General features: G+C 36.7%; 1 long non-coding RNA gene across 1 annotated transcript; it reads left to right on the forward strand.

The window, feature by feature from the left end:
* Positions 1 to 12,069: 12,069 nt before the first annotated feature.
* Positions 12,070 to 56,224, forward strand: LOC140598497 (uncharacterized). The gene is made up of 3 exons (XR_012000930.1): positions 12,070 to 12,274; positions 50,272 to 50,463; positions 56,120 to 56,224. It is a non-coding gene; the product is annotated as an uncharacterized lncRNA (long non-coding RNA).
* The last annotated feature ends 15,865 nt before the right edge of the window (positions 56,225 to 72,089 follow it).

Raw genomic sequence — 72,089 nt, forward strand, 5'->3', positions numbered from 1 at the left:
ACAGGCAGAGGGAGAAGCAGGCTCCATGCAGGGAGCCTGATGTGGGACTCGATCCCGGGTCTCCAGGATCATGCTCTGGGCCGAAGGCAGGCGCTAAGCCGCTGAGCCACCTGGGATCCTCGTGAAGTTATTTATTTATTTATTTATTTATTTATTTATTTATTTATTTATTTACTTATTTATATTTATATTTATTTATTTACTTATTTATTTATGTCATACAGAGAGAGAGGGAGAGGCAGAGACACAGGCAGAGGGAGAAGCAGGCTCCATGCAGAGAGCCCGACGTGGGACTTGATCCCGGGTCTCCAGGATTGCGCCCTGGGCCAAAGGAAGGCGCTAAACCGCTGCGCCACCCAGGGATCCCCCTCGTGAAGTTTTTTAAATCATGCAGCCATCATTAAGTACTCCAAGACTTTGTTGTGTTGTACATACTCTGCTCCATTTCTGAATTAGTGCCTTATTCCCTAGTTCCATATATTGGGAGCATATTTGAGAACTAATGTGAGGGGTCTTACCAGACAAAATGCCCTTAACCACCACAAACTGTATTCTCTTATCTTCCAGCCAAGTCAGATACTTGATAGGGAGGGTGGCTTAGTTGGGATTAAAAAATCATGACTAAGGAAAATGTCCCCACAACTGTAGGAGCATGCTCCTGTGAGAATTGTTTTTTTTTCCCCACATGCATGCAGAAGGCAGTTCCTTTTACATGTGGGAAGTTTTTTATTGCCATATTTTTGGAAAATGTGGGTCTATTCTCATTTTCTCTTCTTCGCTTAAGCCACCTGCAATTTCGTTCTCTTTAGCTATGACTGGCATATATATCTGTAGTTGGCTATTTTGTAATCTTGGAATTTATTTTATTTTTTTTTACCAAGGCAACTTTAATTTCTATCTTGACCTTAATCTATGTGAAGAAATGAGTTTAGAGTAAATGACTAGCCACTTTTAGGAGCAATTACTTAAGAAGAGCTCTAGTTATTTTTATATTTTAATGCATAAAGATACCTGTTTTTTTTTTTTAAGATTTTATTTATTTATTCATGAGAAGCAGAGAGAGAGAGAGAGGCAGAGACACAGGCAGAGGGAGAAGCAGGCACCATGCAGGGAGCCTGATGTGGGACTCCATCCTAGGACTCCAGGATCACACCTTGCGCCGGAGGCAGGTGCTAAATCACTGAGCCACCCAGGGATCCCCCAAAATTACTTTTTGAAGAATGAAGCAGGCACTGAAAAGGGAAATATGTTGTTCCCCTTACACCAATGTCAAAGTATACCCTCCCTGTAACCCAGCAGAATCCAGATTTGTCAATTTCCCTAAAATTAAAGGGAAATAATTTTGGATCTGAAATCTTGAACAATGATTACTTGCTGGGCATATGAAAATAGAAGAATAACTTTAGAGTAACTAGAAGGGAAAGTTTGTTTTAGAAACATTTTAAGCTTAGGCATACTAACATAATATACAATATACATAATGTATATTGTTATAATTATAATATTAGGCCGATTATTATACAATACTATAGAACAGTATTATTATTATTGCCTTTTTACTTCTTTGGCAAAGGTGGAGATGCTATTGTGGTTTCTCTTAGGTTCAACTAAAATATATAAAATTATTTTCAGACTTGGGGCTTTCGTATTACAAATTACATTGTAGAGGTCATCTGTTAGAGCCATATTATCAGGCTTAGCTCCAGGAAAGAAAATTATTTTTATAGCAATTATGAGTTTAGAACCATGGTACCCAGGCCTCACATTGGATGAAAAGAACTGGAAGAGTATTAATTCAGTTTAGGGTGAGGCGACTCTTAGAATAAACAGCCTCTGGCTATGCCAGTTTAAGTTTTATATATTAGGGAAAAAGTACACGTGTTTTACCTGAATTCAGTACTAAACATGATTGCTTAAAGAGCAGATATAATGTCACATCCGTCAAACATAGATTAAGGGTGTGCTCCGTCCGGGGTTCTCCTGTACTAAGGTATAATTTTTACTTTATGATACTAGCTGGGTTATGAGAAGAAATTGGAAGAAAAAGAGGCTGTTCTATAAATAATATTGATATAGTACTAAATGGAAAAAATTCTGCAATATATTGTAGATATAAAGAAACCATATGTAGAGAAAACTCCACAAAAAAATTGTACCATAATAATGTGAGAAGGGAAGGTAAAATTAAAAGAGGAAGTTAAGGTTAATAGTAACTTTCACCCTGAGGCCAACACAGTCCCTTTTCTTGTATATTATTGGGTTTCTCTACATGTGTTTGAAGAGAGATGTTTGGATCTAGGTTACATAATCCATTGCTGTTTGCTCCAGAACATTGTATAGAATCTTTGGAGCTTTCCTGTCAGCTTCTCTATAAAAAGAATTGTTCTTAAATCTCTGCTGCTTAGAGCTATGCTTCAGCTAGTGTAATTTTTCCATATTAACTTTGCTGATAAGCAGAGCCTACATTATAAATGTAAGTTTGACACAAATTGGGAAGAAAAGGAAATAATATGAGGTTTATACAGTCTTGTAGAAGTTTTGCCTGAGGAAAAAATGATGCAAATGTTTATTATTTATTAATTTTTAGGCTTGCTCTCACTCTCTCTGTCTCTCCATTTGTGGAAAGTATTTACTCCATCAGTGTACTGAAAGGCTGTTCAACAGACCAAAGGCTAGCCAATATACAGCATTTTCTCTTTGTTATTTATATTGTTAAGGTTGAAAAAAAAATGAGGTGAAAGGAAACATTTGTGGAATATAGAATTTGAAGAGCATATGGCTATTAGGGATTAATAGATTAGCCGTGCATATAGAAAATATTCTAAAGCCTTTGAACTTTCTATTTAGTAGTTGGCATTTGCATTCATCAATCTCTTCTAAACCTTTCTTTTACCTTACAACAATTTTGAGTAACAGCCATGTCTCCCATTTTCTGACATCAACTTTACTTACCGTTAACTGATTTCTTATAAAAGATACAATTCAGGAGTAGCCAGATGGATTGCTGCATAGGGCAAGATATAGGTGAGGGGCATGTGGAGCTTGCATGTCACCCTCCTAGTACCTCGATGTTTTCACTAAACCAGAAGTTTTCTGAACCTTATCATTTGGAGTTTTTATGGCGGTTTCATTGGTTGATTAAATAAATCATGGACTGTTGGTGATGAACTTAATCTCTGGCCCCTCTCGCCTCCCTAGATGTCAGTGGGTGGGGCTGAAAATTCCAGTACTCTAATCTTGCCTTGGTCTTTCTGGTGATGAGCACCCATCTTGAAGCTATCTAGGGACCTACCAAGAGTGGCCTCAATTAAAGAAAATATGCTTTTATTACCCAGGAAATTCCAAGGGACAAAGGAACCAGGGATAAAGACCAAATATTCGAAGTTGCTTCTATCATCCCTTTCATTCAGGAAATTATAGAGGTTTTAGGAGCTCTGTTTAAGGAACTGTGGGAAAAGACCAAAATATATGTTGTTTTTAAATCACATTCTCCCTTTCTAATTTTTGATCATAGGAGAAATACTGTCCTTCCTCTTTTTCTCAACACATGTATCAATTATATTTAAGTATCTGGCATATACCATCATTAGAGCTTCTTCACTAAAAAATATTTTCATGAAAATCCCAACAAAAGGAGTAGAAAGGAGAAACTTCCTCATATAGGTTATGTTCTTTTTTCCCCTTGTAATCTTGGCACGTACTGTTTTATGAAGGGTACGATAATGTCCACAAAAGTCTTATGGTTGGATATAAATATCATAGGTTACAAATAAATTTCCTTTGTCAAACAGGAAGTATGGCAAATGGAAAATAATTATCTTAGAATGTTTTTTGTTTACTTTTCTGCCTGGTTTTAAAAATGTTGCTATTTCTTATTCTGCCTTTGCTCCTTTCTATCCTCCATAGTACATGTCTCTTGATTACAGTCAGTCATACATTTTTTTCAGAGACTGCCTATATACTAGTGACTTCCAGATCTGTATTTCCCAGATCCTAAGTTCCTGATACATAAGGGAGAAATCTTTCAGTTTTCCTACAGGCATTTTAAGCATTCGCTTATTCATTCAGTGCATTTAAAAAATGTTGTTTCTTTCATTTCTTAAAATACCATTAACATACAGTGTTATATTAGTTTCAGCTGTATAATGTAATGATTTAACAGTTCTACACATTACTCAGTGCTCATTATAATAAATGTACTTTTTTTTTTTTTAAGAGTGCAATAAGTGTACTCTTAATCCCCTTTATCTGTTTCACCTATCCCCACACCTTCCTCCCCTCTGGCAACCACCAGGTTGTTCTCTGTATTTTTTTTTAAAGATTTTATTTATTTATTGAGAGAGACAGAGAGAGACACAGGCAGAGGGAGAAGCAGGCTCTAATACTGTGATAGGCATTTGGCATACTTCATTACCTTGTTGTATTCCCATAACAATTTTGTGAGTTAGGAACTAGTATTTTAAAGTCAAGGAGAAATTTGTATTGAGAATTCTGTAAATTACTTGAGATCAATATGGCGATTGGGTGGGAGAGGCAGGTCTAAACTAAGGTCCTATGCAGTAACAGATTGATTTTTCTTTGTTAATATTACGCATGTAAATCTCCCTCTTCTCCATTCTCACTGTTCCAAGTGTAGTTCATTCCTTCATCAACTAGGCCTGGGTTTCTTTTCTTTTCTTTCTTTTTTTTTTTTTAAAGATTTATTTATTTATTTTTAAAGATTTATTTATTTATTCATTCAGAGAGAGTGAAGAGAGAAGCAGAGACACAGGCAGAGGGAGAAGCAGGCTCCATGTAGGAAGCCCGATGTGGGACTCGATCCTGGGTCTCCAGGATCACACCCCGGGCTGCAGGTGGCGCTAAACCGCTGCACCACCGGGGCTGCCCTTGGCCTGGGTTTCTTAAACTGGTTTCTGTTACGTTGGTTCATATGTCTCCATTTCATCTTCAGTACTGCTACCAGATAAATCTAAGATCTGATCATGTTACTTGTCAATTAAAAACCCTTCTATGGCTTCTTATTAACTACATGACATGGTACATACTTCTCTCTGTTCCTCTCACTCTCCTACTGTCTCCCCTCCACTTAGATTCTTTGTTAACAGAACAAAGGTTCTTTGTAGTGGAGTAGCAGTGTGCCCACTCCAGTGGCTGGTTAAAACTGGTCTAAGCCAGTGTTTCTTGATGGAGGTGTTTTGGTGTTTTGAACAGTACAAATCTCCATTGTAGGGGATTGTTTCCAGCATTTCAGTGTTTTTAGCATTTTTGGCCTCTAGGCATGAGATGCCAGTCATGCCACGTGCTTCTTTCCATCACTGTGATGATCAAAATGTCTTCACACTTATTAAAACATTCCGTTTGGGGCCTGGATGGCTCAATTGGTTGGTTAAGTGTCTGACTCTTGGTTTTGGCTCAGGTCATGATCTCACAGTTGGGGATCCAGCCCCGCATCAGGCTCTGGGCTCGTTGCGTAGTCTGCTTCATATTCTCTCCCACTTTCTGTCTCAAATAAATAAATAAAATCTTAAAAAACAAAACAAAACAAAACATTCCCTTGGGGTTGAGGTACAACCACAGATCTAAGTTAATCATGGTATTCCTTCCCCCTGCTTGCAGATTCACTCCTAGCTAGTTGTAGTCATGTGATCCTCTTAGGGGCCCTGAGACCTAAGGGAAGTTAGCTGCAGGATCTTCAGGGAAAGCTTTTCATTTTCTTAATTGAAAGGACAGATATAGCTGTTGATGTTCCTCTTTCTTCTGCCTGTCCTGAATGAGGAGTAGAGCAGAGCTGTAGAATCCATTTTGCAACAAGCCAATGTTCCAAGGGTAGTGGAATAGAAAGAAGGGCCTGAATGTTAGCACCAGCACTGGCCTCTATCTCGTTGCAACTCATTTTTTTTAAAAGATTTTATTTATTTATTCATTCATGAGAGAGAGAGAAAGAGCGCGAGAGGCAGAGACACAGGCAGAAGGAGAAGCAGGCTCCATGCAGGGAGGCCGATGTGGGACTCGATCCCCGGTCTCCAGAATTACACCCTGGGCTGAAGGTGGCGCTAAACCACTGAGCCACCCGGGCTGCCCTGCAATTAATTTTTAAATCCCGTACATCATGAAATGCTCACTATGATGTTAACCATTTATCGCCATACAAAGTTATTACAATATTATTGACTATATTCCCTATGCTATACCTTTCTTCCCCATGACTCATTCATTCAATGACTGGAAGTTTGCACTGCCAAATCCCCTTCACCCATCTTGCCCATCTCCCCTACATCCTCTCTAACAACTACCAGTTTGCTTTAAGTAAATTTTGAGAGGAAGAATTATTTTACTTTGAATTATGAATTCTGTCATACTTGGTATCTAATACAGTATGTGTCAGTCTAGAACAAATTAAAACATTGGAATAATTCTTGCTTGAGGATAGCATTCCTGTAGGCTCATATTTCTGGCTCATTGTATCTTTCAGTTGTGACTACAAGGGGACTACAAGGTTCATGTCTATAGCCAATTAAACATGTCACCCCCTCAGTTACTTGGCTATCGGCAACTTCATGTCCATTCTGTTTCTTCACCTTTTTCTATAGCTGTACCTGGACTTTGTCTTACCTAATATTTCTTCCTTAGAAATAATAAGCCATCCTTCCTACTCTTGCATTAGTCCTTTTTTACTAGGTTTTCTTTCTTTCTGTCTTTTTCTTTTTTGTACTTATCAGTATTCTCTCTATTGGTTAATTCCTGTCTTTCTGTAATTCCCATGGTTCATCATTTCAACCATCTGTAAGCAGTTCCCTAAACTTCCTTACATTTTGCATATCTTTGCCATTTTAAAAATGTTATTTTTTCATTCTCCGTAGAAGTTCTTTCAGAACTTGTCCTTTTTTGGGGTGTCTGAGTGGCTTAGTCGGTTAAGCATCTGCTTTTTTTTATTTTAAGCATCTGCTTTCAACTCAGATCGTTATTTTGGGGTCCTGGAGTCTGGCTCCCTCCTCATCAGGGAGTCTGCTTCCCTTTCTCTCCCCCATTTTATATGTGCACTTGCTCTCTCTCTCTCTCAAATAAATAATTAAAATCCTAAAAGAACCAAACAACAACAAAAAACTTGTTCATTCTCCTTGAACTCCAGCTACTTGTATACCCTCCCCCCAACTGCTCCCTTCTTAAGAGATAAACATTTTGCCATAAAGAAAATCTGTACTATACCCACCTTCTACTCAATCCCTCCTACTTATAATTCAGAGAGGATCCTTTCTTTTGTTTAAGTATAATCTATGTGAGTTCTCGATCTCATACCCTGTCATCATCTCAAGGACCTTGCTCAATGGATTTTTTTTCCCTTCTCCTCTTGTTATGTTCTGTTAGAATTTATATATGGCATAAGTTGCTCCTGTTTTGTAAATATACTTAGATCTCGCATCCATTTGTGGATCCTTGCTCTTTTTCCAATCCCTTTTAGTCACATATTTTGAGAGTTGTATTTTGTGCTTCCACTCCTACTTCCTGTTACTTTCTCAATTAGTTCTATTCCTTCAGTCCACAGGTTCTTTGGCTTGAATGAAACTCCTCTCTCCAGAGTCACTAGTAATCTTGCTAAAGCCAAGAGGCATGGCTCAATCCTTACATTATTTGACTTCTTTCTTTTATTTGACACTTTTGATTGTGACACACTTTCTTCCTTTGACCTCCATGATATTCTAGGTAAAAATTTCCTTTTACTTTTCTGGTTCTTTCTTATACATCTTTGCAAAATTCTTTGCCTGAGGAGTCTTTCCTGCAGTCTTCTCTTTTCATTCTATAGTTCTTTTATTAGATCATCTGTTTCTAGAACTTAAAATACCAACCATATACTGATGATTCCCAAGTTATTGATTCCCTCTCAACAGTTTTTAACTTCAAACCAGTATATACAGTTGCCTATTAGATGTTTTCACTTGGCTATCATATAGGTATTTCAAAACAACACATCTTATCTCTTCCCACATGCTTGCTTATCCTTTGTTGTTTCTAATCTCATTAAATGGCATCATCAAAGGAGAAACTTGAAAATGATCTTTAACTTGTCTTTCTCCATTATGTTCCATATCTAAAGATAATTGGATCCTATTTCTCCCACCTTCTAAATATTTCTCTGATCTGCCAACTTTTCTCTATTTCTGTTGCTATTTTCCTAGTTCAAATTGACATTTAGCTGTCATTTGGGTAAATGCAAGAGCCTTCTATTTCATCTCCATGCGTTAATCTTTCCTTTTTAAAATCTATTCAAATGCACGTATTGTTCACCTGGCTAAAATCCCTCAGGAACTTCTGTTTGCTCTTCTGGCCTAAACTTTTAAGCATAGCTTATAAGGTTCTACTTCTTTACACTCGCCAATAACCACTTAACCCTTTTTATTCTAAGCACTAGACATATTAAAGTTCTTCCTATTCATTTTTCACTGTTATATGCTCTTGATTTCATGATTTGGCATATGCTTTCTTCTTCCTACTTCAATTTGTTTAACTATTACTCATTTTATTTTTAAAAGATTTTATTTATTCATGAGAGACACAGAGAGATAATGACATAGGCGGAGAGGGAGAAGCAGGCTTCGTGTGATGAGCCCAATGTGGTACTCGATTCCAGGACCCTGGGATCATGCCCTGAGCCCAAGGTAGATGCTCAACCACTGAGCCACCCAGGTATCCCAACTCTTTATCATTTTCTAGATTTCATCTTAGATATCACTTCCATTAGAAAGCATTTTTTCTTTTTTAAGAGTTCATGTATTTGAAAGAGACAGTAAGAACACAAGGGTGGAGTGGGGAGGGGGAGAGAGGGAGAGGGAGAAGCCAGCTCCTTGGTGAGCAGGGAGCCCCATGGGGCTCAATCCCAGAACCCTAGGATCATGACCTGAGCTGAAGGCAGATGCTCAACTGACTGAGCCACCCAGGTACCCCTAGAAAGCCTTCCTTTTTTTTTTTTTTAATTTTTATTTATTTATGATAGTCACACACACACACAGAGAGAGAGGCAGAGACATAGGCAGAGGGAGAAGCAGGCTCCATGCACCGGAAGCCCAACGTGGGATTCGATCCCGGATCTCCAGGATCGCGCCCTGGGGCAAAGGCAGGTGCCAAACCGCTGCGCCACCCAGGGATCCCTAGAAAGCCTTCCTATTTCCACATCTCCACCTCAAGTCTGGGTAGGTCCTAGGGCACTTTGTATCTATATTATCATGACATTTATAACAGTGTATTGTATTTACTTGTTTATTTGTCTATGTCATGGATTAGACTCCCTTTTCTGGAACTGAGTCTGATTAGGTCAGCATGGCATGCTAGGGTCTGGCACATCACATGGTAATAAATAGAAACTTAACACATGATTGAATAAGTAAATGAGTGGGTTACTTGTAACTGATTAAATGTATAGAATGGGTGAAAGTTTAGGACAAAAAACCCTAAATTATAGGTTTGAAGTCTAGGTTGGCTGATGTTGCCAGTCATTGGGAAAAGGAATTCAGAAAGCAGAGTCATTTTGGAAGTGAGATCCTGAAACATTTATGTGGAGCTATCTGATGAGCAGCAGAATTTTATAGGAATGGTTTCAGGAGAGGGAAATAAACTAGAAACATTGATTGGAGGTCATCAGCCTATTGAGTATGAGAGAGCCTGGGAGAGGCTGTATAGTGGGAAGAGAAGAGAGCAAAATGTCAGAGTACTTAGGAACACTGGCATTTATAAGGTGAGCAGAACAACAAGGAACCCACAAAGGCATCTGAGAGAAAGCAACCCACTTGGTGTCCTGTAAGCAAAGGGAAGGGGGAGTTTCAAGGAGAGATAATTGACAGTGTCCGATTAATTAGGTGGTTTTTTTTTTTTTTTTTTTTTTTTGTCATTCAACAAATTGAGTTTCACAAGGGAGATTGTGTCAGGTGTTATTCATCCACCTTTCTTCACTACAAGTTTCCTGAGTGCAGAGATATTTGTAGTTTTAATCCCAGGATTTATCCCAGTATCTGACACCCAGTAGAATTTGATAAACAGGTGTTACACATTTGCTCTGGTTGGGTGATGGACTCAAAATGTATGGCAACATAGGCATAAATGATTTCTCTTTATTCTATACAAATTTTCTTCTAGATCACATTTGGATTTCAGAGACATCTGGAAAGTAGAATATAGTTGGGTACTTCCCATTGTATAATTTAAAAATGAGTCTGCCTTAGTGAATATTTTCAATTTTAACATCCTTGACTTTTCTGTTTATTTTTTTACTACCTAGTTTCTTTATTTATCTTATAGACATCTCTAGTTCTGTGTCTTGTTCTGGGGAATACAAAAAGAGATGTGATAAAAATAGGTAATTAATATTAAATAGTATTGACTTAAAATGTTAAAAGTCCCATCATCAAAAAATAAGGCTTAAAGTATAGAGCTTACCATCAGTAGGGTAGAAGTAGTGGTAGTGGAGATGATAGAACAGCGTCTCTATGTTCTCAAATACAGAGCTTGCCTAACAGTCGTGTGGAGAGAGCACTGGTCCTCAAATAACATCTGTTTTGAATCCTTACTCTTCACTTACTAGGTGGGTGCCTTTGAATTTATCCCAGACTTTCTGAGCTTTACATTCTTCATCTGTAAAAGGATCATAAGAACTTCCCTGTGAACCTCCTGGGTTAGCCAGAGGATCAAATGAGATAGAATATATGTAGCTAGTTTGCACAGGAAAGACTATTATTCTTTGCAAGCACTCATGAAAGTGTCTGATACTTGCATTGTGTTTTCTAGTCTTAGGTTTCAACCATTTGGTTTGCTATTTGAATACACCAGAGCTACAGAGAAGTTTGTTATAGTCTAATTGTAACATTATATAATGCAATGTAGTTATTTAGAGGTAGAAATGCTACAGTGTAACATAGGTATTTGGAGGTAGAAATACTATAGGAATGCATATACTTTAAGCCTCCTCTAAGCTTTTTAAAAAAATATAAACCAATAGCCTAGGACACAAAAACAGTCTTCCCAGTTTATTCTTCCTGGAGACACCCAAACTCTTTAGAGAGCTGATTGGTGTTCTTACTTCCCACACAGCTGTAGTTGAACCTGTGCAATTACCTCCAGGGAATTATTTTGGCTTTAGTGTGTTGGATAATTGCCTATTTGGACAACTTTGCCTTGGATAATTTCCCTTTGACCAATCATGGGAGTCATAAATCCATGCACAGGGGGACATATTTCAGAAAATAATATTTGGCCATAGATAGTTGCAATTTCAAGACCCTTTCAAAGGGTGATAATGACATATTTTTACTGGACAATGTAAGTTTTCAAACTTTGAAGATATATTCTGGGATCCAGATCATTTATGCACCAGTATAGAAAATGCATTGCTTATCCATCAACCTGTTTTAAAATGTTAAGGTCATGAATAAGAATGTTCCACAGCCCATAAAATACTTTTCTTGGAGTAATACCTAACCAGGGGGAATATTTTTAAGTATGTAGGAGTTCTACTTTGGTATTCAACTGAGATATAAAATGAGAGAGAAAAAGACCCATTTCTTTCAAAGTATGTTTTCCTTATAATATTAAATGTTTAGAAAAGAAAATGCACAGAAAGATTTGTTTTTTTTAATCCTTTTTTCATCTCTGAATTTATTTAGTTTTGATTTCATCATGGAAATTTTAATGAATGGCTTGAGTGGTTATCTCATCTGTAAAATCTGTTGGGTATAGTTATAGTTATGTTTTCCAGAAAATACTATGTTAAATGTGGGTCAGGAGTATTTAGAAAAAGGATACAGCTGTATACTATTCCTATGAAAAAAGAAACAATGTCAGGAGTCATCAGAGATACTTAGAGATGCTTTCTGCAGGATTTCCAGATTTCAACAAAATTGTTTTGCCCTGAATAATGGTAGGTTTAATCCTAGCCAAAATGCAACTGGGCAATCTGTTACTTCCCATATGGAAAGCAACTGTTCAAGTAAATTATATAATTGTACATTACAACTTTGCTTCTGTCATACATTATAAATTCAATTCTATCCCAAACTGAGACCATTGCATGATTGAGCCAAGTTTAGTGTTGCTTTAACCAGCCTTTCTTGTCGTAGTTGCATCCAGCAAAAAAAAGTGAATTCTCTTTATATTTCTCTTACTTGGCTTCTTGGAAATAGGGATTTGCTTGGACCTGTCACTGGATGTCACTTTTATCCTGATTGGGGGAATCGATCAAGATGATTTTCTAGAGTAGCCTGTTGTGAAGTGAAGAGCCTAATAGAAAAAGGTAATTGTTCATTTGGATTTTTATTTTCTTCTGAATGAGATGGTTAGTACTAAAATTTATAGAGCATCTGTAAAATCTAAAAATTATTATTACGTGGACCTTTTTATTTTCTCACGATGGTGTTCTGCCATGGGAGAGCTGAGCTCATGGTCTCACTGGGCTGGTGCTCGTGAGGCATTGTAGAGCGTTCTCTGTTTTGTCATGTTGGCAAAGGAAATTACACCAGTACCATGATTGTCAGAATGATGCAGCACCTCTGAGGAAAGGGATTACTGCCTTATTAAAGATAGGTTGGGGTGAGCTATGCCAAATGTTGAGTGGGATTTATTGAGTACCCTACAAACACAGTGTGAAATTTCTGTACATTTTAGTTGTGAGAAAACAAGTGTTGGTAAGAAAATAACAAAATTGAAAGTGGGAAAATAATCATTTTCTGGGTCCTTTCATGAGGCAAAGTGATGAAATCTAAAAGGAACTGTCAGGAAAACATTAAGTGAGGCAAGTAAGTAATATTAATCATGCTTTATAGTAAATTGAAGAGCTGAGATGTGATACTTACAGTGTGTGTCTGACTCTTTACCAGTGGATTTGTCATGAGTGCACAATTATATTCAGTTTCTCTAAAATTCCAATGTTTAAAACATTCCAAGACTTCTCAGATTAAAATGATACCTTTCAAGTTATAGGACATTGTATTAAAATATAAACTTTAAAATTTTATTCATTGGGGATCCCTGGGTGGCGCAGCGGTTTGGCGCCTGCCTTTGGCCCGGGGCGCGATCCTGGAGACCCGGGATCAAATCCCACATCGGGCTCCCAGTGCATGGAGCCTGCTTCTCCCTCTGCCTGTGTCTCTGCCTCTCTCTCTCTCTCTCTCTCTCTCTCTCTCTGACTATCATAAATTAAAAAAAAAAAAATTAAAAATTTTATTCATTGCATGAGTGATTTTTTGTTTAGGTCTTTTTAATGTAACTTCCTATTTTATTTTATTTTATTTTATTTTATTATTTTATTTTATTTTATTTTATTTATTATTTTTTTTACTTCCTTTTTTTTAGAATGTAAAATGACCCATGTTTGGAATTGTCAGATTGTTCACCTTGCAGCAGACTTACAAAGTAAGCTCATTAATGCACTCTGCCTACCTTTAAAAGTGGCTCATGTAGAAGAAGAAAAAGCTTACTTTTTTTTTTTTTTTAATGGAACAGTGTGTTATCTTTCTACAAACATTAGCATTGGGCTATGCAAACAGCTTAATGAATACTTGAGAAACCCTGAAAACTATTACTTTTTGTTATTATTAATCAATAATTGTCTTCATATATCTTGTGTTATTTATCTCTATTTTTATAGAGCCTTAGAGAATTAAAAGGAAGCAACAAAAGATAATTTAAATTATAGCAATAAATAAGGGTAACTTTGCACTGCCTAAAAACTTAAGAATAATGAATTATGAAAATTTCAAAATAAAGCTACTATGCAATTTTTAATTAGGCAAGTTTACTCATCTTTCATATTTGTTGCCACCACTGACCATAATTTATGAGGATGTCATTATCAATTAACCTCTAGTGAATAAATGATACATAAATTATCATTTGATAAATAATGGTTTATAGGTTGGCAGTTTAATACATTTATTTAAAGGACTGATAAAGGTACTATAAAATGATACAAGATTGATGACTTTTGGAATATTAGTACTTCAGGAAGTAGATAGATGGATGTGCATAAGTCATTTAAGCATACTCAAAGACATTATGACATCATATTTTTTTTTAAAGATTTTATTTATTCATGAGAGACAGAGAGAAGAGAGGCAGAGACACAAGCAGAGGGAGAAGCAGGCCCCATGCAGAGAGCTCGATGCAGGACTCGATCCAGGGTCTCCAGGATCACGCCCCAGGCTGCAGGTGGCGCTAAACCGTTGCGCCACCGGGGCTGCCCTATGACATCATATTTTAAATTGTGAAGCCAGAACTACATTTGTTAAATGCTAAGCACACTGGAAAATTGGATTTATTCTTGAATGCCTTTCACTTATTTCACCAAAAACCAGCATTCTGAAAACTGGCAAGATGTCCCTTAGATTAACTGTATCTTTAGTCTCAACTTGTGTAGTTCCTTCTCCATCTATTATTTCTTTGAGCCATCCCTTCTAATTGCCTGTATGTTGAGACATGAACAAGAAGATACCCTTAATAACTTTGAAGATTGTTGCTTTTGTTTTGTTAATCTTTATAGTTCATAGAAATATATTTTCAGATTGCTTGTTTTGAAGGAGAAATAGGCAAGTGCAAGTGATACATCTTTTTAGTGGACAAAGGCAGTTAATAAAGAAGTTAGTAAAGCTTAAGTCTATTTTTCTTATTGGGAGGACTGAGAAACTTGTACAAAAAGGAAGTTACACTTCAATTTTTCTTGTAACCAATAAGCAAAGCAGACAACTGTTTCCAGTTTCTTTTACCTCCCTCACTGTTAACATGGCAGTTTGGTACCTCGTTTTATATTTGGAAGTATTTGCTTTCCCTGTGTTTATGACACAGCAACAGAAGTGTACAAAGATCTACCACCAGTGGTAATGGTACTTTTGGGGAATATAAAGAGTTTTCTAGTGGATAGCAAGATGTAAAATGAGCTCCAATAATGATGTTACTTTCTCCTCTAATTGAAGGGATTTCCTTAATTTTGAGGGAAGATGAAAAGAGTTAAACATAAAAAAAAGAATGCATTTCATTATTTTTGAGTTAAATGTTAGTTGAAAGCATTTCCCTCTTGAATAATGTAAAGGAGAAGTCACATGAGATTAGCACAAACGTGAGACAATTATGGCCATAAATTAGAATTTTCAGAAGCTCTGACTGATTACTGATTGTAGGATTTATTTTGAAGACCTTTTGGTAACCTCAGCTGTAATGTTTGCTTCCACGGAAGTCTCCGTGAGTTGGGGGAGGAGTCCACATGGTCCCTTTATGTCATAGCCTGCATTTAAAACTGATTTCCAACTTGGGGCTCACACTTTTGTTCCAAACTTGATCTTTTTGGCATCGGAGCTCATGGTCTTATGGCCAATTTGGATTTTTAAGCAAAGAAACTAATTTAAAACGTCTTTTGGATAACAAATGACTTTTAAAAAATAACATTTTAATGATTTAAATGGAAACAACCAGAAGAAGCTGGATTAAATTTCTCTTAAAGTATACATGTTTAGCGATTAAGAGAAGTGGCTGAAAAAATGCTGTCTGTTATTTTTCTTCAAAACCCCAAATAGTTGAACAATTGAGTAGCTGAAAAGACTTGAATTGGGATATCTTTGTGGAAAATATTTTTGGTAATGAAAGTACTGCTAGTAAAAGAATGAGAGATAATAAACTTTAACTGAGTTTTTAATCTGTATGGTTTTTACAGATCAATATTAGTGATAAAACTATTTGAAGATTGTTTAGAAGAAGGTCAGCCTCATTCAGGAATTTCAGGGACAGAAAAAAAAAGTAGATAGGGAAAAATGGTTGTGAATAAAGGGTTTTTCCTAGATGAGACTTGCTGTTATTGTGCTTTCTTAAGCTTTTATTTTATTTTTATTATTATTATTTTTATTTATTTATGATAGTCACACAGAGAGAGAGAGAGAGGCAGAGACACAGGCAGAGGGAGAAGCAAGCTCCATGCACCGGGAGCCCAACGTGGGATTCGATCCCGGGTCTCCAGGATCGCGCCCTGGGCCAAAGGCAGGCGCCAAACCACTGCGCCACCCAGGGATCCCCTTTCTTAAGCTTTTAATACCTATTTCTAAATTCTACATTTTTCTTAGCTACCATAGATTTTGCATATGATTGTGAGAGGGTAGGAAGACTAGATTTTTAAAAAAATGTGGGCTTGATTTAGATGGTCAAAAGTTTTCTTGAAGGTTGTGTGTGATGGGGAAAGAAATCTAGATTAGTGGAAAATATAAGTTTTTCCACAGGCAGAATTATGGTAGATATTTGGGTTTGTGACGATTAGGTCAACGATGTCCCTCATTTTTAATGTTTTGAGTGAACTGAGAAACGATACAGGAAGGATGGGAGATCAAAGCACCACCTTTATTTTTCATAAAGTGATGTTAGTAGTTGTGGTTTAGCTGTAGGGACAGTGATCTTCCTTGAAACAGACCCCAGAGCTAGGCAGTCTTCCCTACCCAGTCCCAGACAGCATAGAATAGACAGGTACTGCCCCACAATGTCAGAGCTGCCCTAGATAACCATCAGCCTGGGGAGGTAGCACTGAATGTTAGCTTGCTGCAGTCAGATGGTTTCAAAGAGAAGAGGAAGGGGAAAGAGTTGAATATGCCATTACATTTTTCTTAAATTTGCAATCAGTAAGTCTGTGTGCCTCTTTTGAGGAGGAGAGAGTAAAGTTTTGGCAAGAGCCCAAGAATGTTACTTTAATGGGGCTCCCTTCACATTGGAAGGAAACCTCAAGAACAGGAAAGGAGTTAACTTTTTGAAATTCTTATTCTTTTAACCTAGTGGTTCTAAACCAGGATTATTCTTCCCCTAGGGAAAGTTTTGTTTTAACAGTGATTATGGAATACTGATGGTGTTGTAATGGAGTATAGTGGGGAGGGGGCGTGTAGGGATGCTAAATATCCTGCAATGCACTGAACAGTCCCTTCTAATGAAGAATGCCCCCCTAGAGACACCCTGAACTGAACTTACTGCATTATGTCTGCTCCTTGGGAACAGTGATCAGCGCTGTGTCAAGAGCATTCCTGCTACACTTTCCTGAAGTGGGTCCCTCAATGCAATTCATTGCTTCTTTTGGGTCCTCTTTGAGCTATTGGTGGCAACATAGATTTTATCACAGGTTCTGAAATGGGTCAAAACTGCACATTATTTAAGTGGACTCCAAAACTCCTTTGTACACAAGACAGAAACTTGACATCCTAATCTAGTTCCAGTAAAAACTATGATGCCCATATTGTTCAATGTAGCTTAGAAATTATAAAATGAAATCAAATTATGAAGTAAAATGAAACTACATTAGATTGTACCTGAAACAAAATATAAAAGAAATGCCCTCAATTTGAAGATAAACATTTTCCCATTATAAATTTCTTGGGGAAAAAACCAGATGTTCAGAGATTCAGCTTTTTTTAAGTTAAGAGTCCAGGGGAATTAAGGTTAAATATCAAGTTCTTTTGGAGCTTTGAATTAAAATTCAAAGAAATTGAAGTTTTGTATTGACCTCAAATTCTTATGCTCGGTCTCAGCAAGAAGGTTCTTGATGTCTTGAGTAGAGTTGTTTTTCTTTCCATAGTCATAGCCTATACTATTTTTCAATGAAATTTTTTCAAGGTCTCAAAGGTTTTATTGATTCTGAGAGACCTGATTTTTAAAAAAGATTCTAAAGGGCCAACAGAACATCTAACATTATCACACCACTAATTCCTCTCTCAAGTGGATCTTAAGTCCTGAAAACTATCTCCTAGGCCAAGTTATTTTCCCTAAAACTTTGTACTTAGTGTTTCCTGAAGGTCTATGCCAGAAACTCAGTGGTATGTTTATTAGCCAGAGGCCCTGTAGGAAATAGGTGGCACACTTCTACTTCGGATGATTTGAGGGGAATTTAATAAGATTGTGGGCAGTGAGAAGACACAGGAAATAGTATATGCCCCTGAGGCTGGTAATCAGGAAGCTGTTACCACCCCTAGAGCTGAAGGGGGAAATGAGAGATTATTGGAATCCTGAAAAGAAGAGAGCTGTGGGAGAGGGAGAGAAACTGGGGAGTATATAGTCCAGTGTCACCCTCTTTCCTTCCTCCAGTCTCATGCTGTTGCTTCTAAATGACTGAAGTAGCCAGAATCCAGAGGCCACAGGAGCCCATTAATGGGGGTGCAAAGTGAAGATAGCAGGCATAGTAACTGAAAAATGAAAGTGAAAGGAAGAAAGTCTTGTTTCACTTTGATCTGGGTGCCAGTGGAGCCAGACTTCCATTGTCTGTGACCAATGAGTTAAACTTGATTGAAAGAAACCCCTTACCAAGAGCTTAATTTTGGCAATGTGGATTAACTATGTCTGGAGGAAGGAAATATCTATGCATAATTTCTCCTTCTTAGAATGCGGCTGTAGAGACTTCTTTTGTTTTTTGCTAAGTTTAAAAATTGCAGTGTTGGCAGACCTAATTATAATAACCAAGTCTCACCTGAGGTATTTTTTCCCCCCACCTCAGTGAAAACCTGTTAATGTACTATCAAACCCTTTTTATTTCCATATCCCCCTTTAAACCCATGTTCCTGGTATCCTGTGGTGAATCTTGTGTAGTCTCTGTCTAGTGACAGAGCTTCTAAGATACCTGAAAGAGGGTATTTTCAGTCTTTTTTTTTTTTTTTAGGACTTTATTTATTTATTTATGGGAGACACAAAGAGAGGCAGAGAAATAGGCAGCAGGGAGCCAGACACGAGACTTGATTCCAGGACTCTGGGATCACAGCCTGAGCCAAGAGCAGACACTCAACCACTGAGCCACCCAGGCGCTCCAGTATTTTCATTCAGTCTTATGCCACAGTTGTGTTCTGTGGAATTGTTTAAGGCTATGAGCTGTGTCTTTAAGGGAGGGTCTACTAGTCAGGCCCATGTTGGTGTTGGTTGGATATCTGGTCCAGATACTTGCTTTTATTTTTATTTTTAAAAAAGATTTATTTATTTATTTATGTATTTATTTATTTGAGAGTGAGCCTGTGAGCACATGTGGGGGGGAGCAGCAGAGGGAGAGGGGAGAGGGAAAAGCAGACTCGTTGCTGAGCCTAGGACTCCAAGATCATGACCTGTGTTGAAGGTAGATGCTTAACTAACTATAAAAGCCACTAGCTTTTATAACAATTTTCTTACAGTATAAGGCTAGATAGAAGTCAGTAGTGTTTTGAATTGGAACTCTTGCAGGTAAAAGCAGTAAATACTTACCCAAAGGGGATATGGAAATTTCTAAGAAGTTTTTTTGTCTAATTTTAACATAATCTATACCTGTGTAGTTCAAGATCATGCTGCAAGACCCAGTTCTCTGAGTCTCCACCATTGGTCTGTGGCTTCTTTGACTGAAGTATTTCATCCATATAGTACTGGCATGATGAATACACTATGGACAAGGTACCATGGGCTCCTGTGGGAATCCATGTGGCAAAGTTTATCCAATTGTTACTTATTTTTATTTTTTTTAAATTCTACACTTTATTTATTTAGAACAGTATTAGGTGAGCAAGAAAGTACAGAGAGTTCCTGTGTACAACCTCACCATCCCCATCCCAGACCAATTTCCTGTATTATTAGCAGCTTGCCTTAGTGTGGTATATTTGTAACAATTGATGTACCAATATTGATACATTATTTTTAGCTTAAGTTTATATTAGGGTTCATTCTTTGTGTAGTAAGTTGTATAGGTTTTAACAAATGTTAGTGACATGGATCCACTATTATGATACAGAACAGAGTAGTTTCACTGCCCTAAAAATTCCCTGCTCTGTTTATCCTTTTCTCCCTTCTCCAGAACCCTTGGCTTCCACTGATCTTTTTAGTTTCCATAGTTTTGCCTTTTTCAGAGTATCCCCCAGTTGTAATCATATAATATGTAGCCTTTTCAGATTAGATTCTCAGAACTGTTACTTTATTTATTTTTTTGTATTTTTTTTATTGGAGTTCGATTTGCCAACATATAGCATAACACCCAATGCTCATCCTGTCAAGTGCCCCCCTCAGTGCCCGTCACCCAGTCACCCCATCCCCCCACCCAACTCCCCTTCCACTTCTCCTTGTTTGTTTCCCAAAGTTAGGAGTCTTTCATGTTCTGTCACCCTCTCTGATACTTCCCACTCACTTTCTCTCCTTTCCCCTTTAATCCCTTTCACTATTTTTCATATTCCCCAAATGAATGAAACCATATAATGTTTGTCCTTCTCTGATTGACTTACCTCACTCAGCATAATACCCTCCAGTTCCACCCATGTGGAAGCAAATGGTGGTTATTTGTCATTACCGATGGCTGAGTAATATTCCATTGTATACATAGACCACATCTTCTTTATCCATTCATCTTTTGATGGACACGAAGGCTCCTTCCACAGTTTGTCTCTTGTGGACATTGCTGCTATAAACATTGGGGTGCAGGTGTCTCGGTTTTTCACTGCATCTGTATCTTTGGGGTAAATCTCTAGTAATCCAATTGTTGGGTGGTAGGGTTCAGAGCTGTTACTTTAGTCTGTAAATTTCACCTGCTAGTTGTTTCTCAAGGGTATTCCACTTCTACTAAGAAAGTAGATATCCTAGTTTGCTGGTATAACATTAATTTTAAAGATTTTAAAAATAATCCACAATGAATCTGCTTCTTTATTAGATAAAAACTAAATACTTAATCTACCCACCTACTGCTACAGGATATGGCCTTCAGATTCATGGTAGTATGGGGTGATCATTGTATAGAAATCTAGTGTTGTTGTAGCACTGAAAGTCTTCACTAACTTTCTACAAAGGTAATGTGGTTATGTGAGGACTCTTAAAGTTTGAACAGTAATAAGGGTATTTACTCTTCTTCAAGAACCAGAACACTATTAAAAGAGCTAAATATCAAATCTTTCACAGATTAGTTGTCTTGTTGGATGAGATGTTGAGATTTTCCAGGGAAACAACATACAAAGGAAATAAGGTCCTTTTTGAAAGGGTTTACTTGATGGTTCAGAATTTGACTTTCTGATTTTGTGTTGGTGGTTTCGATACAGGAGAGCTTGGTTCTTGTCTCACCGAGTCGAAGAATGAATCTCGTGGACAACAGAGAGTGAACAAAGCAATAGAAGTTTATTAAGCAGAGATACAGAGAAAGCTCTCAAAACTGAGAGGGGTCCCCACAGGGTAGCCACTGAGGGGTTTTATGGTCTGTCCTTTATAGGAAACTGACCAGGGAACTTGGTAAATTTCTTATGAATAAGAAATTGAGTATCAATTTCAATGATACTGAAATATCAATTTCAATACCAATGAAATTTCTTATCAATCAGGGTGGATATTTAGAACAAACATGCTGGACTTAAAATAACAAACTAGATGTTTTTGCAAATACCATGTGCCCAAACAAGGTGTTCCCTTCTTTCAGGTTAATATCTCCTCCATAACATTTCTCTATATCTGGGATTTCTGTGATTACTTAGTAGCCATTAAAAGGGAATACTCCCTAACATTTTGGAGCTAGGGAGCCAGGTTTATTTATTTTTTTATTATTATGGTCTTATCTTTGCTTTCTTGGGTTGGGTAGGAGTCTGATTCTGGGCCTCTGTCTTATCTTTTCCTGCCTACCCCTGCCTACCCCTAACTCATTCATACATCAGTTTGGTGTTGGAAATATATATGTGTATATGTATATATATATTTCTTTATTTATGATTTTATTTATTTATTCATGAGAGAGACACAGAGAGAGAGGGGCAGAAACAAGAAACATAGGCAGAGGTGGAAGCAGGCTCCCTGCAGGGAGCCTGATGTGTGAGACTCAATCCCTGGATCCCAGGATCATGCCGTGAGCTGAAGGCAGACTGTCAATCGCTGAGCCACCCAGGCATCCCTGGTGTTGGGAATTTATAGTCTTAGTATAATGGAACCATAAATTCTATATTTTTAGTATACTGAAAAGTCTTAGAAATGATTCAAAGTGACAGTCCTTGTTGGTGCATAAATTTTGGAATTGTGTGCTGGACATGCTAGAGTGGCAGTGGGGTTAAAGTCATGACCAAAAAACTTCAGAGCATCTCAAATACAAAGAGTATGTGATTTAAAGCCAGACAGAACATGCCCATTGAATATTTTCAAATTTAGATGTCTGATAAGATTTTGCTTCTTCTCTGAAATAGTTTCCTCATCTGTGAAATAGGGTGATAATGCCTTCTGAATAGGGGGTTGTTGTAAGGAGTAAATGGGACTCTATCTACCTACCTATCATCTATCATGCCTGAGTACGTAACACGTGGAAGCTAGGGTAGCATGGGTACCAACCCAAGTCTAACTGGGCTTTAGCCATGCCTTTTGAGCTGATTCAAAAGGATTGACAGAACTTTGTTCACGAAGACACCAAGAAGCCTCTTGGTAAACATTTCTTTGATTATTTAAGTAAAATGGAAATCCTAATTTTTGAGGAGTATCTTCCAGTTTGATTTTTTTTCTGGACCAGTATTTCATATCATTTTTGGACCAGTATTTCATATCATAAAATAGGTGGAGAGGAATGACACAGATATAAAAAGAGAATAGTTTTGTAGAAAACTGTGAAACATTATAGATATCAAAGGGCTAAGGTCCCATTTTCTTATAAACTAAGGGAGAATTATTTTCTTACAATTTATCACAGACCATTATGTGTCATTAATACCCTAAAGCAGTACTTCCCAACATTTCTTTCACAGTGAACATAGAAACTGATATTTTACAAAACCTGGGGGTACTGGAACAGATTCAGAGTCATTGCTATGATGCTTGATGGAAAAATAAGGTAAGGTCAAGAGTAAGATTAGTATATGAAACTTAAGCTGGGAGGTCCTGTACTTTTACTAGGTTCTGAATCAGGTTTTTTTTCCAAGCTGTACTGTAGCCAACCAAATTAGAGAATAGGATCCGTTACACAATCTGCAGTATTCATGACATAAAAAAAGCTCAGGAGAGTTTGTTTATTTTTTGGTAGTGAGATTAGAGTAAAACATTTCCCATGTGACTTCTTCACAGAGAGGACACTATGAGATAGGGTAAAAACAAATGTCTTTATTATTATTTTTTAAAAAAGATCTTATTTATTCATGAGAGACACAGAGAGAGGCAGAGACATGGGCAGAAGGAGAAGAAGCAGGATCCATGCAGGAGCCTGAAGTAGGACTTGATCCTGGAACTCCGGGATCATGTCCTGAGCTGAAGGCAGATGCTCAACGGCTGAGCCACCCAGGTGTCCCCAAAACAAATGTCTTTAGTATCATGTTTTATTTGTTTTGGAGATACAGTGAATGCATGTGTGAGTGGAGGGTGGGCCAGAAGGAGAGAATCATCAAGCTGACTCCCCACCTAGCTTGGAGCCTTGTGTGGGGCTTGATTTCATGACCCATGAGATCATGACCTGAGCCAAAACCAAGAGTCAGATGTTTCAACCAACTGAGCTATCCAGGCACCCCTTTAGCATCATATATATGATAAATACAGTGAGAAAATTTTTGGAGGCTTAAATAAAACCCATCAGTATAGACTGACATTAATTCAAGTCACTATTCAAGAAAAATTCTATGGAATGGATGTGTGTGGTAGAGTCTGATATATTGTATCTGATTACTCAGTTTTATGATGGTCTTGTGTAATTCAGGAGTAAATTTTAGAATAGAGTATTTCTCAACCTTGACTACAAATTAGAATCACTTTGCATGCTTTTGAAAAACACAGATGCTAGGGGATCCCTGGGTGGCTCAGCAGTTTAGTGTCTGCCTTTGGCCCAGGGCATGATCCTGGAGTCCTGGGATCGAGGCCCACATTGGGCTCCCTGCTTGGAGCCTGCTTCTTCCTATGCCTCTGTCTGCCTCTCTCTCTCTCACTCTCTCTCTCTCTCAGTGTGTGTCTTTCATGAATGAATAAATAAATAAAATCTTAAAAAAAAGAAAAACACAGATGCTAAGCCCAACCCCCAAATTTCTGATTCCTTTTGCTTTAGTAAGGTCTTGGTGTAGCCAAGAATAATGTAGTCATAACATTTTCTTCAGCTAGTCTTTTGTAGATACTTTTTCTCTGTAGTGAATTTGCTATTGCTATGACACAACAATGAATTTCAAAATATATTTCCCAAAAAATGCCTGATTCATATCTGTTTTATAATTTTAATGAAGTACAGGGCTTTTACAGTAAGCTGACCTGCCGATGGGATTGGCAGTAAAAATAACTTCAACATCTTGTTAATGTCTCCTTTTTTTTAAAATTTTTATTTATTTATGATAGTCACACAGAGAGAGAGAGAGGCAGAGACACAGGCAGAGGGAGAAGCAGGCCCCATGCACCGGGAGCCCGACGTGGGATTCGATCCCGGGTCTCCAGGATCACACCCTGGGCCAAAGGCAGGCGCCAAACCGCTGCGCCACCCAGGGATCCCAATGTCTCCTTTGATTTTAGTTATCCTAGTGGCTATGAAGTGGTATCTTAAAATTAATTACTTAAAATTAATCAAAATCTTGATTTACATTTTCCTGTTTCTCTGTATCTATTTCCTGTGTCGCTCTTTGTGCCAATACCATACTGTTTTGATTATTACAGCTTTGTAATATATTTGACATCTGCAATTTTGATGACTCCAGGTTTGCTTTTTTTTTTTTAAGAATTTATTTATTTGTTCATGACACACACACACACACACACACACACACACACACACACAGAGTGGGGGTGCAGAGACACAGGCAGAGGGAGAAGCAGACTCCATCCAGGGAGCTGGACATGGGACTCGATCCCGGGTCTCCAGGATCACACCCTGGGCTAAAGGCAGTGCTAAACTGCTGAGCCACCTGGGCTGCCCCAGGTTTGCTTTCCTTATTTTTTATTTTAAATGCCTTTCTTTTTCAAGGTTGCTTTGGCTATTCTGAGTCTTTTGTGGTTCCATATAAATTTTAGGATTGTTTGTTCTTGCTCTGTGAAAAATGCTGTTGGTATTTTGATAGGGATTGTATTGTTTAGATTGCATGGGGTAGTATAGACATTTTAACAATATTTGTTCTTCCAGTCTATGAGCATGGAATGTATTTGTGTCCTCTTCTATTTCTTTAATCAGTGTTTTGTAGTTTGCAGAGTACAGATCTTTCATGTCTTTGGTTAGATTTTTTCCTAGGTATCTTACTGTTTTTGTGTAATTATAAATGGATTAATTCCTTGATTTCTCTTTTTGCTGCTTCATTATTTTTTTTAAGATTGTTTATTTACTCATGAGAGACACACAGAGAGAGGCAGAGACACACACAGGCAGAGGAAGAAGCAGAGCCTGATGTGGGACTCGATCCTAGGACCCCGGGATCATGACCTGAGCCAAAGACAGATGCTCAGTCATGAGGAGCCACTCAGGTGCCCCCTGGTGCTTCATTATTGATGTAGAGAAATGCAACAGATTTTTACATACTGATTTTGTATCCTGTAATTTTACTGAATTTGTCATTTCTGGCAGTTTTTTGGTGGAGTCTCTCGGTTTTCTATACAGGGTATCATGTCATCTGCAAATAATGAAAGTTTGACTTCTTCTTTGTCAATTTGGTTGCCTTTTATTTCTTTTTGTTGTGTGATTGCTGAGGCTATGACTTCCAGTACTGTGTTAGTGTCAAGAGTGGATATTCCTGTCTTGTTCCTTATGATGAAGGGAAAGCTCTCAGTTCTTTCCCATTAAGGGTAATATTAGTTGTGGGTTTTTCATATATTTATATTATGTTGAGGTGTGTTTCCTCTAAACCCACTTTTTGAGAGTTTTCCCTTCAATGGATTTTGTATTGTGTCAGATGCTCTCTGCATCTATTGAAGAGATCATATGGTTCTTACCCTTTGTTTTATTAATGTGATGTATCACATTGATTTTTGAATATTGAATTATACTTGCAACCCAGGAATAAATCCCATTTGATTGTGGTGAATGATTTTTAAAATGTATTATTAGATACAGTGTGCTAGTATTTAATGGATAATTTTTGCATCTATGTTCACCAGGGATATGGGCCTATAGTTCTCTATTTTAGTGGAATCTTTTTATTTATTTATGTATGTATATATGTATGTATGTGGAATCTTTATCTGGTTTTGGTATCAGGGTAATGCTGGCCTTCTAGAATGACTTTGGGAGTTTTCCTTCCTTTTATTTTTTGGAATAGTTTCAGGAGAATAGGTATTAATTTTTCTTTAAATATTTGTGAGATGTGGGGCGCCTAGCTAGCTGAGTCAGTAGAGCATGCAGTTCTTGATCTCAGGGTTGTGAGTTTGAGCTCCATGTTGAGTGTAGAGATTACTTAACAAAATCTAAAAAAAAAAAAAAAAAATTTGGTAAAACTTTTGTTTGTTGGGAGTTTTTTGATTACTGATTTAATTTCTTTGCTGATTATTGGTCTCTTCAAGTTTTCTGTTTCTTCCTGTTTCAGTTTTGGTCATTTATGTTTATAGGAATTTATTTCTTCCAGGTTGTTCAATTTGTTGGCATATTTTCATAATGCTCTTTTTATTCTTTCTTTTCAAGTAAGTGTTTGAATTTCTATGCTGTTATTATTTCCCCTCTCTCATTTGTGGTTTTATTTGTTTGAGTCCTTTGTCTTTTTGATAAGACTGGCTAGAGATTTATCAACTTTATTAATTTTTTCAAAGAACCATCTTCTGGTTCTATTGATCTATTGTATTTTTAGTTTCTGTATTGTGCATTTCTACTCTGATTTTTATTATTTCCTTTTTTCTGCTTGCTTTAGGCTTTGCTTGTTATAACATTTTAAATGAGACCTGCATGGCAGTAATGAGCCAGCCGCACAAATCTATAGCATTTTATGTAGGGGAAATCAGTAGTGCAAATGTGTAAGAGGGAACAATTTGGTATATTTGCGGATCAGAAGGATCAGAACTGAAGTGTTCTGTGTGAAAGGGAGACTAGATGGAGATCAGGACAGACATACAGACAGGTACAGGTTATATAGAACCTGTTAGGCATCCATGGTAAGAAATTTGGATTTTATTCCAAATGGAAACAATCAGAAGGATTTAAGCAGGGGACTGATGTGATATGTTTTATGTTTTAAAAGATTACTTTGGATCTTGTGTGAAAAACAGATTGTACGAAGTCATGAGGGGAAGGTGTGTCTCATAGTAGCAATCTGGGTGAGAGAAGATAGTGTCTGGACCAGGGTTATGATGTAAATAGAAGTGGATGCATTTATGTTATGTCTGGTGATAGAGTCATTCTGCCAGTGGGCTGTATGTGAGTTGGGAAAAGAGAGGAATTAAGAGAAGAATCTGAGGTTTTTGACAACTTGGTAGATGGCATGATAATTCATGATATACATAATTATTTCTTTGCATGGTTGGTGTCTCCACTACCAGGCTAAGAGCTTGCTGATGGCATTAAAAGCATCTTATTCATTGATGTATTTCAAGTACCTAGTAAATACTGGATTAGTGTGGACAAGAAAAATCAATGATAATACTATGGGATAAATAAGAGAACATGGAAGGGCATCCAACTCACCTTGGGCAATCTGAAAATGCTTTTTTTTTTTTTTTTAAAAAAAAAGATTTAAAAAAGAAAGAAAAAAAATAAAAAAAGATTTATTTATTTTAGAGAGCGAATATGCACATGTGAGCGAGCAAGTGTGGGGGGAAAGGGCAGAGAGAGAGAGAGGGAATCTTCAAGAAGATTCCACACTGACCATGGACCCTGACACACAAGCTTGATCCCAGGACCCAGAGATCATGACCTGACAAGAGTTGGCAGCTTAACTGACTGAGCCACCCAGGCACCCCCAGAAAAAGCTTCTAAGAAAGAGCATTAGAGCTGACTTATGAAGGAAGGCAGGGGTTAGGAAGAGGGCAAATTTGTGATTAAATGCAAAATATTCTGTTGTAGTGTCTAAATGGAAACGAACTACTTTGTCTTACAAAATCAAATCCCTCCTTCATGGTCACTGAAGACATGCTGTCTTGAAAGAAAGCATGATACTAGTCAGAGTTTTGTATCCTATGAGGTCAAATGAGATGGTACAATGTACAGAGTTTTAAGGTTTGTGTGATTAAAAAAGTGATGGTTAGAACATATGCTTAATTTATTGTTTAAATTTATAGGACAGCCTGGGTGGCTCAGTGGTTTGGCACTGCCTTCGGCCTGGGGTCTGGTCTTGGAGACCCGGGATCGAGTTCTGCATCGGGCTCCCTATGTGGAGCCTGCTTCTCCCTCTGCCTATGTCTCTGCCTCTCTCTCCCTCTCTCTCTCTGTGTGTCTCTCATGAATAAATAAATAAAATCTTAAAAAAAATTTAGGTGTTATTTCTATTTAAATGTTTTTTTATGTTTATCAATAGTATTTGCCTTAGATTATGTGTTCTTCTTTTTTTTTGATTATGTGTTCTTAAAAGCCAGACACGATGTTAGTTTTTTGTTAGAATACCTATACAGTGTACTGTATTTAGATGCTAAATAAATTTGCTTTTGTAGTGATGTTTTCCTGCTTAGTTCTGCTTTGCCTCTCTGAAGAGATGCTATTTTCTAATAATGTTGGATCAAGATAGCTTGTCCTCCACCTTAGCTTTTTATTTATAAAAATTAAAAACCTACAGAAAATTTGGCATAATAGTGCGGTGAATGCCCATAGCACCACATTTAGATTTACCGGTTTTTAATTTTTTGGAACATATGCTTTATCTCTTTATACATACGCACACAATAAATACATATGAAAGTAAGTTGCAGATATTTTACCGCCAGATACTTTGGCATGAATCTTTAAGGAACAAGGACATTCTCCTACCTAAGTTTAAGACATTGTTAAACTGAAAAATTTAGCTTAAACTCAGTAATATTAATTTAATATAGATTTTTGTTTAAATTTATTCAATTTTAACAACTTTTTTAATATCCTTTAACTGATTCATATGTTTGGATACAGGAGCCAATGAGTGAGAATACACTGCATCTAACTGAGAGGTATCTTTTATTATGGTATGCATTGTGTCTTGAATCTATTGTATACCTTGTTTGCTCTTATAGAGTTGTTTGCATTATTTAAAGGTAATATTTTGACTCTTTCAAGAAAAGTGCATGACGTTTATTAACTATATAATAAAATAAGCTGCTTTTCCAGCTGCTACATAGCCCTGAAGGTTAAGTATGAAAATGACTTTTCCAGTAACTGAGTGAGCTGAATTGTTGCTTTTAAAAACTTTTTTTTAGTGCTTCTTTTCCAGCCTTTGAACTTTTCACTAAGCATTAGTCATTTTTAATAAAAATACATTTGTTTATAGGTCTTAATAGCATTTTGTCCTCATAAAAATGGAAAACTTCACCAGATTCAATCTGTTGCAGCTCTTAAAAAAAGGTAAGATTTGAAATGAAACACTAAACTACCTGCCCCCCAAGTTAATAAATTACATAATGATTAAATTCTCTCTGACTGACTTTGGAATTTCCTAATTTTAAAAACTAATGCCAGGGAAGAAATGTTAAAATACTTTGAAAAACATTAGATTTACTGAAAAGCATCCCCTGCCTAATTATGCTACTCTAAGTACTGTGGTGACATTAACCAAACATTTTCTCTATCAATATAGAGAATTTGGAGTTATTTATTCTTTTGACTGGCTTATTCATGTTCATTGCTGCATTTTTTCTAGATGAAGCAGTATTATCCAATGTTACCTCCCAAAAGGCTACTTTTATTTTGATTATTTCATGGTTTCCAAATGTGTAGTTTATTGTTTATGGTTATAGTATGAAGGAGAGAAGGGACTATTAGGTCATTAGTGGCTACAAGGTATTTATATCTTGATGTTATTTATTAGTCTAGTAAAAATTTTTGACATAATTTAAGCCAAATTGGAAATGGTTATTCTTTTGTGTCTTCCTCGCCTCCATTTTTTTCTAAGTTTTCCAGTGATCTTTGAAGCTGTATAATTTTTTTTATTCATGAGAGACACACACAGACACACACACACACACACACACACACACACACACACACACAGGCAGAGGGAGAAGCAGGCTCCATGCAGGAGCCTGATGTGGGACTCGATCCTGGATCTCCAGGATTAGGCCCTGGGCTGAAGATGGCACTAAACCGCTAAGCCACCCTGGCTGCCCTGAAGCTATACTGTATAAATTGTTAAAACATTTTCCTTACTATTTTTCCCAAAATATATATTTTTTGTGAGTCACATACTTAAAAAATATATATGTATGTATAAAAACATATACAGTTATAAATTTATTCTTGTCTTTCAGCTTGTCTCCAGGCCATTTTATTTTTTGTATTCATGGAGATTTTCCATTCTCAGATCTCTTCAGGCATGTCACCCTCTTTCAAGCTTTTTTTTTTCTTTCAGAATCCTTTATTTATGGAGATGTTGAAATTTATCTCAAGTTCTGTTGTATTGATTTAAATTGCTCATCTGTTGAAAAATCCTTGATCAATGAAAATGATCCTATTCTATTTCTTCAACTTAGTGGGTCTGGCTGTCCTTGATGTCTCTAACTCTTGTCTTTACTCCACCTTAATCCTGATCTGAGTGACTATCCTCTAGACCTCATCATTCATTACAAGTAGACGTTCATCTCTGAGGTCTCCCAGATTTGTGGAATTGACAATCTTGCCAAGCCTGAGTTGTATTCTCAGTGAAACACTCAATTACTCAACCCCTTTACATCCTCTTTATTCAGTTTCTTCTGCTTAACATCTAAAACTAACCCTGTTAAGTCTCACTTGCCCTTTTTGGAAACCATGTTTCTATCTATCTACAGGTTTATCCACTAGGTTATCCTGTCAATAACTTGAATTCAGTGTGTCCCAGTAGAACTCATTGTTAATTATCCCAATTGAGAATGGGAACTGTGTTTATTTTGCTTACTGCTGTGTACTGTGCATGAAGTACATTTTTGTTGGATAATTGAACAAATAATTATATTTCCCTCAACCAACCTGGAGATTCTTTCTAACTGCTCCTTTTCCTTCTTGACATTATCCCTTATTTACTGGCAGAGAAGATGTCAAAATCTTTTTTGTTTCAGGGTTTTAGGTCCAGTGAAAAGGATGAAGCTTAGAATTATGCTTCAAAAAAGGGAGGAGGTGGAACCTTGGCTGGTGTTGAGATAGGTAGAAGGGTTCTAATCCTGAACAGATATGGGTTATTTGGGGGAATTTCCTCAAGGTTGAGGAAGGTGATAGTTTTTTGGGAAGTGGTTTTTTTTAATGTGATGGGTATGTGTGTCCATTCTCATACCAAGCCCTAAAGAGGTGGCTGAGGGGAGTGTGTGTGTCCGTATCATTGAATGTAAGAAGTCTTGGCCTCTACCTTTTTTTCTCTTCATGGTCTTGGAGCTGCAGTAGTATCACCACAAAATGGCACAGAAACATATTTTGATGATGGTATATATGCAGTTTTATATTATAATTACATTAGATAACAATAATTTTCATTGTCCCCTATAGATTTTATGATGAGAATTTGTGAAAATTTGAGGGAATATTTTATAATTTTGAATAATTCCTCCATTAATGTGCATATATGTCATTTTCATTTTTTCTATTTTAAAATAAAACTGTAATTAATGTCTTAATATATAAGGTTTTTCTTCTTATGCATTATTTTTCAGTACTTACATAATCGTATTTCCTAAAAAACAATACCATTTACAATTGCATCAGAAAGAATAAAATACCTAGGAGTAAACTTAACCAAAGGGATCAAAGACCTTTACTCTGAAAGGTTATAAAACACTGATGGAAGAAATTGAAGATGATGCAAACAAATGGAAAGATATTCCATGCTCATGGATTGGAAGAATTAATATTTTAAGATGTACACACTCTCCAAAGCAATCTACGGATTCAATGCGATCCCTATCAAAATGCCAACAGCATTTTTCACAATAGTAGAACAAATAATACTAAAATTTGTGTAGAACCACAGAAGACCCCATGTAGCCAAAACAATCCTGAGAAGGAACAAAGCTGGAGGTATGACAATACTAGATTACAAAATACTACAAAGCTGTAATAAAGCAATATTGCACCGGCACAAAAATAGACACATAGATCAATGGAACAGAATAGAGATCCCAGAAATAAGCCTATGTATGTTTAATTAGTATGACAAGGGAGGCAAGAATTTACAATGGGGAAAAGACAGTTTTTTGCCATAAGTGGTGCTGAGTAAAAGAATGAAACTGGACCACTTTCTAATGCCCCACACAAAAAGAAACTCAAAATGGGTTAAGGACTTCATGTGAAACCTGAAACCATAGAAACTCTAGAAGAGAACACAGGCAGTAATTTCTCTGATGCTGACCATCATAGCATTTTTCTAGATATGTCTCAAGGCAAGGGAAACAAAAGCAAATATAAACTGTTGAGATTACACCAAAATAAAAAGCTTTTGCATAGTAAAGGAAACCAACAAAACAAAAAGTCTACTGAATGGGAGAAGATATTTGCAAATGATGTATCTGATAAGAGGTTAATATCCAAAATATATGAAGAACCTCTATTTTACTCAACACCAAAAAGCCAAACAAACCAGTTAGAAAATGGGGAGAGAACCTGAAAAGATGTTTTTCCAAAGACCTACAGATGGCCAACAGACATGGAAAGATGTTCAAGATCACTAATCATCAGGGAAATGCAAATCAAAACCACAATGAGTTACCACCTTACCCCAGTTAGAATGGCTAAAATAAAAAAGACAAATGTGTTGGCAAGGATGTGGAGAAAAAGGAACCCTCATACACTTTTGGTGGGAATGTAAATTGGTACAGTTACTATGGAAAAAAATATGGGGGTTCCTCAAAATATTAAAAATAGAAATAGTATATCATCCAGTCATTTTACTGTTGGGTCTTTACTCAAAGAAAGTGAAAATACTACTTCAAAAAGATAAATACACCCCTATGTTTATTGCAGCATTATTTAAAGTGCACCATTATTTAAAGATACAGAAGCAAGTAAGTGTCCATCAATAGACAAATCGTTAAGGAAAATGTGGTATATGTACTATGCAATATTATATGGCCATAAAATGGATGAGTTTGTGCCATTTGAGACAGCATTGATGGACCTAGAGAGTTTTATGCTGAATGAAATAAGACTGAGAAAGCTAACTATCATATGATTCCATTCATGAGTGGAATCTAAAAAAATCCCCAAATGAATAAACAAAAAGCAGAATCAGACCTATAAATACAGAGGACAAACTGATGATCGCTGGAGTAGGGGTGGGGGTTGGTCAAAATGGGTGAAATGGAGAGGGAAATACAACCTTCCAGTTATGGAATGAATAAGCTAATGGAATAAAAGAGATATCGTAATAGCATTGTAATGGAACAGATAATAGCTACACTTGTGGTGAACATAGCATAATGTATAAACTTGTCAAATCACAGAGTTGTACGCCTGAAACTAATGTAGCATTGTGTAGCAGCAATATTCAAAGTCAAATTTTAAGTTTGAATAATTTTTTCTTTTCCTGAGAATTTTGTCATGTTGTCACTGCTTTGAAAGGTTAATATCCCTTCTTCCAAGTCTCTAACATTCTGAAATGTTTTTTAATATCCCCTGACTGTGGATTCAATAATTTTACATTTTTAGATATTTATTTGAATACTAATGTTGAATAGTCAGATATAATCCATCAACATCAGCTTTATATTTTGTTTTGGATAGCTGTTTGTTTTTTCTCTGGAGATCTTAGTATTTCTTGTTAATTATAAGATTTTAATTAATTTTAATTTTCATATGTAGTTTTAATTTTTCACTAAATATGCTACCTATGTATAGCCCATGTATGAGATAGGTAGCAAATCTCACCATGTTATGTTTGTTATGTAGATTTTAAATTTTATTGTTTTAGTATTTGTCTAAAAAATTTTAATTTAATTTATATTTTTATTTTTTGCAAAAGCAATACACACATATAATGGAAAATACCAACACTACAAAAGAATATACAGTTAAAAATAATTAGAAGCAACAATGATCAGTTTTTGTGAATCCTTTCAGAGATATTTTATATATACTCTAACCTTTATCATATTTACTTTAGCTAAAATTGAAGTGTTCCTTTTTTTTTTTTTTTTTTTTTTTTTTAAGATTTATTTATTGGGCAGCCCCAGTGGCCCAGCAGTTTAGCACTGCCTTCAGCCCAGGGTGTGATCCTGGGGACCTGGGATCGAGTCCCACGTCGGGCTCCCTGCATAGAGCCTGCTTCTCCCTCTGCCTGGGTCTCTGCCTCTCTCTTTCTCTGTCTGTGTCTGTCACGAATAAATAAATAAAATATTAAAAAAGATATATTTATTCATGAGAGACACAGATTGAGAGGAGAGGCAGAGACATAGGCAGAGGGAGAAGCAGGCTCCTCTCAGGGAACCCTATGCAGGACTCGATCCCGGATCTGGGGATCACTACCTGAGTCAAAGGCAGGCGCCCAACCACTGAGCCACCCACGCATCCCAATTGTAGTGTTCTTGAAAGGGGAACATCTTGTTTTAATTAATATATTTTTTGCCATTTTGTTTTATTTAATTTAATTTAAATTTTAATTTAATTTAAAATTTTTTAAAGATTTTATTTATTTATTCATAGAGACACACACAGAGAGAGAGAGAGAGAGAGAGAGAGAGGCAGAGACACAGGCAGAGGGAGAAGCAGGCTCCATGCAGGGAGCCCGACATGGGACTCAATCCCGGGCCTCCAGGATCACACCCCAGGCTGCAGGCAGCGCTATACCGCTGTGCCACAGGGGCTGCCCTATTTTTTGCCATTTTAATACTGTGTACCATACAGGCTTATTGTAGTTTTGATTGGTTATATTTGGCTTTTTTTAAACTGTAAATAAAAATCTGAGTAGGATTGATTCAAATAGTCATGAACCATTTTGAGAACTAAAATTAGTAAAATAGAAAGGAATTATCCAAAAGGTATGGGAACTAAGTAAGCCTGGAGGGAAGGGGAAAGTAGGAGGCAGGACTGTTTGTATTATTTGAGGAGCATTCTCTATAAATACCTTTCTTCTCCTCTTTAGCACATGTATGTACTTCTCTTATCCATACCGTTGGATAAGTTATTAAATTCTGTATAACTGATTTCTAAGCTATGCTCTGAGAATTTTAGTATCTGACAAGATGTTAATATGTAAGTGATGAAACAATTTTGTGGTAAAAAATGTTTGGGACATGTGGTATGGCATTGATAGTAAAGTTTTTAAGTGAAATTAGTTATTTCTTTTGAGGTATAAGGTGCTAAATATATCCATCTGAGCTGCTAAAATACTTTAAACATATTTAGAATGAAAAGGAAATCTATTACAGAACTCTATCATTTTCTTAACTCTTTAACTGTTAGATACCATCTTTGTATTTGGCAGAAGTATTATTGTTCTTCTTTTCTAGTGTTTGTAGAGTGCAATTTTGGCAGTTCCTGAGGGGAATAGAATTTATTGAGGCTGTTTGTATTTTTAAAATGCAATCACTTGTTATGTCAGAAGCGACTTTGAAATGCCAGAAGAAAATATTTCCTCTTTCTTTGCCTTTCTTCCTTTATAATTGTCATAAACAATGCAAGTTGTATACATAAACTGTGTAATTATTTACTTTTAACGTTTGATTGAATGGCTTTTAAAAAGTCAGACATACTGCCAAATAGTAAAATGTTTATTTATTTATTTCTCTTTGAGTTAAGGGAATGTGGGAGGATAGTGCTGACCTGGTGTGAAAGAGCCTGGTTTGGGGAAGGACAGGAAAAGGAGCAGCCATATTAACACTACTTCACCTTCTGCCCACACCCTTTGACTAGTAAAATCTTGGATTAAACTACTGAGGAATTTTGCCTCAAATGCTTTTGTGAAATTTGTTGAGTGGGAAGTAGATAAATAAGAAATAAGTGAATAAGAACTGTACATTTACAACTTCCTTGATAGAAATTCTCTGTGACTTAGGTAGGTATGCACCTACACATTTTGAAACTGCTCAACAACCTTTTCCTAAGGATTGAGACTATATTATTTAATGGTTATCTATGTTATATTATTATGTTATATATGTTATGTTGTTATTTAAGGTATCTGTGTATCTGGGAATAAATATTACCATTGTCTTAGCTTTATTTAAAAGTTTTTGTTCCCTCCAGTTATAGTCTTGATTTTGGAATTGCTGTATTGATCTATAAAGTCCATAAAAAATAGTCATTTTAGTTGATATTTAAGAGTAAAACTTTCGTTTATAATGCCTTTACCTTCTTGAAAATGAGAATGTTCTTTTTAAACAATGAGGACACCTCAAGAAGGTTGTAGAACTGTTGATGTTTTTACTTGTCCTGATAATAGAGGAACCAGGGTTCATTAGAAGTGATGATTTTGTAATTTTCACCCCTTCCCCATTCATAACATAAACAAACATAAAAAATATAAATTAAGAAGTGTAAGAAACTTCACCTGGTCCTAAATGACTCACAAAGTCTTGTTCAGGGTGAGGGTATATATATTTCAGGAAATATTCATATTTATATATAAAAGACATTTTCAATATGTTACTTGAAATATTTTTGTTAATGTATGTTCATATTAATGTATTTTACATAGTATATATACATTAAATATGTATTATGTTTACATATTCATACATATATAAATATAAATAAAATTCAAAATATAAGTGATACATAGATCTTTGAAAATATTTCTGAGTATTTGTGGTTATATATTTATATACAATGAATATAATGTGAATGTACATACATATATATATGTTGGGGATGTTTCATATGATAGTCTAGCAAATCCTTAAAAAAGCCCAAAGAAAATACATTCTTGGCTGATATATGTAAGCATACCTAGAAGTTAGAGAAGGTAATAATGCTTTATTAATTTTTTAAGGAGTATATAAATAAGTTCTGAGAGGCTGAGGGGTGTAGTGAACAGATTTTTCCCAGTAAGATATCATACTTCTTTCCTCTATTTGTCCAAGTCTTGTTACATTAGTATACTCTACAAATCAGGGCATTGGGGGTGGGTGCATGGTAGTGGACTTAATTGTGTTGGTGATGAAAGGCATTACAACATGGTGGGGGGAGGGGGAAGGAGAATAAAAAGAGTTAAGTTAAAGTCAGTGATTTGGGCTGTTTATTAACATTGCCTTTCTTTGGAAAAGATTCTTCACCCTGTCATTGGGCATGGAACTGGCAGCTGGAGTGTTGTCTCTGACCCCTGAAAACCAGCAAATGAGACTGTTGAAGGATGGGGTTGATTGTGCTCCAGCTGCCACATGCCCTGAATAAAAGTCACAAAGAGACTCATACACATCACTGAGCAGGATTGCAAGGAGGAGCTAGAGGATTTTAACTGCTGGTTTGTTCACTGTTTCCAGTGCACTAATTATTAAGAAGCACTTAAGGGGCATAGTGATGGAAATAATTAGTATTTAAAAATTACTAAGAAAACTGCTTGGAAAGATGTTGGGTAGAGTTTTCTTTTAGAGGTATGGTCATTAGCCATAGGCTAAGGTTGAAACCCGAGGCTATCAAAGTTTTGCTTTCCCCAGATAGCTCTTTGGCTGTGGGTTTATTAGCATTAGCTCTAGCCCCAGGGCACCTCTTCAGGGCTTGAAGTTCTGTTACACAGTTGCTGTGCCTGGTGTGGGAGGGATATAAGACAGCAACTCAGGCTATTTGGCTAGATATTTCCTGGTTATACCAGATTAAGAACTGGGTGAGTGGTTGTTGAGACATACTCAGGCATTGCTTTACCTCCTTTCTATTTGGATCCAGGCCTCTGGATAGAAGATAAAGAATTATGTCAGAATTTACTTAGTGGCAGTGAAACAACCCAATTTAGTTGTCTTCTAAATCTACTTCAGCTGACATGAACCACTAGGGTCAAAAGAAAAAGCAATGCCTTGGAACATGAAAGTGATAGAAGGAAACACACTATTTATCTTTCCCACTTCTTAAGACATAAACTCTCTGGAAGTTAAGTGTTTGGGTGCTCAACATTTTGCAGGGCAACTCTGATCTTCCTCTGACACTTCTACTCCAGTCTGCAAAAGTCCAATTCCCTCAAGAGTTTCTCATTATCATCTTCAAATACCTATTGAGTGTTTCTCTATGATGGTTCTTTCCTGAAGCGTCTGCCAGGTGGTTTGAAGCATCTGGTAGTTTATAGTCCTTTTAGGGAATTTTGGGATGATTTAATATTTGAAGAGTAACCCTTTTATGGGAATTTCATATCACTTTTTAAGACTTATTGATTATTCTAGAGAAGGAGGGAGAGAGAGAGAGGACGAATGCATACAAGTCCAGGAAGGAGCAGAGGGAGAGGGAGAGAGAAACCCCAGCAGACTCCTCCATGAGTTCAGAGCCCAAAGTGGGTCCAGATCCCAAGACCCTGAGATCTAGATGTGACCCAAAACCAAGAATCTGACGCCTAACCAACTGCACTACTTAAGGACCTTTTCATAGCAGTTTTGAGGCTTCCCTTGTCTGTTAATTCAAGTGATCAGTATTACCTGGCACTTATGGTGTGAACTGCATGATGGATCTCAAGGAACTTAGGGGATCACATTGATTTAGCATATATTAAGTAATTACAGAACATTACAAGACATTATAAACTTAAGGACTTGTGTGATATAAATTATTTATTTTAACTTAGAAAGGGGAGGGTAGAGGGGCAGAGGGAGAGGGAAAGGAAGAGAGAGAATTCCAAGCAGGTTCCTTTGCCCATGTGAAGCCCAAGGTACAGCTTGATCTCACAACCCTGAGGTCATGATCTGAGTCTCAGTTGAAGCTCAGATGCTTAACTAAGTGAGCCATCTAGGTGTCCCATGATACAAGCTCTTAAGTGTAGGATGGATCAGCATAACTGAGTGCAAACCCTGATTTCCACCACCTTGAATAAATCACAAGCTCTCTAATCCTCGTGTATCTAATAGGGATACTATTAACTGTCTCTAGAATTGTTGAAAGGATTAAATAACGTACATAAAAGGTGCCAAGCACGTTGCTGATACTCTACATGTCAGATCCACGTAGGATGGGGAAGACTTAAAGGAAATAGGAAAATGTGACTTGGAAGATGAAGAATGGGAGAGGCATGATTAGCAGAGGGATGATGAGTGAGTATATTTATAAGGAGATGGGAAGGGAAGGTGAGTTAACATAGGCAGCTGGGATAATTTAGGTGTGAACCTGGGCCTGACTGGAATGAAAGATTATACGGAGAACTAGTGAGGTAAAAAAGAATGACTGGCATGACCAGCTAAGAAGTTTGATTAGATTCAACAAGCAGCTGAATGTATATGAATACAAGTGGTGTTTTGGAGAGATTTTTGCAGTGTGTAAAATACACACTGATACAGTACCCCTCTGAGGAAGGTACTATTCTTATCCCCATTTTCCAGGGTAGAAATAGTGTTTGGAAGAGGTTTTTAAAAAACTTTACAGTTGTATATTTACTATATGAAAATAACAACAGCAATGCTAATGGCAAAATGAAAGAAAAATTAGTTCATGATCTAGCTATCCAAACAAGTCAGACTATTTTCATTTTCTCATATTCCCAATTGGTTTTAGTTTTTCTTCCAAGAAATGCAAGAAGTGTTATGAATATTATTTGAGTTAATTTTTGCTAATGCTTTAAACAGTGCGTGGCACATTGTGAGCACATACTACATGTCAGCTATTATTTTTACTTTAATACAGACTAAGAAATTATAGAGCAGACAGGAAAGTCCAGTGTAAGATCATTTTGCCAGGTAAATTTTGGGACCTTCTATTTTCATTCAAAACTTCATAATGGTTTCATGTGTAAACTAAATAAAAAGAGAAGTCTCAATCCTTTTTAGAACAGAACTGGGTATGACCAATATACAACTATCTTATCTGCCATTTAAAGCTAAATTTTTTGGTGGCCTGTCAGAAGTTTGCTCTCATTTACCTGCAAATGGTAGGAGAGATAGAACAAATAATATTTTTTTTTGCAAAAATTTATGTCGTATTCATTGGGTAATCTGTGGTTAGGATTTATTGTTGGCTTAAAATAGAGATCTAATTATCATATTTTTCCTAGAAAAGAGAAGAATTTATTTTTTGATTGTTACATTCTTGACATTTTTATTTTATAGGATGAATACTCCAAATTTTAGTGTGCCCTAAGAGTGAGTCAGGCAGTTAATGTCAAATGTTCTCATTCTTAAATTTTCCTGGTGGATTATGGAGAAGTTAGCAAATGACACGTTATATCAGTTAGTCAGTTTGTAATTATTTCTGGACTAATAAAACTGTGAACTCTTCTCTAACTGCTAACCTGAGTTATTTTTCTAAAGACTTTCTGTTCTTTGTAAAATCTTAGCTGTTGATACCACTTGGATAGACTCATCATTTTTCAAGTGTTGAGGTCTAAGTTGTTGAATAAGCAAGACTAACCTTTGACATGAAAGAAAATTTAGAGGAAAGAAGGATTTCATTTGCTTTTTATTGTCAAGGCCATGTATTACAATGTGAATTTATCAAAAGCATGAGTCACATTTTTCACACCTCTGTGGGTGTCCTTTGGGACACAAACATTTAGGGAGATCCACAGGCACAAAGACTGCTTTGTGCTGGGGAAAATAATAAAAAAAATTAAGAAATTGGAATTGAAAATAAAACTCCTTTGTGCATTCTTTACATAAGTCAGTAAGCTTTGTGGGCTTTTGGGTCTTCTCAGATCTCCTGGAAGGCATTTATGGAACAATTATAGTGACTGGAGTTGCTATTACACCCTTTCTGGGGAGCTTGGGAGGAAAGAAGGTTCATTTACGATGTAGTCTGGTAAATGGGTTACAACTCTGCTGAGAGGATTGTATCTTTTTCACCTGTAAGCAACAGCACAGAAAATCAGCTGGTAAGTGGATATGGGATTTAGAACTTATTGAAAGTTCTATGGAGACATGAATAAAAAAGCTATTGTGTAGATGTTCAAAGCGTTTAGGGTGCTTTATGTTTGTTCCTTCTTTCATTCGTTCATTTTTAAAAGTAGTATTTTATAACATTTCATAAATTGGTAATTTTATACTTGGTGCATAGAGAGTTATCAAGTGCTTTTGGAGAAGAGACTTAAACCAGGAGGATAGGTAAAGATAAGAAAACTTAAATTTTGTTGTTGTTGTTGTTGCTCTGAATTCACTGGGGATAAACTGAAGAGCTTTTTGAAGCATTACTTTTTTGAACAATGGCACCGTCACTGGCTTTCATTTCACTCATGACTGTTGAGGAAATGATTTTACCCTAGAGTTGTGTATAACACAAGTCATTTTTGTTCTCTTTCCCCCTTCCTTTTCCTTCCTTCTTTCTATCCCTACCCCCCTTTCTTCCCTTCCTCTTACCCTCCTCCCCTTCCTTCTTCTTTCTTCCATGTGTTTTCCTTTTTCTTTAATCACCTCAGTATCCAAATCTCAGCCAAAGTAGTAAGCAGAGTACAGACTTTTGTGACATTTGATTTGGAATATTGTAATTTGCTACCTGGGAGCAGTTAGTACTGTCTTGCTTCATTCCGTTTTGCTGTATACTACTGTTGGAAAGATTGATTTTGGAGGATTTGCTAGCAGAGTAGCAGTCACTCTTATTATACTTGGAAATGCAAGGAAAATTGAGTATCTTTTTTTTTCTTTTGCTGACAGTCTCAATGGGTAGTTAAGAAAAAATTAACCGTGCTGTGCAATTTATAATCTTTTGTACTCTTCAAGTTTCATCTCTCTTTTTTTAAAGTTTTTATTTAAATTCCAGTTTTAGTTTACAGTGTAATGTTAATTTCAGGTGTACAACACCCAGTGCTCATCACAAGTGCACTCCTTAATTCCCATCACCTATTTCACCCACCTATTTCACCTACCCTCTCATCCACCTCCCCTCTGGTAACCATCAGTTTTTTTTCTATAGTTAAGAGTCTGTTTTCTGGTTTGCTTGTCTCTTTTCCTATTCTCACTTGTTTTGTTTCTTAAATTCCACATGAATGAAATCATATGATAGTTATATTTTTCTGACTTATTTTGCATAGTATCATACTCTCTAGCTCCATCTATGTTATTACAAATGGCAAGATTTAGGATTTCATTCATTTTATGGCTAATATTCCATCACCCCCTCTCCCCCATTTTCCTTTTTTTTCTTTCATCTTTATTCATTGATCAGTTGGTGGACACTTGAGCTGTTTCCACAGTTTGGCTATTGTAGATAATGCTGCTCTAAACACTGGGGTGCATGTATCTATTTGAATTAATGTTTTTGTATTCTTTGAGTAAATACCTGCTAGTGCAATTACTGGATTGCAAGGTAGTTCTATTTTTAGCTTTTTGAGGAACCTCCATATTGTTTTCCAGAGTGATTTGCATTCCCACCAATAGTGCAAGAGGGTTCCCTTCTCTACATCTACAAGATGTTGCTTTCTACAAGAAACAGCACCTCTTGTTTCTTGTGTTGTTGATTTTAGCTCTTCTGACAGATGTGAGGTGATACCTCATTATGGTTTTGATTTTCATTTCCCTGATGATGAGTGATATTGAGCATCTTTTCATGTGTCTGTTGGCCATCTATATGTCTTCTTTGGAAACATTTCCTTGTCTTCTGCCCATTTTTAATTGGATTATTTGTTTTTTGAGTGTTGAATTTTCTAAGTTCTTTATATATTTTGGATACTAACTCTTCATCAGATGTCTTTTTGCTGACTCAGTGTCTTTTGTGTTAAATTCATAGCCCTTTAGGTTTGTATCCCTTTTCCATTCTTTTCTTCAGGATGGAGTATGAGAATGATTTCATGGTTGGGGGCAGAATTGGAAACCTCTGTCCACATAGTGCCCTCTGGATACTGCCAGCATTTGGAGTTATAAAGTCCATGATAAAGTTATGATGTTCATTATGAAAGTCTCCTTTTTGCCAAGCATAAGGTTTGTCCTCTCTTCTTTGTCTTGGTTATTGTATACTTAAGGGCTTAGCCAAAAAACAAAACAAAACAAAACAAAAACAAAAACAAAAAACACCTACATAGGCCTTTTCAGTTGGTTGATCTGGTCATTTATTAGGATAGCCCCCAAATTATTGTGACATGGTTGTGAAGAAGTTTGTCAAGTCACTCTGAAAGCAGATATTCATGGTATATTCAGCTTGAGACAACTGTATTTTTCTATACACTTTTGTGGCCTTGGTCTCAGTACCTCAAATACAGAAATTCAGCTTGGTCCAAATTATAGGGAAAATTTTGACATTAACAATTGTGCTTTCATTTTTAGTAGTTCCTTTAAAAAATTTTTTTTTTCTGAATGACCTTTATCTGCATTTCAGGCAGCCACTGTTTCAGAGAAGGAAGGCCTATTAAACAATTGAAAGCAGACTATTTGATCCCAGCTTCTGATTTTAAAATTCATGGTAGAAATAGTAGTTAAAAGAAATGATTGGAAAATTGGCGAGAATTCATGATAATGTAAGAGCATTTTTTCTTTCTAGACTTGATAAAGATTCTTTGAGCTATGGAGAAATAATTGGAGAGGAATGGCATTAGAAACTCTTGGAGGTCTTTGGCACAGGGCCACGTGCTTTTCCCTACACCTATCTCAGCAACAGTTTTGTCCCAGGACTGGGTAAACTCAGAGAGGCCACGTGCCCTACTCCTTGGCTGGTTTTTCAGGGGTGCTGCAGTCCTTATCCATGGGACGGCAGAGTAGCTGGAGATACCACAGTGTTGCTTGGAGAACGGTCTTACAGAGAATCTCCTTCTGCTCATATGTAGTGTAAGGAGTAGCCAAATCTTTTTCTGTATAGCTAAGAGTAATGTGGGTGTGTACCTGATAGACACTTGTGGAGCAGCCCTGTATTTGTAACAAGGGACCACCACTGGAAAGCAGCACAGATAGATGTTCTCAGGAGATGCCAGCATGGAGACATGATGCCTTCCATGAGTCAGATGGAATGAGGTGCATATCAGCAGAACTCAGCATGGACTGAGGAACATGTGCCTTTCCCTGATGCCATGGAGTAAGCCAAGTAGAACTTAAATTAAGAAAGAGAGAGAACCCTAAATTGAGTTTACACTGATTTGACCAAGAAAGTACCCAAATTAACTGAGTTTTAATATGTATTAGTGGGTCTAAGTTTTCTGCTGCCAAATGGACTAGGGAGTAATTTGAACTTCAGAAAAAAATTACACTTATTTCTGACCCATTGCATAGAGTTCCCAGCAAGTATTAACAATCAAGGTGAAAAAAGCAAAGAACAGGTGCATATCAAGCAGTCTTCCAAATATGATCCAGTTTGTCTTAGATAACTTCCATTAAAGTGGAACAGAGCTGGTCTAGAAAAGCAGTATGGTGTTGCTCCATTAGTTATTATACAGGAATGATTCTTACTGAAGAGCACAGAGTGGCATATTAAATGATAAGACATTCAGTAAGTTATCTTTCACTGGTATGATCTGGAATCTTAAGAGTTCCTACAACTTCTTCAGCTAGAGCATATATATGGGTGATGAGATTTACTGGTAGAAGCTTTGGGAGGCTTAAATAAATCTCATTCACCCACTTCACCAATTATGGGCAGGTGTTATGCTTTACTATGTTTGAAACACAACAATGAATAGGTCTTTGTCCTGAAGGACTTGACAGTTTAGTTGTGGGTATGGGCAGTATGTTGGCTATTGCTCTACTGTGTGGTAAGTGCCAGAAAAGGGGTGAGAACTGGATGCACTCTTGGGCAGTAGTGAAAGATTTCCTAGATATCTTCTAAATCATGAGGATTACAAGATGCAGTGTAGGTGAAGTTCTTGTTATATCACAGGATGTCAATAAACACTAGTTTCTTTAACCTTTCTTTTTTATGGGTTCACTCCTTGGGGGTTGGGAGTGCAGGTCAATTATGTAAGCCTTTGTATTCCCAATACTTAGGACAGTACCTGCTGCATGATAAGAACTAAAAGAAATGACTTGCAGAATGATTCATGAACTATTGAATAATTTCTGATATCTGTCTGATGATAACTAGAACTACTTTCAGAAATTATGTATCTGAAAGTTTGTGTTTTCCAAGAAAATGAAATTGTGAATATTGTAGTACAAATTTGAGCCATGGAAAATCCTTTGTTAATACTGCACTAGTCCACTTTCTAGTTACTGCCAGATTGTCACCAAAACACAGCTCTAATCATAACCAACATCATCATCCTAGGAATATACTATGGTTAAAAAAAACCTTTCTATATATTATTTTATTTTTATAATAAACTTTATTTTTTAGAAGAGTTTTAGATTTACAGAAAAATTGTGAAGGTAGTGTATAGAGAGAGGTCCCATATACATTCCATACCTACTTTTCCCTATTATTAACATATTAGTACAGTAACTTGTTATAATTAATAAAGCAATATTGACATATTTTATAATTATTCTAATTTTATTATTTTTTATCTAAATGTCCTTTTTCTCTTCTAGGATCCCCTATGGGATACCACATTACAGTTAGTCATTACATCTTGATTTCTCTTGGCTGTGATAGGCTTTTCTTGTTTTTGATAATCCTTGACAGTTTTGAGGAGTACTGGTCAGGGATTTTGTAGAATATCCCTCATTTGGCATTTGTCTGATATTTTTCTTATAATTAGACTGGGTTTATGAGTTTTGGGGAGGAAAATCACAGAGATAAAGTGCTATTTTCAGAACATCAAGAGTACATACTATTAACGTGTCTCATCACTCTTGATATTAACCTTTCTAACCTTGCGTTAGTAGTGTTTGTCAGGTTTCTCCACAAAGTTACTCCTTTTTTTTCCTTTTCCGCACTGTACTTTTCTACCTCATTTAGTCTTCAAATCGTCAGAGGCCCTACCTTATTAACCCCCATAAGCAATGGTGGTGATATGAACAGAGATGAGCAAATTGAATAAATCATAGGTTTGTTACAAAGATCAAATAGGTAACACTTCTAATGTGCTTTGAAATCTGTTGAGCACATAAGCTAATTATTTACTGATAGTTTAAAAAATTAAATCTTTAAGAAATTTGATGACTTGTTACAGGATAGTGGGAGAGAAACTCTGGACAAATCTAATCCATCTTAAAACTGCATCTTTTCAAGCGAGCGGATCACCTACTCTCTTTAAGTACAAAGCCAAAGTGATACATCCTCATGGTGGACACTTGTTAGCTATGATTTCTGATGCAGAAATTTTAAGCAGAAGCAGGAAAATGGTCTAGTTTTACTCCCATTCTCTTCTCATTCCCTTTAACTGAGACTAGAAATATGAGAGAGGAAAAATATGAAGGGAAAAAAAGGGAGCGGTAGGGAGCAGACCGGAAGATTTAGCCTGGGAGTGGCAGCTCCTGAGTGATTTATTATGGGCCAGGGAAAGCTTAGCATTTCTTCCATATTTTTCAGGAAGGATGTGATGAGTTGCAACAACAATCTGGTGACTATTGCAGACTTTGAATAAGTCGTTCTTTATGCCTGCTTTCTTTTAAACTCAAGTTACGTACCTACCTCAGGTTAAATGGCTAATCAGTTTTCTTCTGCCTCCAAGAAGAAATGTCTCTGAGGAGCTTTACAATTTTACTAGTTTGAGAACATCAACATTTCTCCAGGTTCAAGTCTGGAGAGGCAAAGCAATGGCAGTAGTTGCTCTTTGTTAAAATAACTTCTCTCTTTGGGCTTTAAATCATGTCTTTTTCTTTTCCGCCACTGGTTTTCTCCTTTGCAAGAGAGTGTTTTCTGATTATTTTCCCACTACTCCTCTAAGAATTCCTGCATCTTTGGGTAAAATCAAAATGATACCTAATTTTCTTTCATTGTATTGTAGAGGAGTGGGCATCCCAAAAACTTACTCTTCATGTCAGTTAACAGAAGCATTAGGTATTATGCACAATTGATGAATTATTGAATACTACATCTGAAACTGATGATGTACTATATGTTGGCTAATTGAATTTAAATTAAAAAAAGGAATATTTGGTGAAATTCTGAGGCATCAAGTTAGATTTTAACTTTGTTGATTTCATATCCAGAGACGCTGCTCTTGGGGGCTGTCATCGATAGAGAGTTTTTAGTGTTAGAATAGGCAGTAGAACATAATGTTTCAGGCTGTGAGATTTAGAGCAAGATTACTTAGGTTCCAATCTGGGCTTTACCACTTACTAGCTGTATGATCTTGAGCAAGATACTTAACTTTCCTGTGTCTCAGTTTCTTTATCTGTAAAAGGGCTAATACCAGTTCTAACTCATAAGGTCATTGTGAAGATTAAATGATTCAGTATATGTAAAACACTCAGACCAGTGTTTGGCATTGTAAATCCTTTGTGTTTACTACTTATTAGTATTTATATTAATAATAAAAATTCATTGATCTATATACAGATATTCTGTATTTGTCCGTCTTCCCCCTCCCTTACTTTACACCCTCACAGTTGACTGCTGACTATGAAGAGCATTACCTGGGTTCCTCCCCCCTTTTAAAATATTTTATCTCTTAATGAGAGACACACAGAGAGAGGCAGAGACATAGGCAAAGGGGAAAGTAGGCTCCCTGTGGGGAACCTGATGTGGGACTTGATCTCAGGACCCCAGGATCATGACCTGAGCCAGAGGCTGACACTCAACCACTGAGCCATCCAGGTGCCCCTAGGTTCCCCTTTCTAGCTGATTTATATTTTCTAGCTGATTTATATTTGGGTTCAGCCAGAGGAGGCTTTGGGAGGACACAGAGCCACAGCTCTCTTTTTCTTGCTTCCTCCCTGCTTCCATGCATCAGTTTCTCCTGTAGTAGATGTGCTCTTCCATGATTTCGATCCCCTCGGGTAGACCCTTCCACAGCTTTAGCTCTTACTGGGCTCCTTTAACATTTTTTCTTTCTTCTTGCCCCTTCAGCCTTAAGAGTGGTGATGTCCTTGCATGAATGGGTTTCTGGATGCCTCATCATGCCTTGTTTATTAGCTCAGTTCTTCCCTCACCTTTGTTTTTGATCCCTATATTAGCGTGTTTTCATTTGAATCATCTGGAGGAGAATTCTGTTTTCTAAGGGGGACTAGTACAAAATTCGACAACTTCCTATTTGGATTTGACAGTTTTGGAATGTCTCAACTATGAATTGTTCTTATTAATGTTCTAGGAAAGTTTCATTAAGAAATTATGATTTTTTAAAAAAATATTTTATTTTTTTATTCATGAGAGACACAGAGAGAGAGGGAGAGAGAGAGAGAGAGAGGCAGAGACACAGGGAGAGGGAGAAACAGGCTCCTTGCAGGGAGCCTGGTGTGGGACTTGATCCCGGACTTCAGGATCACGCTGTGGGCCAAAGGCAGGTGCTAAACCGCTGAGCTACCCAGGGATCCCAGAAATTATGATTATTACTTGTAAACATTTTGCCTCTTCATTGTTACATTAAGTTTCTTGAGACAGGAATTACTGTTTTCGATGTGTGTGTGTGTGTGTGTAGTCCTTGTAGTTTCTAACACAGTTCCAGATATATAGCAGGTGGTAAAAAATAACCCCATAGTATTGAAGGACATTTCTGTTCAGAACAGTGAACATGATGGTTTACTCCAGTGACACATTAAAAGCTTTGCAACTATAGCAGCTTTAGTTTCAATCTCTACAATTACTTATTCGGCTTTAAAGGATTTATTGGTTGTGAAAGGTGCCAAAATAATAGCACTGAGGAAGAAAATCCCATAGTCTCACAACAGACTGTGACTGTCCAAGCTTCTGCCTCTTGCCAAAGAGCCCAATGGAGCTGATTGAAAGATTAGCTCATTTTCTACTAAAGTTTTGATGTTCTGGGAAACTGGGCAGTTTACCTCCCCCTCAGGAAATTCTGTGAGAGAACTAGATTAAGTGTTTTATTTTTCGGAGTCTCTCATATAGTCTTTCTGCTTCATCCCTGAATAGACTTGGCCCTTTTGAGAAGGAACAGTTAATTAATTTCATGTCTATACTTTTGTCTGCAAAGGAAGATGCTTGTCAAGCAGTCAACCTGGTCAGCTGCTGAAATAGTTTGTGACCTGGGTAATTGTAAACAAGATCTTGATACAACTTGTTAGCATGTAGCATACAAAGTACTTAAACGCAACTCTAGACATAAATATTTAATTTTCATGAGGGCAGCCCTGGTAGTGTCTCTGTGTGAGTTACTGGGCAAGTAGCTTTTGGAACTTCATTTTCTTTTATCAGTAAAGCAAATGGTAATACCACCTACCTTTTGTGTTTAAGAATTACAGACATTTACAAAGCACCTAGAGTGTAGTACCTCAACAAATGATAACAAGGAGTACTTACAAAAGCTAGATTAGAATAGTCTTTTAACTGAAAATGAGTAGAAATAATTAGTTTATTTACTTGGATCAGTGGTATTTTTCTGTTATATCGTGCTTATTTGCAAGTAGGCCAGATAGGAGTGGAGTGAGAAACAGAAGAGGAATATCTCATGAGTTTTAACAAGTCAGCCCAAGTTAGGGTAGAATTATTATATTTAGTGTTTCAAATTAAAGCTTAAATATTTTTAAGCTTTTCTTAGAGTTTTGGCATTTTATCTTAGATATTATCCTTGAGAGTATTTTAATAATAAAGTCTGAAAACATTTGTTGGTATTCTAGTGTTATTAGCTTATCAGAAGTATTTTGATCAATTGAGGTAATTGGGTCCTGCACATTATTTTATGCACAATGAGATTATACTCTGTTCCTATCACTTATGTAGGGTATCATGGCAAAAGACATTCATGGATACTAGTCTTATTGTTCCACTTTCACACAAGAATACGTGACTAAATTTTTGTTCACAGGAAAAATTAAAATAACTGTGAGATAAGCACTGTGGAAAGAGGTTATGTAAGAAATTCAACCAGAGAGGAGATGAAGGAGAAGTATCATCAGATAGTAGCATAAGTACTGGAACTGAAACTGAGATTCTGCCAGTGACTAGCTGTGTTACTGTAATATCCAGAATTCTCCAGAGAAACAGAGCTAACAGTATATATCTATATCTAGAAAGATATGTATTATAGGGTATTTGCTCATGAGTTTAGATCCATTGTGAAGGCTAAGCCCCATGATCACCTGTCTGCAACTTACAGATTGAGGGAAGCTGGGGGTGTAATTTGAAGCCCTGAGAACTAGAGAGCAGAAGGTGTAGGTTCCAGTCTGAGGTGAAAGCCTGAGAACCAGGAGCACTGAGGGCAGGAAAAGATCCATGTCTTTGCTTAAGCAGTCAGACAGAGCAAAACCAGCCCTCCTCTGTCTTTTTGTTCTATTGAGGCCCTCAGTGGATTGGATGGTGACCACCATGTTTGCAGTGGGCATCTCTTTACCAAGACCAGCAATTCAAATGCTCATCTCTTCTGGAAACACCCTCATGAACACATTCAGAAATAATATTTAAGAAGCTGTCTGGGCATTCCATGGCTCAGTCAAATGGATACATAAAAATAACCATCACTCTTAATTCAGGTAAGTCACTTAAATTCTCTGAGCCTTGGCCACCTTGTCTATAATAAAGGGATATTGCTCCTGACCCGTTTGAAAACTTGGCTACTGATTCATTCTGCGTGGCTGGTATATAAATCAAGGTTAGCATTTATTTGTTAATTTGTTTAGTTTCAAAAGTGCTTACTCAGGGGCACCTGGGTGTCTCAGTGGTTGAGTCCTGCATTGGGCTCCCTATAGGAAGCCTGCTTCTCCCTCTGCCTATGTCTCTGCCTCTCTCTGTGTCTCTCATCAATAAAAAATAAAACCTTTTTAAAAAAGTGCTTGCTCAGTGCAGAAAATGTGAAAAACAAGAAAACATTACACTTTTCTCCCTTTCATCTCTACCCTTTAGAGGTAATCATTGCCAATATTTTGGTGTATGTTCTTCAAATTATATTCTGAGCATACTATACATTGACATTTATTTATTTTTTTTTTAATTAATTTTTATTGGTGTTCAATTTACCAACATACAGAAAAACACCCAGTGCTCATCCCGTCAAGTGTCCACCTCAGTGCCCGTCACCCATTCCCCTCCAACACCCGCCCTCCTCCCCCCTTCCACCACCCCTAGTTCGTTTCCCCGAGTTAGGAGTCTTTATGTTCTGTCTCCCTTCCTGATATTTCCCAACATTTTTCAAATTAACAAATTTTAATCTAATTATCAACTAAGAATTTACATTGACATTTAAATTCTTAGTTGATAATTAGATTAAAATTTGTTAATTTGAAAAAGTTCTAGGAATTACAATTTTCCCTCGTAGCTATTACATACATTTAAGATCACATTCTGTTGGAAACAGTGATACATTCTTCAATGTCAAGCTTTCCCAAAAGTGAATCTAATGTTGGAATTTCTGAACAGATCAAATGTTGGCGGTTGCTGTAGGAAGCAATATTTTTGGGAAGAAGGTTCTTGGGAGAAGACTACTTACCCACTCACAAGGGGACTTATTTTTTTTTTTTAAGATTTTATTTATTCATTCATGAGAGGCACAGAGACAGAGAGAGAGGCAGAGGGAGAAGCAGGCTCCATGCATTGCAGGGAGCCCCACGTGGGACTCAATCCACAGTCTCCAGGATCACATCCTGGATAAAGGTGGTGCTAAACCGCTGAGCCACTCGGGCTGCCCACAAGGGGACTTTCTTGATAGGGTTAGATTGCAACATGTTCACCAAAGGATAAATTAAGCTCCACTAGGTGGTAGCATTGCTATATGGCCCAGCAAGGCAAACTGCAAGAAACTGGCTGAGGATTATGTGAATATTAAAGACAGAAGTTTGGATATGAATACCAAAACTGCTAAGGGCCAAGCAATAGGACTTTTGACTTACCCACTTTAGAGCCAGCTGAGGGCTGGTCTGGAGGACTGTGACATCTATCTCATGTATGCTTTAAGATATATTTATAAACACACACACACACACACACACACACACACACACGACCCATGGAATTATGCCATCTGGGAACCAAACTAGAAGAGCAAATTTCCCTCAAGGAGGTAAAAAAATATAATATGATAATTACATAGTGCACACAAGATGTGTTTTGAACTTTACGGAAATAAACCTTTCAGGCTCAAGTTCTGGTGCCAAATAATAATAATAGCCAGAAGAGAACTATGTCTTGTGGTTTTCTTATAATCCCTTCCAGTTCCTCACACACACCAAATTATGCTGAAGAAAGTGGGGACAACACATACTTTTCAGGGGAAGTTCAGTAAATTGAACTCTTTGGATCAAAACACTAGCAAAACAACATTGAAAAATCACAATATTTAACTTCCCTTTTGAGTACACATAAACATTAGGAAAGAATGAAGATACCTCACTTAAAAATTATTTTAAAAGTTCCATGTTTGAATAACGGAGCTTGATTTTTCTCAGACTTTGTGGATTTTACTTTCAGACAAGTGGTTTTTAAGGGTTATTCAATGCTTTAGTGTATTCTTTATTCTTTACATATCAAAGAAATTTTGTTTTTCTTTCTCATCATGTCTTTCCCCATAATGATATTTGTTTTTCCTTTGTATAGGAAATAAGATAGGTGGAAAGGGAGGAGACTCTTTATGATTCCATTTTACCATATTTCTTTGAGTTAAGAAGGTAACCGTGGAATTCATTCACACTGCTCAAAGTGGAATTAAAACGTGCCCCATATATCCAACTGACATTATACATTGACACCTAGAAAGTGTGCAGCTAGGTGGTGGTTAGCTTTAGAATAAGAGCCTTTAATTTTCCTCTTCCAGCCTTTTTTCCTTGGTTTCTCTTGATGTAATAATATGCCCCTATGGTGGATGCTTCCTGGAATTTGCGCTAATATTTGTGATTTCTCATAAACTGTTTAGATTTGTGACCAGTAGATTTTTGACTTGCATTTGCCTTGGCTGACTACACTAACCCTGGGACATTCCCATTCAAAGGAGGTCCTGGAATTTAGGTAGTGGCAGCACTGACTCCAGAATTCTAGATTTGCTTTGAGGAGGGGAAAAAAAATCCCAGGAGTAATGACTTATCAAAAACGTGTTGATCACTTTGGAAGCAAGCAGCTATGAGCATAAATATTTTCTCTTCCAGATTAAGGCCAGCGCAGGCATAAATTGGCCAGCCACACCTTCATGTGATCAGTTTTGGATGATAGGAATGGTTTTCTAAGAGTTGAACTATAGTGGCCCCAACTCTCAGTAAAGCGTGTGTGTGTAAATGTGAGAAGGAAGGTTTAATCAAGAAGCCAGGGGATCCCTGGGTGGCGCAGCGGTTTAGCGCCTGCCTTTGGCCCAGGGCGCGATCCTGGAGTCCCGGGATCGAGTCCCACGTCGGGCTCCTGGCATGGAGCCTGCCTCTCCCTCCTCCTGTGTCTCTGCCTCTCTCTCTCTATGTCTATCATAAATAAATGAATCTTAAAAAAAAAAAAAAAAAGAAGCCAGGATTGTGGTAGTAATTTCCTTTGAGTCTTCAGTTAAAATTGATTTTTAATGTGATAAACTTTTGAGGAAAGGTAAGGAAGACAGGGAGTAAAATGTTAATTGCTGGGAGTAGATACATTCAAAGATAGCTTTGTTATAGGACACTTGAGAGTCAAATTTAGATCCAGATGAGATTTGAGGTATCTTTTTGGCCATTTTACTTTTTATTTATTTATTATTATTATTATTATTTTTAAAGATTTTATTTATTTATGAGAGACACACACACAGAAAGAGAGGCAGAGACAAAGGCAGAGGGAGAAGCAGGCTCCACGCAGGGATCCAGTCATGGGATTCAATCCTGGGTCTCCAGGATCAGGCCCTGGGCTAAAGGCGGTGCTAAACTGCTGAGCCACCCGGGCTGCCCCGTTTTACTTTGTAAATTGAGAACTTTTTAAAGTTAAAGTTTGGATCTTGCTTCTGTAGAAGTTTGAAAAAATTCCCAACTCTGATTAACCTTACCAAAGATATTTGAAGGCTACTTGAGGTAGCATAAAGTTTTCTGTGCTTATTACTCTGAACTTTATATGTGCTGCCGAAGCGAGCACTTATTACTCTAAACTTTAAAGACATTGTTTTTTTTAATCAAATAATCTCTGTGCCCAACATGGGGCTTGAACTCAAGACCCTGAGATCAAGAGTCATGTACTCTGTTCCACTGAATGAGCCAGATGCTGCACTCTAAACTTTTTGAACAAAACCAAATATAAATTAATAAGAAAACAAAGATATAAAATATTTCTGATCATATTTAACTTACTTGATTATCTAGCTAAGGAATTTTTTTTAAGACGGGCAAATACTGTTTCATCCTGCCATAGTTTAGGAAGAGTAACTGCAATATACCATTCACTCTTTTGTCCATAGATTTTCACATTTTTAAGAGAATGAGAGCACTATATAATATTTCTTTGCAATCATGGTGGTCTTTTTCTCTCCCTTTTTAAATTCTGAAGGATACTGTAGTTGCCAATGGTAAAATTTCTTTTGGGAGTAGAAATAGGCTTCCACATAGGATTACTTTGTAGTAAAATCAGAAATCTGAAGCACACGATTTAAATGGTTAAGCAGTGCTTGCAAGCCTTGATATCAGAGGGAATAACTGCTATTAAGTGAAAGCTGAACAGCAGTGTACAGGCAAAAAAAATTTCCTCATTTTCACCAGCTAATAATCAAAACAGTTTGATGCTAGCCAGAAAGAGCCAAAAAATATGGAAACAATTATTGAATTAAATGAAATATCACAAAATTATATGTTATTTTGCATTTTGAGTTTTTAAGGTAAGAGATTTTCATGAAGATTCTATTATGTATTGACCAAATAAAAGAAAAAGGTTAGCAGTGGTTTAAAGGCAAATGTAAGAAATGTGATATCTTAAGATACCAGTGGAAAAGTATATGGATTATTCTTACTTCCACATGCACAGTTCTACTTTAAATTCTACTGCTGACTGCTTTTATTATTAGGTTAGAATAATAAATTCTATGATGGGATGAAAATGGTTTCACTGACAAGAAAAAGATGCCTTACAAGTTTGTTTGGAGGTTTTATCAGATGCAAATAGTTTGTCTTAAAAAAGTGATGGTGATTGTCATTAAATCTCAAGTTCTGTTTTTACTTTTATGAGACTATTACACACCCTAACTGCATTAACACTACAATAACAAAATCACGTTTCCTGCTATTTCAAGAAATCTGAAATGGTGATGAAAGACATTTCCTACCAGTGATGTCAGTGGTTATTTAATTGCCATTAAGATGGCAATGAAACTGTTTCTTGTCACTTACCCATGATGAAGTGTTCTTGATCAGATTGTGTTAACAAAATGGCTGCCATCATATTAGATGTTCTTTCTGAAAACTAGGTTTTCATTACTCTAATAATGTTAGCAGAGCAATCTGCATTATGTTTGGCATTAGCTCTTGAATGACTGCCTTTAGGTAGTATGTTTTTAAAAAATTGGATTACCTTAGTTTTCCATATTAAATATAATGTGTATAATATTAATAAAAGCCCCACTTTTATTTATTTGAGATAAAAATCAATTGCCTATCCTAGGCCCCAAATTTGTTCTATTTGTTAATTTCAACTACTGGTGTGAGTTTTTTCCCTTTGAAATCAGACCTGTACTTAGGTCACATCCATAGGACATAAAGCGAATCAGAAACTTTTAGATCATTTTTTCTTTTGATTTGAGATATAAATAAAGGGTTATACAATGGTGCTGTCTTCCCTACCATTAGTCTTGATATTTTCCATTATTCAATTAGCTGCTCTCTTTATTCCCTTAAGTGCATCTATATTCTGAAGAAGATTGGGAGAAAATGAAAAGAAATGAAGAATATAGAACAAGAAAAAAATTATAGCATCAGTTCAGAAAAGCAAACTTAACATTGGACTAAAAAAAAAATTGCCTATATCTTAAATCCTAAGCAAGGCTATTGGTAGCAAGTTGAAGTTTTTGCAGTTAGTTGAAAAAAACAAGTCGCAGATATATCAAAGATGGTATACTTTATCATATCCTTGAATCTAGGCTTGATAATATGACTTACCTTGGTTAGCAGAACACTGGGAAATACGATTCAAGCAGAGGTTTGAGGAACATTGTATGTTGAAGCTTAATATATTACTATTTTTTTGGAACCCTGATTCTGCTGTGTAAAGAAACCCTGAATTTCCTTCTGGAAGATGAAATATCACATGAAGCCAGAGACAAAGTGTCCTAGCTTTGGTCTCCTTAGACCAACCAGCCTGCCAATCCTCAGACATGTAAGTAAGCCATCATAGATTATTAAGTGCCAGCCATGCTGGTGTAGACCAGCAGATCTTCTCAGCCAACTCACAGAATCATAAGAAATAAAAATGTTTGTTATATAAAGCATTAAGTTTTGGTGTAATTTGTATGCAAGGAAAAGTGAGTTGATAAAAATATAAAAAATGGAACATTTGCTGTTAGATATAAAATATTATCCTAAACATTTTGTTGTTGCATGTAAATTTGTTTTTGAAAAAAGTGCTTTAATGGAAAACTTAGTTTTAACTTTGACAAACTCCCTATAGCTTGGATAGAACATTTTGTGCAGACTCAATGACTTGAGTCACTCTAGTTTGAAACTGTACTTCTCTTGAATTCCTAGATGCTTTAGATAGCTTTGTAAGAATTGGTTGCAATAATTTGTCAAGATATCACCACGTTTTCTATGTCTTTTCATTTCAGTTTTGCCCTTATGCTTTTATACCATTATAAAAATGTATACTTGAGAACTTTTGGGAACCAAACACATTAGCTATTACTAATTTAATGTGACACATTGTAGATGTAAGCAATATTAACACTAACATATTTTTTTTCACATTCCCATTGGATTTGTACCGAATCCTCAAAACTGTCCAAGAAGACTTTTGCTGTATTTACTGTCAATAGGGATTATTTCTCAGGTACGTGTATAGAGTACATCTTCCTTCATCTGCTGGGGAATAGCCAGATGACAAAAATTCATTTATATTTGAATAAATGCTATTTTTATAACTGATTGATATAGGTTGTTGACTGAATGTGAGACTGTTGGAAAATTCAAGAAACTGCAGTGCTTAGAAATACTGTTATTCATCTTATGAATATATTATTCATCTTGTTATCTTATTCTATGGCTTTCTTACCTTTTGTTACAAATTTGTCTTGACATTTTGATCAAGTACATGGTTTTGGTTCCCTTTGAATAGGTTCATTTAAAAGCTCATATTTCAGGGATGGCCAGGATGACTTTTTTTTTGTCCAAGATGTTCAGAGTTGCAATCTGTTCTTTTGGACACAGGTTTTACCAGATGATCCAGATCTTTGTAACCAACTGGCTCTATAATGCTCTTTGTTAGAGAATCAGTTTTGAAATTGCCATTTAAATCTGGAAGAGTTACTTATCCACATTAGTAACAACTTTGTGTTCCTAAGGACTGAGTATAATGCATGCTAAAAGTCATTGTTTTGGGGAAAATGATATGGAGTGAGTAAAGTTGAGAATTCTTTCTCTGAAATAATAAGAAAACATAAAATTTCACATATCTAAAATATGGCTCCAGATTTAATTATTAAGAAGTAACTTCAAATTAAATCTGTTTGTTGTATATCAAGGCAACTGAGAGAACCAAACAGCACACTTAATAGGTATAATAGACTTGAATATAGGAACTCTTTAGGCAAGAAAGGAGGCAGGTTCACTTAGATCTGGTTTTATGTTAAAGACTTAATTTTTGTATTGTAACACGTTCCTGTCAGTTTTGTATAAAACAAGGTAATATTTGCTCTATAGTAGGTGTAGACTGATTCTGTTGCCTTTTTGCTAAAAAGAAGCAATGATTTGTTTTTGGTGAAGGTGGTGGGATAGTGTTTGGTCATTCTTTTAATAAGAATGGATAAGAGTGGGGATCCCTGGGTGGCGCAGCGGTTTGGTGCCTACCTTTGGCCCAGGGTGTGATCCTGGAGACCCGGGATCGAATCCCATGTCGGGCTCCCGGTGCATGGAGCCTGCTTCTCCCTCTGCCTTTATCTCTGCCTTGTCTCTGCCTCTCTCTCTATATATATGACTATCATAAATAAATAGTAAAAAAACTTTAAAAAAAAAAAGAAAAAGAAAAAAAAAAACGGATAAGAGTGAATCATTCACTAGTGAGTATACATCAAACACTTCCTCTAGTGCTGATAGAATAAATCCCAGAGAATTGTCCTTTGGAAAAAACAGAATTTAGAGTTAAGTAATTTAGACTTAACCTGCTGATTTGTTGAGTAGCCTTAAGCAAATTGCTTAACTTCAGTTATAACACACCTTAAAATACTTAGATAGAAGTCCCCATGTTTAAAACAGAATATCAGACAAGATTCTTATTTGATACAATACTCAGGGGAAATTTTGAGAGCATTATATAGAATGAGAGTTTGGCACAATAGTATTATTATGGATATTGGAACTAAGTGAGCATATTCAGTATTTATGGTTCTCAACATTGCATCAGCTCTGAATGATGGAAAAACATTCATTTTTCTACAGACCTTTTTGAGTGCTGGAGAGATGAGGTGCCATAGAGAGAAATGAATAAGGCTTCTTAGCAGTCCTCTAATTGAAGTAAAAAAGAATCCCTTATGTGGTAATATATAAGTTTGTATCCCCAGTGGGGGCTTCAGAAATAGTAAAAAAGAAAAAAAAAAAAGTCTTTCATGGACATCCTGCTTAGGATGTATCTGATTCTGGGATAAATGCCAGGGGATGGCATTGAGATGGCACAGAACTTTACAGTGTCAGACTTCTCCACCCTGGATGTGGAGGAACCTGAGTGTTTCATGTAGGCCTTTGGAAAGACCCTCATTTTTGAGAGGTTTATCAGTCTCTTTTTGCCTGTTGTAAATCATTCATCTCTCAGGTTCTCAAATCAAGGTGTGATGTTAGGATGGTATTAGGTTGTTGTTAGATTGGACATTCAAATTGGCTGAAATTAGAAATGTGTTAAGTATAATGGCTGATACTGTACTGCTCATGGAATTAGCCTGGTGGTGGTTCTGGAAGCCTAGATAGAATTCATCTCAATCATGTGGAAGAAGCTTCGTAAAAGAAATGGAAAACATTTTGGTCCTTTGAGTTATTCCACAAATCTTTACTTTTCAACTACTTTGCACCAGGCACTATGCCTGATTTAGAGATATTTGGTTTTACTTGTTCTTGTTGGTTTACTTATATCTTCCCTAACATCCAGCAGGTGATTTGGAACCATATAGTATTCAGTATTTTTTCCATACTCTATCCATCAGAGTTATCTTACTGTAGACAACAGACATTCATCAAGCATTTATTGTGTGCCTGAAATGCTTTGCCCTGGGGAAATCCAGGTCCTACCTTTAAAGGTCCTTGCAAGAAGGGGCAGATAGTTAGCATTTAAAATACAGGCTAATAAGTGGCACAACAGGTATAAATATAAACACTGGATATTGGAAAAACATAGAAAAGGATCACTAACTCAGACTTGTAGAATCATTAAGTTGGAAAGGATAAAACCTACTTGTATTAGTTAGCTATTACTGTGTAACAAATTGCTGTAAAACAAATGGCTTAAAACAACATGAGCATTTTTTTCTCTCTGGGTCAGAAATTTGGGAACATTTAGCTGGGCAGTTCTTGCTCAGGTGTCTCTCTTGAGGTAGTAGTTGAGATGCCAGCCCAGGATGCTATTATTTGAAGACTTAGTTGGAGCTGGAGGATATGCTTTCAAGGTGGTTTACTCACATGGCATATACATATGAGATGTTTATTGGTGGGAGACCTCAGTTCCTTCCTGTGGAGGCCTTACTGCAGGATTGCTTCAGTGTTTCCAGGACATAGAGGCTAGCTTCCCCCCAGCAATAGTGATCTAACAGAGACCAAATCTGTAAACCTAGTACTTTTTAGACTTAGCGAGGAAGTAATGCATTTCTCTAGTATTCTCTTGGCATCACAGGTGAGCCATGATAGAGTGTGGGAGGGAACTACACACAGTGTGAATACCAGGAGATGAGGATTATTGGAGCCATTTTGGGGATTGGCTACCACGTCAATCTTCAAGGATGGTTAGCATCTGTGATTTGAATCTAGTCCCTGGACCATTAACTCACTTGAGCTCTGCCAACTACCATTGATTATGTGGGTCTTTGAATTTCATGTTATACAGGTTTCTATTAACAGTTACTGTTCCTGGAGTCATGTGGAGTAACAAGATGTTAGCAAAACACTGGATACAGATGCTTCTTAATTCAATACCACTGATGAATTAATCCTAGCGGTGTCACTGACAGTTAATAGGTTTCAGGCAACATCACAGAAAAAACATATTTGCTGTTAAACATGGGGATTACAAAATAATTGTTCTTTCTAATAGTGTTACTGAGACATTCTCATGAGGCTCCAACTGGCAGTCTCTTTCCCTGGAGGCTTGATAATTAGCCATTTGGATAGATTGGCCTATATTGTTTGTAGCTCTAATGTGAGTTTCAAGCATTTTAAGCAATGGGCCATTTAATACTCAATAATGTAAGCATCCTCCAGATCCTATCTCAGAAAAGTGATGAAGCCAGTAAGTATTTGGGAGTTGAGGCCTAAAACTTTTCTTTGTTGAGTAGGGAAAGTGTATGTTAATGAATAAAAGTTGATGTTCATTGTATTTGCCAATTAAGAGTATTTTGTTAATACTTTTCCATTTCTATGATTGTATCAAAAAGTGGTTTAGAAAGAGGCTATAAGTTTTCTTAATTTCAGTTAGACCCAAAGTCACTCACCTGAACAGTATCACTTAAGTACAACGTGCTTATTTGTATAAACTCCACTATAAGATTCTGGATTGAGTCTTTTAGTCCCCTTGTATTTAAAAATCTTATGACTGTCACTATTCCAGTCCAATCAGTTGTCTTTTGGTATTAGGTACTACTATTAGCTTCAGATTAACATAGCTCAGACTTTGTTGCTTGTTAGGTTTTGGCATCTGCATTATCCATGTGGGATCTGGCCCTTTTCTTCCAGTTTGTCATTATGAATGAGCACTGAGTTGGTGATGATTATAGAGCATTTTCTGCCTATAGAGCATTTGTGCAACACAAATTGGTTATTAGCCTGCCCATTTAAAGCGAGACTTTCCATAGCCATTCTGACATCCTAAGTCCACGATTTCAGAACCAAGCCTGCTAGAATCTAATGCACTATTATAGTATTTTCCATAGTTTGTAATTTGATGAAAGCAGAGTTATATTCATGCACAAAAGTCGAAGATATGGAGATTGTTGAGTATATATATTTAATCTTCCTGTAACTCATATTCTCTTAATCTGTGTAGGCATGTGCCAGTCTGTATCCCTCAGTCTGTACCAGCCTAGCATTATGGGTCTGAAGGCCACACTCTAATAGATATGTTACTTAGCTCCATACCTTGCCATATCCAGATTCCTTCTGCTGGCAGAAGAGAGGGGAACCACTAGGAGTATCTCACACAAATTACTTTGTTTCCCAGTGGGCTGTTCACTCTTAAGTAGATCTGGGGCTCTTTCAGATTCTTCCAGTTACCTAGCCAAATTTCTGATTGAATGTTGCTTAAATAACATTTCATGATTGTGGCTAGACCTTTCTTTGGCTATATCAGTCTCTCTTCAAACATTATCTCTCTATTTACAATAGCCAACTTATTTTCAATTTTTATTGAGATTTTTAGTACACGCTATTCTGCTTTTTCACCTCTACATCTCAGTTTCCTAATGCAAGGGGAAAATATTTTGAAATGATAAGGTTCAGAATCACAACAAATTCCCTTTCTTTCCTTAGCTACATTCCAAACTGCCATACCTCTGGTCTGAACTCATACTGTCCCAGCTTTCAGGAATTCCCTAAAGGGCCCATTTCATCACTGTCAACCTCTGTCAGTAACTTTCTTAAAGAAAATTGTGATAATCAGAGGTTGACCCTCCCATATTCACCACTGCTCCCTTCTACCAATAATCACCCCCTTACCTGCATCTGTCTTGATGCTTTTCACTTGTTTCAGAGAAAGGGTCAGTGCTGTAGACAGCTTTGGTAATATGCAGACAAATTTTGAAACGTGGCCCCGCAGATTCCTAGTAGAGGAACCATTGGTGAATTATTTATTGTCTGAAGTGTCTTCATGTGCAAAGTTGGGGTTAATATCAGTTTAATGGGGATGATTAAATAAGAATATGTTCATATACCCAAGTGCTTAGAATCTATCAGACAATGAACAAATGTCAACCTCATTTCTCATTCCTCACCATCTCTCTAGCTCAGATTCCTATTTCTTCTGGGGTCTTGTTCCATCAATCCTAAAGCTTCAGGTCCCACCTCATATATATATTCTTTCATACTACAAACTTCTCTCCTTACCCTGGTTTTTCATTTAGCTTTTGTTCCAGTTCCCTTTTCTTCATATCCTAGCTTATTGAAAAGGTTATCTAAACTTTGTCATGTCTCATTTATTACCACATAGATCAGTGATTGACTTTTACCTTCATCTAACCATTGAATTCGCTCATACTAAGTTTCTGGTACCTGCTAAATTATCAAATGGATGATTTTCAGTTCTTATCTTCCTTGATCTATTTATAGGATATTACAACATTGATCATTCCTTAAAATTCTTTCCTATTTATTTATTTTTATTTTATTTTTTTTGTCTAGAATGGCCTTTAAAAAAATTTTTTTAAAAATAAATTTATTTTTTATTGCTGTTCAATTTGCCAACATATAGAATAACACTCAGTGCTCATCCCATCAAGTGCCCCTCTCAGTGCCCGTCACCCAGTCACCCCCAACTCCGCTTCTCTATTTCTCTGAATGTTGCCGTATTATCCTTGTAAACTTTCTCTTACTGTTTACCACTTTAACATTGCTATGTTAGTCTCTGCTTTTTTATCTTCCCTTCCTTTTTTTCTCTCCCTCTTTCACTCTCTTTAATTTACTTCTCTGTGGGTGTTTTCTTTCTACTCAACAAATGGAGAATACTAAGCAAATGTGGAACGTCCACCAGATAGTAAATAAACTGTCATTGTTGAAAATTGTGTGGATGAATCTCAAACACATTGTTTTGAGCAGAAGAAGCCAGACACACAAAAAACTAAATACTGCATCATTTTATTTATGTGGAGTTTGTTAATGTGCAGAATTAATATATGGTGTTAAGCCATTAGCCAGCCTTATTAAAAAGAAAAAGAAGAGAGAGAAGACTCAAATTAATAAAATCATGAATGAGAAAGGAGAGATCACTACCAAAACCAAGGAAATACAAACGATTTTAAAAACATATTATGAGCAGCTATATGCCAATAAATTAGGCAATCTAGAAGAAATGGACGCATTTCTGGAAAACCACAAACTACCAAAACTGGAACAGGAAGAAATAGAAAACCTGAACAGGCCAATAACCAGGGACGAAATTGAAGCAGTCATCAAAAACCTCCCAAGACACAAAAGTCCAGGGCCAGATGGCTTCCCAGGGGAATTCTATCAAATGTTTAAAGAAGAAACCATACCTATTCTACTAAAGCTGTTCGGAAAGATAGAAACGGATGGAGTACTTCCAAATTCGTTCTGTGAGGCCAGCATCACCTTAATTCCAAAACCAGACAAAGACCCCACCAAAAAGGAGAATTACAGACCAATATCCCTGATGAACATGGATGCAAAAATTCTCAACAAGATACTAGCCAAGGATACAACAATACATTAAGAAGATTATTCACCATGACCAAGTAGGATTTATCCCCGGGATGCAAGGCTGGTTCAACACTTGTAAAACAATCAGTGTGATTCATCATATCAGCAAGAGAAAAAACAAGAACCATATGATCCTCTCATTAGATGCAGAGAAAGCATTTGACAAAATACAGCATCCATTCCTGATCAAAACTCTTCAGAGTGTAGGGATAGAGGGAACATTCCTCAACATCTTAAAAGCCATCTATGAAAAGCCCACAGCAAATATAATTCTCAATGGGGAAGCACTGGGAGCCTTTCCCCTAAGATCAGGAACAAGACAGGGATGTCCACTCTCACCACTGCTATTCAACATAGTACTAGAAGTCCTAGCCTCAGCAATGAGACAACAAAAAGAAAAGGCATTCAAATTGGCAAAGAAGAAGTCAAACTCTCCCTTTTCACTGATGACATGATACTGTACATAGAAAACCCAAAAGACTCCACCCCAAGATTGCTAGAAATCATACAGCAATTTGGCAGTGTGGCAAGATACAAAGTCAATGCCCAGAAGTCAGTGGCATTTCTATACACTACCAATGAGACTGAAGAAAGAGAAATTAAGGAGTCAATCCCATTTACAATTGCACCCAAAAGCATAAGATACCTAGGAATAAAGCTAACCAAAGATATAAAGGACCTACACCCTAAAAACTACAGAACACTTCTGAAAGAAATTCAGGAAGACACAAAGAGATGGAAACTATTCCATGCTCATGGATTGGAAGAATTAATATTGTGAAAATGTCAATGTTACCCAGGGCAATTTACAGATTTAATGCAATCCCTATCAAAATACCATGGACTTTCTTCAGAGATTTGGAACAAAACATCTTAATATTTGTGTGGAATCAGAGAAGACCCTGAATAGCCAGGGGAATATTGAAAAAGAAAACCATAGCTGGGGGCATCACAATGCCAGATTTCAGGTTGTACTACAAAGCGGTAGTCATCAAGACAGTGTGGTACTGGCACAAAAACAGACACATAGATCAATGGAACAGAATAGAGAATCCCGAAGTGGACCCTCAACTCTATGATCAACTATATTCGACAAAGGAGGAAAGACTATGTGCTGGAAGAAAGACAGTCTCTTCAACAAATGGTGCTGGGAAAATTGGGCATCCACATGCAGAAGAATGAAACTAGACCACTCTCTTGCACTATACACAAAGATAAACTCAAAATGGATGAAAGATCTAAATGTGAGACAAGATTCCATCAAAATCCTAGAGGAGAACACAGGCAACACCCTTTTTGAACTCGGCCACAGTAACTTCTTGCAAGATACATCCATGAAGGCAAGAGAACCAAAAGCAAAAATGAACTATTGGGACTTCAACAAGATAAGAAGCTTCTGCACAGCAAAAGAAACAGTCAACAAAACTAAAAGACAACCTACAGAATGGGAGAAGATATTTGCAAATGACGTCTCCAATAAAGGGCTAGTTTCCAAGATCTATAAAGAACTTATTAAACTCAACACCAAAGAAACAAACAATCCAATCATGAAGTGGGCAAAAGACATGAAGAGAAATCTCACAGAGGAAGACATAGACAAGGCCAACAAGCACATGAGAAAATGCCATCAGGGAAATAAAAATCAAAACCACAATGAGATACTACCTCACACCAGTGAGAATGAGGAAAATTAACAAGGCAGGAAACAACAACTGTTGGAGAGGATGTGGAGAAAGGGGGACCCTCTTGCACTTTTGGTGAGCATGTGAACTGGTCCAGCCACTCTGGAAAACTGTGTGGAGGTTCCTCAAAGAGTTAAAAATAGATCTGCCCTATGACCCAGCAATTGTACTGCTGGGGATTTACCCCAAAGATACAGATGCAATGAAATGCCAGGACACCTGCACCCCTATGTTTATAGCAGCAATGTCTGCAATAGCCAAATTGTGGAAGGAGCCTCGGTGTCCATCGAAAGATGAATGGATAAAGAAGATGTGGTCTATGTATACAATGGAATATTACTCAGCCATTAGAAATGACAAATACCCACCATTCGCTTTGCCATGGATGAACTGGAGGGTATTATGCTGAGTGAAATAAGTCAATCGGAGAAGGACAAACACTATATTGTCTCATTCATTTGGGGAATATAAAAAGTGAAAGGGAGTAAAGGGGAAAGGAGAAAAAATGAGTGGGAAATATCAGAAAGGGAGACAGACCATGAGAGACTCCTAACTCTGGGAAACGAACTAGGGGTGGTGGAAGGGGAGGTGGGCGGGGGGTGAGGGTGACCGGGTGATGGGCACTGAGGGGGGCACTTGATGGGATGAGCACTGGGTGTTATTCTATATGTTGGCAAATTGAACACCAATAAAAAATTGATAAAAAAAAATAGATCTTCCCTACAACCCAGCAATTGCACTACTGGGTATCTACCACAAAGATACAGATGCAGTGAAAGACCGAGACACCTGCACCCCAATGTTTATGGCAGCAATGTCTATAATATCCAAACTGTGGAAGGAGCCTCGGTGTCCACAGACAGATGATGGATAAAGAAGATTAGGTCTGTATATACAATGGAATATACTCAGCCATTAGAAAGGACGAATACCCACCATTTGCTTCCACGTGGATGGAACTGGAGGGTATTATGCTGAGTGAAGTAAGTCAATTGGGGAACGACAATCAACTTATGGTTTCACTCATTTGGGGAATGTAAGAAATAGTGAAAGGGATTAAAGGGGGAAAGGAGAGAAAATAAGTGGGAAATATCAGAGAGGGCGACAGAACATGAGACTCCTAGCCCTGGGAAATGAACAAGAGGTAGTGGAAGGGGAGATGGGTGGGGGGATGGGGTGACTGGATGACAGGCACTGAGGGCACTTGACGGGATGATCACTGGATGTTATACTCTTAGTTGGCAAATCAAACTTCAATAAAAAAAAAAGAAATCAGAGCAGTGGTTGTCTATAAGGGCATGAGGTTGACTAGAATGGGTCCTCAGAACTTTCTTGGGTTGTTGGACAAATTCTGCATCTTGTTTGGGTGTTGGTTCATGGCCTTTACATTTAAAATATTTTTTTTGAATCATGTACTTGAGATCTGAGCATTTCATTGTATCTAATAACATTTACCTTGAAAAAGAAAAGGTCATTGAGAGAGATACGATGATAGAAAGTATATGTTAGAAAACAGATCTTTCCTCCATATTCTCTCCTGCCTCTCAGAAATTGCAGAGTATTCTGTATTGAGCTGGGTCTGCTTCATCTGAGACTACTTTTGACTAAGATATAAGTTTTGTAGTTTAAAAGGTTGGCCCAAAGGGTATGTCCTGAATTGAGGAAGTATGAAGGAAAGACACCTCCAAAGTTGGGACTGACACTTATAATGTCAGATATTTAGTTGCATGAAGGGAAAAAATATTTTCTAGCTTTATATACAGTATAAGCACTGAGTTAATGTAACTGTGTGCTTGAAGTACTTGGTTTTTATATTTCAGATCTTTTCAACATAATAGAGGTAGAAGAGGGTTGGAAAGGGAAATGTGCCAGCCTGCCAAATTCCATAAACACAATTATTTGAGGAAATTCTAGTGAAAATGCATTAGAACTATGAGTGTATTTACTGACATTTATAATTAGGCCAGTAAGTTTTGATGTAAACCAGGCAAAGTAAATACATTTTTCCCACGTGGGAAAAATTCATTTGTCTCTTTAAGTAATTGAAACATAATTTCCCAAACTCAGGATATCTAAAATGTGTGCATTGATTTAGTATACTTAGTTCAAGTTTGAGGTAATGAGAAAAAGCATTTTGACTGGTTCTGGTAGATTTTCTCCCTTGTGAGGATGTGTGACTTAACAGATTTACAGGTGGCATACTATACTGTCCAGATCTCAATTTTTTTTCTGAAGAGTCTTTGTTTGATAACACCTTTCTTCACATTCAGAAGTGACAAGTAATTACATAAATGACATACCTTTATCTCTATAAAGATAAAATTATAAATGTGGAAAATTCAACATATTTATGTTTTCTGAAAGATGTTTAATTTTCTTCACATTTAATGTAGTAGTTTGATTCATTCATCTTCTCTGGAGCTACTCTTAGTTATTTTATTAGTGAGATTTAGAACTTTTTGTTTTCTGTCAAGGTGCTATGAAGATAGTTCCGGGAAAATGAAGACTGAGAAACAATTTTTTGGTTCAGTCCTTTTTTCCCTTTATTCTCGGTGTCTTGTTGAAAGATTTGTATCCAGATTAAATTTTCTTCATTGCTATGCTCTTTTTGTCTCATCATAATATTACCTCAGTACACTTTATTTAAGACAACATCTTCTGTTGCCATGGAAATGATTCAGAGTCACAGATTTGGCATTTTGACTCCATTTCTTTACCAAGCAGGAAAGGTGTACGTGCTGAGAAACTAAGCCAGTGTTTAAGCATAAACCCACATGGTAATCTCTAAAAAGTAGGCAGGCCAGTATGATAGATATAGAGGCCTCAAAAAGACATTTTAAATATCTAGTGTATGATGAACCTTTGTAATGTACAAGGTTTCTCTTATAATGACTAATGACAAATAAGCCAATTAAACAATATTAGGACTTTCACTTGTTAAGATTTATATTTATACAGTCATTTTTATTCTACTTAATATGTCATCTTAGTGGTGACTCCAAATAAATTCTGTGGGTCTCTCACTCTCCCTAATTTGCCATGACCTTAGACACATATACATAAAAATTAATGTATAAAATACAGTTGCTGGGCTGAGTCTCTTTTGGGCATTTTCTCTCAATCTCTGACTCTGTCCAGATGTGCATTTTTTGTGTGTATGTGTATGTATAAATGTGACCTGAAAAAATAGATTGATTACATAATATCCTCAGTATTTTATTGCTCCCCTCTTCTTCCGTCTCTTTCTTCTTTCTCTCTTCTAACCATTCTTCTGGAAGAAATTTAGTGAATAAATATGAGGAATTGATGTGATCATCACCACTATTAGACTTAATGAGCTTTTGGCTTTGTCCTTCCTCACGCTGTTCTACAATTCTACAGAACTGGTGCTGTGCATACAGATGGGCACTTGGCTAGCAGAAATATACTTTATGTACTTTATTTCACATATCCATGTATACACATTGCACACAGATACATGGTTCACAATTCCCTGTCACAGGAAATGTCACGCAACATATTAATCATAAACATTCTAAAAATTGGATCTGATCTCTTTAATATCCTATTTGCTGTTGCGATGGAAATATTTCCTAACAAAAATAGTCAAGTCTGCCAAACCAATGTAGTGATCTCCAATGTAACATACTGCTTTCCAAGTATTCTAGAATTTTATGATACTAATGTCATGTCGCCAAACTTGGCCACCAGGCTTGTTTCAAATGTTGAATTCTTAGCAAAAAATGCTTTTATAATTGTTCCTTTTCCCTTGCTCAGACTCTCAAATCTGTGAAGTGTCCAAATTCATTATTAATTTTTTAATGCCTCTCATTGAGTACTCTAATATAGAACAGTTTGAAATCTCCTCATCTTTTTAGCCTGTTTTGTTTTGATTCATTGATTTTTGTTTGTTTTATGCAAATTAGTTTGAGAGAAGGAGAAGGACAAAAATAAGGATTCATTTTTATAGCCTTCTTTCTTACCACTGTTTGTACTTTCTTAGGGTAATGAGTCAGTATTTATGGGGATGGCATGTGGATTTTTTTAGTCATGCACGTGTAAGACATTGATTTGTGGTGCTGATGCCCATTATTCCTCTTTTGTTCTTAATGTTCTGAATCCTAATTTAAATATAATTTTCTCCAGCTTATTATGAATACAGTTGTAAGTTAAAACAACCAAAACCACATAAAATCCCTGGAAGCAAAAGGGTGGTGTTTGTAGGAAGGAGATGTATGAATTTCTAAGTGTCTTGGAGACTGAAGTGAAAGAAAGTTAAAGAATGGAGGGAAGGAAAAGAAAGCGTTAAACTATTTTTTTTTTTTCGGTAGAATTAAAGTTTTATCATTTCACTTCACTATCAGGGTTTATTGTTAAAATGGACAGAGGTATATATTAAAATGTGCTGTTTGCCCACCCGAAGAGTAGAGATGCTACTCCAACTTTACCATAGAACTGAAAGTTCTGACCATTAGCATTACTTCATCTAATCTTAGAAAGACTATACTCTTGGGAAAGCCAGAGAACAGTTATTTTGGTCTTAAACCACTCTGGAGTATTGCAGTGTTTCCACGAGAATGGGTATTTGCTACATTTATTTGGACTTACTCATTGGAACAGTTGAAAAACATGAAACTTGATGAAGAAAGGAAAGAAACAGAGGGTTGTCTGGCACAGGTGGGATGTCTGTAGCTAGGGACAGGCTAAGGCACTGACAGCTGTTGGAGTCACCAAAAATGAGGGATATAGACAAGGAACAATGATAAACTGCCTTAATTATGAGTTTGTCTCAGGGTAATAATTCATTAGTTTTTAGTCTTTCATATACCTTTTTTAAAAGATTTTTTTAATTTATTCATGAGAGACACAGAGAGATGCAGAGAGAGAGAGGCAGAGACACAGGCAGAGGGAGAAGCAGGCTCCATGCAGGGAGCCGGACGGCCCTGGGCTGAAGGCAGTGTTAAAGCACTGAGCTACCCAGGCTGCCCTACTCTTTTATATACCTTTAAACGGAGTCCTATTAGTGTATGTCAGACTGTGGCACTGAGTTTTTCTGATATTTTTTTAAAGAGTAGAGATACATTGTAAACATCTATAAAATTTTCATATTTAAAATCATTATTCATTGATTGATTTGAACCTTCCTTGAAACGAACTGTGTTTTTGGTCTTTACCAACCCGTGTGATGTTATTACTTATCAAGTAAAATTTTATCTTATATATCCCCAAATTACTGAGTTCTCTGCCAAAGGGACACTTCCTGGTTTTAGTGTTCAGTGTAATGGGTCTACATTCAACTTCACTAAACTTGTTGGTAATATTAACAAGTTAACAAAGTATTGTGCTTACTGGTATTTAGACAGCAAAGAAAACATGGAATCCTCAGTTTAGGAGGCTACCATTACAATTAGGGAAACAACATCGAATAATACAATGCTAGCAAGGCATTGTATACTGAAAACAAATCAGTGGTACAGAGAATTACTGTAATAAATTCAGGAAGAGAGAAATCATGGTGGATTAGATAGAAAAGAAAGGAGTCATGGAAAGTCAGGCCAGTATTTGCCTAAAATGTGCTTTTGAAAATGTCAGAAATAAATGCTTTAATCTCAGCACAGTATACTAACTTTTCTCTCAAGATGCATTGGAGTTACACCCTTTCCTTTTGCCCAGATAATTTCCTTCATCCTGAGAACCCATTTAATTCAAATCTCTCTTCAGATGTTATCTTTCCTGACTGGAATTCAGTTTTCAAGTCTTTTATCAGCTTCTTCATCTCTTCAGTCCTTTCACTTACCTTGGACTTTCTCCCTATTGCTGTTTTTTGAAGTATGGAGTCAACAGACGTGCACAGTACATTTTACTGTTTTTTTTTTTTTTGTACTGGAGAGCATGATGTGTTCTGTTTTATTTCAAATGCTCCTTTTTGATTATATATTGAACTTTGATGTCTTTTTTTGTAAAGAGAAATACTGGGTTTGCTCTCAGGTTCTTTCTGGGAATGAGACTTTTATCTTAGAGTGTGCCATCTTTTAAATATAGTTTAGAGGGGATCCCTGGGTGGCTCAGCGGTTTAGCGCCTGCCTTTGGCCCAGGGCACGATCCTGGAGTCCCGGGATCGAGTCCCACGTCCGGCTTCCAGCATGGAGCCTGCTTCTCCCTTCTCCAGTGTCTCTGCCTCTCTCTCTCTCTCTCTCTCTTTCTCTCTATCATAAATAAATAAATCTTTAAAAATAAATAAATAAAGTTTAGATTTGGCTTATTTTTATATTTGAAAGTTGATCAGTGGCATTGGAAATCTTAGAGATTCCTTTGTGCATACTTTAAAAAAAAAAAGATTTTATTTATTCATGAGAGAGAGAGAGAAAAGCAGGCTCCACGTGGGACTTGGTCTTGAGACTCCAGAATCACGCCCTGGGACGAAGGCAGGCACAGGCGCTCAACCCCTGAGCCAACCAGGCATTCCTTTGTGCATACTCTTTTGAGATTATTTATAAAATATGACCAATTTCAGGATTCATTCTTGCAGACCCTATTGTTTATGCTTTTTTTTCTATCCTCATCAAAGAAATCCTCATGTCTTTATCTTCTTCTTCTCTCTTCAGTTCCCTAGACAAAAATGCCTAAGCCATTTTGAAAATCAGCATCTGACATAGTATCTTCTATCTAATAGCAAAGTTATAATCAATACCAATAGTATTTAAGCCTGACTGGAGAGAGATC

Source organism: Vulpes vulpes, chromosome 4, assembly GCF_048418805.1.
Source record: "Vulpes vulpes isolate BD-2025 chromosome 4, VulVul3, whole genome shotgun sequence".
Taxonomy (NCBI): domain Eukaryota; kingdom Metazoa; phylum Chordata; class Mammalia; order Carnivora; family Canidae; genus Vulpes; species Vulpes vulpes.